The sequence below is a fragment of the Ammospiza caudacuta genome, chromosome Z, assembly GCF_027887145.1.
Source record: "Ammospiza caudacuta isolate bAmmCau1 chromosome Z, bAmmCau1.pri, whole genome shotgun sequence".
Lineage (NCBI taxonomy): Eukaryota > Metazoa > Chordata > Aves > Passeriformes > Passerellidae > Ammospiza > Ammospiza caudacuta.
Window position 1 is genome coordinate 24,730,882 of NC_080632.1, and position 72,089 is coordinate 24,802,970.

Here is a 72,089-nt window from a genome sequence, read left to right on the forward strand (position 1 = left end):
GACATCCTCGTACTATATATAACCTTGAAAATCAGATCATGTCCCTGAGGTTCCTAAATGAAAACTAAGTTCTTCAGAAAACCACTTCCCTTTTTTTTCCATTCTCTTCCCTTTAGTAAGCATAACAACAAAACAAAGTAAGATCAAAGCTGAGTCATTGGCAGTTGGGCAATATTACAACAGAACACAAAACTAAGTAATACAAGTTCCAGCCTTGTTGCCTCTGTGACTGTGATCCTTGTTTGTGGCTTAAGAATCTGGATGCCAGATTTCTGAGGGTTTTAAAGATAAGCAGTGAAGAGCAGCAAGGAGGTAAACATGCAATAAGGAAAAGCTGTTATGAGTGAAATCTTACTGGATGAATTAGCATAACTAAGAAAATTTGTCTCTACCCCTCCTGAAAATACATTTATATAGATATACAGTTATTCTCTGCTGCTGCCTGTCAAAAAATGTCAGGATTGAACGTCAAAAAGTGACAGGAAATGCCTCTCAAAAAAGGCAGCTGGGATGTGGCTTCCTAAGGGAAAGAAATTTTAACGTAAATCTTTCTTTCTTCTTTGGGTGATTGCAGAGTATCTTTTTTCCTGTAAGATGCTAACATGACTTTGCAAGCTCATTCCCCCAAATCCTTAAGCAAAAATTTGAGTTTATGATTCCAAGATTCCTTACTCAACAGTGCCTGTGAGCAATTGTTGCTGGCAATGAGGCCTGTGTGGTGTATGAAGGCTTGACCATCCCAACTGCTGATGACAGAAATCTGCAAATCAGAGACAGCCTTAGACATCATTACATATATTTTCTTTCTCTCTTTTTCTTTTTCTTTACTAAGTCCAGAGGGCTTTTTGAACCAGTCTGAAAACTGGCTCAACTCAGGGGAAGCTTCCTGTTATTTTCAAGAGAGTTTTTTCCCCCATGATGAAACAGACGTGTCCAAAGATGCTCTTCCCATTTCCAGTATTTTTGTATCTGTTCAGCTGAGTTATCCTGAGCTGCTCTTCTGTCCTTCTGTACACATTTGGGGAAATAATTACATTTTCAGCACCTTCAGTTGTCAAAATTTGTTTAGGTTTTCTTTAATTCTGCTATGAGAAGCTGACTTTGTTTGAATGCCACCAGACTTATTCTGAGATCAACAACCACTTGTATATGGATTTCCTCTCCAGTGCTCATTTCTTTTTCTTGAACAAAACAATTCTAAGACTGGAACATAAAGCACATAAGAAGAGTCAAACTGGATCGCACCAAAGACCCGTGTCTTGTCCTGAGTCCCACCCATGTGCAAAGCCACATACTTCAGAATCTGTGCAAGGTCAGAACAGACCTGCAATTATACTGCTCCAGAATATTATCACAGTTGTAAAGTTGTGTTGCTCTGGGAACATCATAAGCCACAAGCATTTCTCTGTGAATTAACCACCCTCCAGGTAGAACAGGATGAATTGTTTTCCATGAATTTGTCCTGTCTCCTTCTGAATCCAGGTAAAATTAAGCCTGCAAAGTTTTTGGAGGAAGGAGGCCCACAGCTCACCCCTACATATTATTACTTGTCCTTTCCTTTGTTATGAATGTGTTACCCCTTGGTCTAATTTGGGTTTCCTTAATTCTTGTAGTGTGAGGAACATTAATTTCCTTTTTTACTTTCTCTGTTCCTCTCAGGATAGACCTCAGTTGTATTCCTGTCAGTAACCTCTCTGTTTAAACAATCCTGCTTTGTACCACAGCATCAAAATCCCAGTGTTAATGCATGTACAAATAACCACAGGGCCCTAATACCTGTTGGAGATTCTAAAAGCTGCAGTAGCACAAATATTACAGATGGAAAAACTGACAAAAATCAAAAGGAAATCTGACTAAATAAAATCGAACGCTGTTCAAAAATAATATTACAAATAACTGAAGGAAGCAAAAAATATGGAGAGCATGCCTTTCTACAACTTTCCCTTCAATGCAAGGCAAAGATCACTCCATTTCCATTTGCATTTCAAAGATCTATAAGCAGAAAAAATGTGTGGGGATGGCTACAGATCAGAGAAGACATTGATGTTTTTCTACTTTACCAAAACATCTGGTCATTGTGACAAAAAATCACCTATGTACAGCTAAGCTTCAGTAGAAAAGCTGACACTGTTCTAGGCTGAATGCATCAGCCTTAAGTGTCCCACTTTTCTCACATAGTGCACTATGTGGGATTTGAAGCACCTTGGAAACAGCAAAAAGTGAATCTCATTAATCATAAAATCCTCTTATGACTGGACTGACAGCTACTGTGAGAAATGTCAGCTTCACGCGACACAGACACAGAGAAGAAGCTTGTAATGGAAAATCTGCCTCATCTGTAGCTAGAACATCGTGAATTAGAGGCAATAATTGGCCTTACAGGCAGAGAATAATGCCATCATTATTCTTAGTACTTGTCACTTTAAATCATGGTATTAGATGATGGCTCTAAGATGTTCACAGCTAAAAATTTCTGGCTTCAGTCCCTGTGAAGAAGTTATCCCCTGTCTATTTGAAGAGGAAACTGCAAACAGCCACCTCTATATAGGATCTCTATCTGGAGTGCAATTTCACTGTGAGAAACTGGCATGCTCTAACTTTGGCTAAGCATACTATGAAATCAACATGAAACCCTGTGCACTATGAGTTTTTGATCTTTTAAAGGATGATAACCTTAATTTTCCAGTTGGATTTTTACACACTGAGAACAGGCCCTATTACCTGGAAGAGCAGAAAATCTGTTATCCAATCGTACAGTTCTCTTTGTACAGGACCGAGACTTCAAATAATACAAATTCTTAACCTGACAAAAGGAAAAGTGAAGAAGTGCTTAAATTAAAACTTTGTTAGCATCTCCAGTATTTCTACTGTGTGAAACCTTCTACGTCTGTGGCACCTGAGCTGCTCCAAACTCTGTAAACTGGAAAAGCTCGTATTATATTTTTTTTATTTCATTAGAACATACACTAATGATACAGGAACTGTTGAGTAAACTCACAAGGCCTGTTTACAGCAGCATTCATATTAAATGAGCATACATTTCTTCTTGCATAGGAATCTACTTTCTGATTTGGTGCAGCAAAGACTTCTGCATAGATACAAAACACCAGAAAATGTCTACTTTAGGCAGATGTATGCAGCAAATGGCAGGACCTCTAGAGTAAACATAACTCACTTCTGCAGAAAGTGGCTTAAACTCCTGATATTAACTAAGAATTTAGCTACAGAAATCAATCTAATGTTGGCCTCGTGTACAATACTGGACACCGAGCTGATATCATCCTCGATTTTAAGCTAACTTCTAAACTCTCTGGGCATGCATCTCAAATTAGTGTATTTTTTCTTTGTTTTTCTCTGATGCCCTTCATTAAACTGGGTCTGGACAAACTAAACAAATAAAACTGTTCATCCTGAAAAGAGTCCAGATCCACACAGATACAGCCAGGATGCATTTAAATTTGCCTGGAAAAAAAATTAATGGCAATTAAAAATATAATTGGACCAGGATAGTGGAAAGTTAATTTAGAATAAATTTAGGTGGTCAGGACTAGGGTATCACTTACCAAAAGTTTCCTGTGATGCTTGGATAAATCTTGTTTGTCCAGTGGGTGCAAACTTTTTATCTCTATTCTCCTTACCATCTTTTGCTTGGCTTGGCCCAAAGCACTTCAGTTCTGGGTTGCTGGTGTTTTTTTCTTTAACCATTTCCTGCCCTGTTAGTTTTCAAGTACTTTGGAAATAGATGTCATCTCTTATTAAGAGGACTGCGTCTGCCATCTTCCTTAGAATCTAAAGCCAGTGAACTGAATCATCATGGTTTTCCTGGAATTGCCAGGTACAGAGGATATAGATAATTCCTTGAACTACCTGCAGGAAACTTGTGTGTGAATTTTCAAACCAAGATGATGAGAAACATATTACTACTCTCTAGTCTCATCAGACTAGCCATAATAAATTAAGATAATATAGAAAACTATCTTCCACTACTATCTTCTGATAGCATCATTTTTTTCTGATAGGAAATAATACCTGTTTATTACCAAGTGGACTATTACCTGACAATCTTTGCTCATTTAGTTCAGATGAAGTTTTCCTATGTCCTGAACAAGGCCAAACAGCACCTATTTTCAAATTAAGTGATCTTCTTTCAGTAGTGAAGTAGCTGAAATCCATGCAAATCTGTACATAAAGAACTGAGAATATAACATAAAAGTGGAAGAGAGGATTTAATAACAGTCAGCATCACAGTTACCAAATAATGAGTTCCTTTAAAATCTAATTGTGTTCCATGAATAATAGGGAATCAAAAATGGGTTTGTGTAACTTCCTTGCTTTTGTACTTTAATGGTTTTCCTTATAAATAAATATAAGGACTCCCCATCTGATGAAATGTAATTAACTACAAGGAAAATATGGGTTTTTTCAAATTCCAGAGAGTTGCCACTTAAGAGAAAATGAAGAAGACTTCTGGCTAGCTTCATTCTTACAATGAATTTCATTAAAATCAAAGCAAGATAGAGCTGCGCTGCACTGTGCTAGAGACCTCATCTCCAAGGCAGGCTCTGGCCTAGCCAGCAACAAATACAGTTAAGAGGTTTTTGCTGGAATAAAGAGAAAATGTCACTGGCCAGGCAGGCTTCTTAAAGCAACGTAAGAGGGGACAGTGGCAGGACAGGCAGCACTGTGGTGCTTTCAGTCTGCTCCGCTGTGTGACTTCTCTAAAGCACTTACAAAACAGCGACTTGAATGCACAGCACATATTCCCATAGCGATGATTGGTGTGTACTCCAGAAAAGAGACAAAAAGGTATTTATGAAGTCATTTTTTTATTGCGCTTCCTTTTATCTGAACAGTGTCTACAGTGGGTCAGACACTATCTAAATTAGGCCTGCAAACATATAATATTTCTTTCACTTGGGGAGAATTTGTGTGGTATGATAAGAAGGTGAGAGTTGGAGCACCCAGTTACTGTAGGCTCCTTTGGAAGCCAAGATTGTCAAACCTGAATTCCTGAGATAGCATTACTATCTATATAGTTAAAAGAAGAGTAATTTGTCACATTTCTGAAAGTCTTGCCTTTTGAGACTGCATAGCTGCAAAATGGAAAAATAAATCTATTTCCCAGATGACAAGGCATTCTCCAAATTCCTTACTGAATGCATTTCCAGCAATGAAAGTGTATTTTACAGCTGAAGTATAAACATTGTTTCAAATAGAGGAGACAAAGTTGGAAGGTTTGGTCCCTGAAAGTACAGTCTATAGTGTAAGGAACCAAGGAAATGCCAAAACCCAGTCGACCTCAGCATCTTAAGGAAACAGTCCACCTGGAAAAAAATTACTCTTCAGGATCTAGTGTGAGAGGTGAGGAAGCTGAAATACAGACTCACAGCATGAGTTAAATGTAGCCGTGGACAGAGGCATAGTTCCAGTTCAACATCAGAGAATTTTCCTTCTATAAGCTTTTGCGTGTTTTTCTCACCTGAAAATGTTCCAACTAGGGGGACAGGTAACATAAGTAAAAGAGATGCCTTTTATAATGGCTGCCTTCACATTATGCTGCTTTGCTGGTGATTTTGTAAAAGGCTGAGGATATTCTGCTATAATGTCCTTGTCAGAAAAGCTATGGGAAATCCAATCATGGACAGAACAGGGGTTTGTGGAAAAAAGAGCTCTTTGCTAGCTCTTTGCTATTCTTGAAAGAACATGCCCATTACTGTCACTGAAAATAGTTTACCCTTCTTTTCATCTTCCTCTGTGGGCTCCCATCTCTTTGTAAAGCTAAATATAAGCTGCCTAGCTTTGCTCTTGCACTCCTCTCAAAGCCTGCTCATGCCTTACTATTTACCTCATGAAGTACCTTGGGAGCTGTGGCAGCTTCTCAGTACCCTTCAAAATTTCATTGTAGGAGGATTTCTAAGGATTGTTAAGACTGAGACTAGTCAGATGAGGACATTCATCCCATCTGCAATCATTAACATCTACATAACTACCACACTGTTCTCAGATCTCCCTTTTGCTGCAGTTCTTCCCAAGTCAAGCTGCTGGGATAACACAGCAATACTTGCCACACTAATGAAGTTGTCCCCTTCTTTTATGTCATCTTCTGACTTGTCTGTCTATCCCTTGTGCTTAACACTCAAACTGGATGTCCTCTGGAGCATGATGCTTTATTTTGTCTGCCCATAGACAGCTACGCAGCCACAACATAGGCAAGGTTCTTAACCACAACATCCAGCAACTTCTTAATAGCAGGTCTGAATTTCAGTTGTGGTTGGTGGTTGATCTGATTCTCTTCGATCTTGAGATCAAATGGGATGTGGAAATGTGTGAAAGGGGTCTTGAAAAAGCATATGTGTGTGTGCACACACACACATACACACAAACAAATATATCTATATATTGATGACATGCTAAAGGCAGATAGCTAATAACCCTAAATATGCAGTGGATGTTTCCTGTCTTACTTTTCCATAACCCAGCACATATACCCCTGTGAGACTCTGGGTAAATATTTCTGATCCAACTCTCCCCTTCTGTGACGGTGTTCACAGGGGTCTTATGTTGAGGGAAGAGACTAGGATCTGACTCCATGTTTCAGAAGGCTTGATTTATTTTATTATATATATTACATTAAAACTATACTAAAAGAATAGAAGAAAAGGTTTCATCACAAGGCTAGCTAAGAATAGAAAGGAATGATAACAAAGGTTTGTGGCTCAGGCTCTGTGTCCAGGCCAGCTGGGCTGCGATTGGCCATTAATTACAAACAACCACATGAGACCAATCACAGATCCTCCTGTTGCATTCCACAGCAGCAGATAATCATTGTTTACATTTTGTTCCTGAGGCCTCTCAGCTTCTCAGGAGGAAAAATCCTAAGGAAAGGATTTTTCATGAAAAGATGTCTGCAACACCCTTCCCTTATCCTTTTCTTGAGCTTGGCTAGTGCTCTGAACCACTATGCCCAGGTGCTGCCAGAGCACAAGTCTGCCTGCAGCTGGAGAGGGGTGAGCAGGCACAGCTGGCCAGGGGCAGCACACCCTGCTTTCTCCTCCCTTGCCCAACAGCAGAGATGCATCCTGCTGTTTGCAAGGAGAGACATGGCAGCAGGTAGGGAATTGTCCATTCCTGTGCCCCACAAACAGGGTAGGGAGGATATTCTGCAGGCTATGGGCTTCCGTTGGTTTTGCAGTTCTGTTTGTGATCAGTGTGGAGACAGCCACAAGCAGGGATTGATGGTGAGGCAAAAGGACCATTTTGCTCTGGGTGCACTAGCTCTGAGAACCAAAGTAATAGCCACAAGGGGAGACACCATCCCTTAAGTCAGCTGCAACTTCTAAAGTAACTGGAGCATGGTCAGCAAGTCAGAGAGGGCTGTAGGAAATTTTTACAAATCTCCAGGACCTATGCAAAGTTCATATGACCAGGAATAAGGAGGCCAAATCTATGAGTTGCAAGTGTTTTGTAACATGAATGAGAGAGAGAAGACCTCAGTGGTGGCCAAGCCTCCCCGCTGTTGGAAGTCAGGCAAGGCAGGCTTGACCCAGGCTTTCAGCCCCAGCCACACTGGATTTCTTATTGTTGTTGTAAGTGTCCTTTCTACTCTGGAGACAAGAGGGCAAGGAAGAATCAGATGTATATGACACACTTGGATGATTTAAAAACCCTTGAGAAGAACTGAAGAACAAAAATTAAATTTTTCTAATTTGGACAAAACATTCAGCAATCTAAGATTGTCTCTTAGCAGTCTGTGGAAGTCAATCAAGATCTTCACAGTTCTCATAAAAGTTGAAGCCACTTAATGTGGGCTCAGAATTGTTTTGGTTTGTGGGTTGACTTGCAGTTATTTGCCTTTTTTCTGTTTCTGGTTTTCTATGTGTATGGTGTGCTCAGCCTACTCTGCTGAGCCAGACATAGTCTTACATCTGTGGCAAAGATCTTTTCACTAGAAAATGTTCTAGTTAACCTTTCTCATGGTATGAGGCTCCATTGTGTTCTGAAAAGCTACTTCAAATTATTGTGGCTATTTTCCAATTTCTGGCTTTTCTCCAGAAGCATGATTGAGTTTTGATTTTTAAGACTTCTGAATTCCTCTCAAAGGCATGCTCTGATATAAAAAAAAAAAGTATAAAAACTGTAATAATTGCCAGTAAGGGAAGTGCTTGAATTAGCACAGAAAGTCAAACTGGTGTTTTTAACATATAAGTCATTCTGCAGTCAAGAGCAGACTTCCTGCTTTGTCTTTGTTAATTTTGATAGAGGTTATACCTGAGGGTGTAATTAATAGAGGTCCACAAGTGCAATCAGAATTCCTGCTGTAGTTAGAGAACACTTGGGTTTTCATTAGCTGTAATACAAATGCAGAACAAAAAAGAGAGAGATTCTGTTATAGAAAATATTGATGACTATGCAAAGTCTGCATTTAAAAGATCAAAGATACAAATTTATGAATAATTTGGGGGATTTATTTTCGTGCAACTATTCCTTGAATTAGAGATAAATTATAAGCAGTCTGCATTTTTCCTGATTTGCCTTACTAAACAAGCAACAGTTATTTTCTGGACTCATAGATATTGCTTATTTAATAATGCATAGTTAAACAGACATTTCTTAACACTGTCAAGACAGTGCTGAAGTAATAGAAAGTTTATTAGTAATATATTGGTGTTGTAAATTCAGAGTATGTTTTCATTACCAGAGTAAATTCCTTCGGGTGTACAGCAGCATATGCTGAGTTCAGCATTAGAAAAATTTGTAGGAAAAATATTTTGGGGCCTTTACCATCCTTCACAAAGCTGGTTATGATTCTACATTACGTTTGCCTAGTATCTTGGCTTACAGAGCAACAGAGCTGGTGGAGTGGTTAGACCAATACCAGAGGCCCATGGTTTGGCCTTCTGCATGTTGCTAGGTAGTTGTTAGGGATGTAACACTGCCTAGATACAGTGCAGATGCCATTTCAAGTGGAATCTGTGCATTCATGAAAGAGGAAGTTAAGCAATAAAAGATCTGAAGGACAGAAAGTTGGTATGTGAGCTCAAAATTTGGAGATGCAAAGCAAGCAGAACGCATTGGACTTCTGTGTGGTAATATTAGGGCGTATCACTGTGCCCTAAACATGGCAAGAATGACTACAGGCTAGCTGGAAACTTACCCAGTAGCCTATGCCACTAGTAGAAGCAAAATGGCAAAGCTAACAAAAAAAGCTTACAGACTTAGGACACGTGAAATAATTTAGTTGAATGGTAGGTCTCATTTAAGAAACAAAGCAGTGAAGCTATGGATAACAAAAACCTGGACTTCAGCTGGTGTAACAAATCGTTTCTTATTTCCAAGTCTTAAAGCAACATCTTTAAACACCAACAATGTTATATTGGATTAGAATTTTCTAGGATGTAACAAAAACCCTGTTCATAAAGAAAAACATAACATAATCAAGCAGTTCCAACTTAAAAGTTTAAAACAAAGGGAAAACCTGTAAAGTGCTACTTGACATAAGCAGTAAAAAGTCGAAGAACTTGTGAGTTTAGGAAGAGAGAAATAGGAGCACTTTATTGCTGTAGTCCAGCATGCAATGACCTGTGTGTTGTTGCAGAGAATGTTTTTTGTGATGGAAGTAACTTCCCAAAGTGTATCATTAGACAAGTGAGGTTTTGGAGCTAGCCTGTAGAGCTGACACTGCTGGAGTGGTTAGACCATTATCAGAATATTTACTCCATGACTCACTAGATTCGTCATTGAGCACTATGTAGGAGAGGTCCATGGGCCAAGAAAATGCCAACACCTGGAAGATGTCCTCCTGTTCCACCTCCACCCAAGAGGGAGGAAGGTGACTGCTTTGGGGGCCTCTGCTTACGGAGGACCTGCAGGGACAGCTGGGACCAAGCTGTCATGGCCAGAGCCACCACATTCATCTCCTCTTGCCTGCTGAGAGCTCTGCTCCTTCCTGTGCACAGGAAAGGTGAGGCACAGGTAACTGCTTTTACCTGATTTGAAGTGTTCTTTGCAGCATTAGCTGCTGTTTCACAGAGGCAGTAAACACACAATCTGTTCTTCCAGTAATGGAGTAGTAATGACATTGTGCACTTCATCCATCCTATCCATGACACTGCATTTGAAACATCTTATACAGGAGCAGCACCTCACCACAGATAAAACTCTGCTACTGCATAGAACTACATCAAGTGTAGGACACTGCTCAATGTTATCATTTGCAATGCACTTCCCATAAAATTTATAATTTCTGGACTTTTTTCCTTGGGTGGTTTTTTCAGGTTGGTTGGTTGGTTGGTTTTTTTGTTGGTGTTTTTTGGTTTTTTGGGTTTTTTACATTTTGGATTTACATGGCCTCAGCTCAATCTGAGAGGCATGCAGAACAGTTAAGTGAGGTGAATATTTACAACCTTATCTTTTAACTCTAGTTTTGAAGGCAAAGGTTGTTCAAGTGATTTATCCAGGGTCACAGAGACAGTCTATGAAACTGATGCTAAATCTCCCGAAACATTGGGCTGATTCCTAGGTTGCCTCTGAATCTTCTTTTTTTCACTTGCTTCATGTTCCACCTTCTTGCAAAGAAATGTTTCATGAAGTTATCACATAAACAAAACAGTCTAGTTGGGGCAGGATCTGTCACTGCTCTAACATCTTAACTTGCAGATTATTCATCTCAACTCAACTTTCAAAGCCAAAACAAATGACAGACATTAAACCTACACTGACCTTTTGGACCTTTGTGTTTAACAGAGCAGCTAGCATGCAGACAGACTGTTGTGGCTCTCGTATGTATTATTGTTTCTGTTGCCTTGAAAAGATATGTGCATGTTCTTTCACAAATATTTGGAAAGGTCATTTAGACAATGCAGACCTCTGCATCTTCTGTTCATAAGCTGTCCTTAACTTCCTCAGACCACTTTCCTCTACAAATAATTGCATATTTAATAATATGGGAAGGTAATTTAAATATATCTCTAGGTATTTTTATATGCATGTCTGATAGATATACCAAAATCTAGTATTGTCTCTCCATCCTCATGTGTAAAATGACATCAACAATCTTCATGTACATTTTTGAAGGAATCCCATTCCCTTGGAATGAAAAATTCAAGCAAATACAAAGTGGCATTAGGGTTAAACCCATCTATGGAGAAGGCTAAAGTGCAACATGCTTTAATTGCAGCAGGAAGTTTCAGACAACTCCCAAGTGGAAGCTGCATGCCTATCTCCTCTGGTCTCTTTTGAAGAGCCCAGCCTAAAAGGTTCTATCTGAACCAGTCTGCTGTAATGCAAAACCCTTCCAAGAATATTTCTTCTTTTCCCAGCTAGGCATTTATTTTCTTCTTTCCCTGTGCAAGTTTACTGATCGCTTCTCCCTTCACATGTGTTTGATTTGGAAATCAGACAACTTAATTCCTTGGCTTTTCCCATTGAGATTACTGGACAGATATTACTGAGACAAGAAACCTTAATTCTTCACAGCTGGTCCTCCCAGTGCTCCTGCTGTGGAGTCCCAGATAAAAAGTAGCAAATGAAGTTACATCTCATTTATAAATTGTACAGCCTTTCCACAATGCTGAATACTTCTTAAGAATGAATGCATCCTGCAATATTCAGAGAATAAGAAACAAAATATTTCCCAAAGTGAAGTTCCTCAAAATCAATAGTAATGAAAAAATAGTGAGTAATGAGACCTGGAGACAAAATTACTTCATACAAATAAATTCTGTTCAGGTGACTGCTCTTCTGTTTGACTTTGACCACAACTTTTCTGTGTCTTGATTTCCTTTTCTCTCTCATGTTTAGCTGCTGAGCCCTGCAGTGGAGGGATGCACAGTATTTAAGCACAATGGGGTCAGGATCACTCTCTGACATTCTCACAGTTTTTGCAATAATAGTGTTATCTGCTTTTCTAGTGGCAGACTTGTGTAAACTGTGGCTTTATTAAACTTGAAGCTTTAGGGTTTTGCTGCCTGTTGCCATTGATAATCCTCAGAAGGACCTGCTGGCTTTTTTCTGTGTAGCTGACACTGTTTCATTTTTATTGCATGTGGAATTCATAATTGGATTTATCCCACTGTCAGCCTGTATCTGTAAAGAAAATGGAGTCTGGACTCTAGCAGAAGATACATGTGCACATTATTGCTTCACTCCTCTAGAGGGAACTCTTACTTTAAATCTCTTCATGCATTTATCTTTAAATGCAGTGGGCTGACCAAGATGAGGGAAGACCTACAACCTCTTTTGCCAGAATGAAACTTGGCAGAAACCAGCAGTGGTTGTCTTCAGGTACAATGATATTCAGTTTTGCCAGAGCTGCTTTCTTAGCATGGCCTGGCACTTCCATCTCCAAGAAACATGCAGGACAGTCTTAAGGATGGCCCAGAGAGCTGGGTTTGGATCTTTTCCAGTCCTGACACTGCATGTGCTACATCAGTTCTTCAGGCTGACAGGAGAAACTTGAATTCTGGCTTCAGACAACAGAAAACTTTGTCCTGAGGGTTTAATGTAAGAGATTGCCTGGGGGGAGTGGGGAGAGGACTGAGGAGAAGTGCAGAGTACAGCAACTCTTCTGCAAACACTTCTAACCCACACTATCCATTTGTGAAGCTGCCCTGTTAGCTGCAAAGGCTGAGACCCATTTTCAGACCTGAGTAGGTTTCAAGATCCATGGCTGGCAAATAAAAAGAAGAGGATTTCTCTGTGGGAGGAATGACTTCTGCATTCAGAGGAGTGTGGAGAGTAGTCTTGTGGATATCATGAGGTCTCTGTTTTGGGCTGAGCTGCTCACATTGTATGAGTGCAGTCCTGTCATAGGATCTCAGAAGAGTGACTGGATAACAGGGCAGGCTTCCTCCCACTACCTGCTCCAATTCTGCGCCTTCCCCAAAGACCAGTGTCAATCTGCCAGCTTCTCTGATTACCCTTATATGGAAAAGTAATAAATCACCACTTCTGTTCACATTGCCTTGGTGCAGTGCCAGCCTTCCTACACTCCCCAGATGTCTTTATAGGGAATAAGCCGTGACAGAGTGCAGATGCCAACCTATCAGTGCAACATTGACTAGCTTACTTCTAGGAAAAGGGACAGCCATGGATATAGAAGAACTACATTCTGACTCAGCATCCTCAACAGCTGGATATTATAAGATGGAGAAAAGTGAATAGCTAAGTCTGTTGGCACTTCATACATTGTCTGCATTTTGCAGAATTCTCCAGCCCACTAACTTAGCCCTCTGGTGTGAACTGTTTCCAAAATTCTCTAGGAAATAAAGTACAAGCCTGCTCATAACTTCAGTTATGGGCAGTTTGCAGCATCCCCCCGCCCCACTGGATAGATCAGTTGTGCTGGACCCAGAAAGGAGAATAACAGTAAAACCACAGCATTTTGTTCTTTTCAAATATTTAGGTAAGAAAAGTTTTGCTATAGGTAGGAATTTTTAATTTACCAGCATTGGTTCATTAGGGAATGGCATCAAAACAAGTTTGCCAGGCAAGAAAAATCTGACAGATCAGAGAAAAATTGCCCATGTTCCCTGTTGTTAGCTAGCCATGAGGACTGTGATTCATGCCAATACTGCCAAGGGGTCTAGATATGTGATAAATTCAATTGTAACAACAAAAGTAATCTGGAACAGGAACTAATCTGATTCCATGAACGCTTCAGCTGAATAAAGTGAATGATCAAGGAGTGGGTAGGGTAAGGGTTATTCTAAGCCTTATATATAAACCATATAAACCATGCCTAACATCTCAAATTTTCTTCCTTCTGATTCCCAACTTCTGTCATTTGTTTCTTCTGTATGGGTCCCCTGAAGATCTTGTGCACGTACCAGAGGGTGCTCAGTTCTCTCTTAGTGCTGAAACCAGCATTCTTCTACTCTGCTTTATTGCTCTGAGATAATTCATGACAGATAAATAAATGCCAGAGAAGTATGCTCTTCTCAGGGAGCAAAAATGGATTAACAGAACAAAGGTGTACCAGAAATTTGACAGTCCAGGGGAAAAGTTGCTTTGTCTACTTCCCTTCTTCTGCTTTAAACTGGTTCTGTTCATACTGCCTTTACAAACAAGGATAAGACATGAACCCCAAACCAGTCCCTAGCTGGTGTAGATTCAGTATTTTCTGCTTGGAATAGTTTCATTCATAACATATATTGAGACCTTATCCTCAGGGCTTCTCAAGCAATTGTTTCATTATTTCTACTGTATTTGTTCTGGGACAGCCATTCCTTTTTATGTGCCAAGAAGGCCCTTTTTGCAGATCATCATGACAATGCCATACTGTCAGGTAAGTACACTTGTGGGGGAGCAAGAGGCGTTTGAGCATGCAAGTCTGCTGAGGCAAAGCTGAAGGACTCTCAGGTATGTGCAGTACAATGCAGTGCAGTATACACAATTTAGAACAAACTGTGCTCTCAATAGCTTATTTTGAGAGAGAAGTGCAGAAGCTCTGTCAAATGTATGACATGTTCAGTGAGGGCTTGAGCCCAGAAGTGAAATGGGAGAGAGCAGAGCAGTCGAGTAAATGCAAGCTGCTAAACCGGCACTAGCGTACATTTGCTTCTCTATGTCAGAGGGCAGCTGGCTTGTCTTTTTGCAATTGCAATTTCTCTGGAAAGCCTTGCACAAGCAGGTGACACAGTGAAGTACATGTTTTGCAGCAGCATACACAGCAGTCATACATGCCACTTCTGGTTTGGTGCAATTAACTAGTCCTGGCTGTGCTTGCATGGATGTGCTTTCCTGAAGTTTACAGCCTACCTCTAGTCATGGTCCTTTAATGAGGACTTCTGATAGTAAACATGAATGGCTGCTGTCCTTGCCTAATCGGGAGAGAAACAGAGGGGGGAAAGTCCTGTCATTTTTCTGTTTGGACAACCCCAGAATGCAATTGCAGATTGGAAGAAATTCATGTTCTTCAGGACTTTTGTTCTTCTGACACAACATCTTATCCATCATCAGAGCACCTTCCTTCTCTAGCACAGGGGACAAAGAAACCAGAAAAACAGAATAATCTGCAAAACCTAAGGAAATAGAAATATGCTGGATTACAAATCCCAGGTTATCTTGTGGCCTGCTTCTAGGCTGCTGTACAGGATATTATCCCTACACCTGTGCGGGGCCCAGCAGCTCTGCCTGCTGGAATTAGAGGGGAAGAGGGCATCTCTCCCATGATAGCACCTGTTACTTGGCACTAAGGAGAAGTCTAAATGTACAGCCTTTGGGACGTAATGAATCCCAAAGGATTCTTCCATAAAAACAGTGCCATTACCTCAGGAGCAATATTCCTTCAGCATGGAACAAATGAGGAAATTTTTCATGGGCTGAGAAACCATTAAGCCAAAACCCACCAAGTGTGAAGACTAAACTGCCAATTAGCCTCTGTCAGTCTCATCACTGTCTTAAAATCTGAGATCCTTGAAATCCTTGTTTACCCAGAAAGATCCTTGGGCTGTGTCTACACTGTAAGACAGAGTGCTCTCACAGGGAATCTCGGTACACTGAATTGCACTGTAGGACCAAGAGAGAGAAAACCAGTTAAGATTCATTAAAAAGCCTTAGCTTAAAATCTAACTCGCTCAACATGTTAACAAATGAACATTCAAGGACTGTGTACCTTGGCCTTCAGTATAAACAGTTTAGCAATAGATGGTATCATTTAACATACTTTGTACCTGCATACAGTTGATGTATACCCTTAGATACAAAAAAAATTACTTCACAGTTTATCCAGAACTCTTCAATTTTTCAAACTGAAATCTCCACTGTCATTACTGAAATTTTTCAATTTCTATTTGAGCAAAAAGTATTTAACTTGTTAGAACAGAAAAATCAAAGTTGTTGTGTATCTACCCTCTAGCAAATCTCAGGTTTTCAACAAAGAAAAGAAAATAGTATCAAAGGGCTCACCTACCGCCCTCTTCTAAGCCCAATGAGCAGAGAAAATTTACACACTTACAACTGATTTTAACCAACTCCTTAGGGTAAACCTAAGGACCAAGACATTAAATAAACCTTGTTTATGTGTACTGGAATTGCTCTAATTTGAAAGGTGAATAATATGTAAATAGGACTATTGGCTAGAATATGTGAGAATGTCTAGACCAGGCTAGAATTTTACCAGCTGGTAATCCTTCTCTGACAGTGATTAGATTAAGCACCTGCAGAAGAAAGCAAATGTAGCAAGGATTCTAGAAGATGATTTCCAGCCCCCAGTCATATGATGCTCAGTTATTTCCAGTACTACAGGCAGTGTTGCTGTGCATGACAGGCCTAGACAGGCTTTTCTTCAGAAGTGATATCTGATCATTTCTGAGCCACATAATCTTGTGTCAAGGTTTCCCACCTTTAAACTACATTTTTTGTGAAATACATCCCTTATTTTGTCTTCAGATTTTGGTTATATCACAGATACATTGCTGTCACCATCTGGACTGTAGCTGTGAGGAGGGAAAGTTTCCACAGCTATCCTCAGCACACCAGGCTACATTCCAGACTGCTCCTTGGTGAACCTGCTACGTTTGTTGGCCACATGGCATGGATATTGTGTATTATAGAGAGTAGGATCAGAAAAATATGTCCATTTTTCCTGAGAGTGTGCTGAAACGTTTTCCAGGCAGGAGCTGCTCACATAGCAGCAGCATGGCTGGGAATGACATTGTGAAAAAGCACATATAAGGAACTTGCAGATCCTTTTCTTTACCCCCTAGGACTGCAGTCCTGTGACAGTCTTGAGATCCAAGGCCTCACTGCAGAGCTGTTGACCTGAAACAGTGGAGCAAGGACCAGGAAGAAATAGGAAGACCCGCTGTCTAACAGTGAGATAACCAAAGAACCTGCTCAAGTGTTAAGCCTAAATTTCATTCAGAAATTACCTCAGGCACTGTAGATGTGCTATTCTGCTCTCCTCAACACTGCAGGGTTCAGACTTTCAGACCCTGGTTGATGGCTTTAGGAAATTATGGAGTCAGACGGAGTGAGAAAAATAGGAAAGACAGGTCTGTCAAACAAGAGTGTTCCCTGCTCTGTCCCCTTCTCTTCTCTTTGCTAGGACTTGCTCTTGAAAATAAGAGCATTGTAGCTTCATACAGTGATCCCTGCTTTTGACACACTTGGATCTGAGGTGACTGCAAAATTCTTTTCTCCTCTTAATTACATTTGAAGAGTGAGACAAGAAAGAGGCTAATGAATTAATGTTTATGAGCACTGAGAAAGCTGCTTAGAATTTCTGAACCATCCATGGTCTGTGTAGGTGAGTTATTTAATCTACCCCACTATCTCTGTTCTGCATTTCTTAAATGTACTCTATTGAGAATAAAACTTATTAATGATTGTTGGACATGAAAGATTCAGGAGGGTGTGAGCCCACAAGAACCTAGATAACAAAGTGAAGGGAAAAAAGTGGAAATAATATACCAGTCCAAACCCATCTTAACTGGCAGTATCTTAGAAAAAAAGATAGTTTTTAAGCTCTGTCAAAAGTTTTTCTCTCAGCCTGCCTGTGTCCATGGCCAAGAAAATCCTTTCAGAAATGTTACTCCTGAAGTCAAGTGCTCAAAACAGCCTACCATCTTCCTTCAGCATCAAACCTTGTGTTACCTCCTGCACAAGGAGCTGTCACATGCAAATAGCCATCCTGGCCCTGCAGCAGGAGTTTGTCCAAAAGTTACCTTTCTCCATCGTTTAATTCCCTTCTCATGTTAGTCTCACGGTGGGCTGCTTTACAGTGGCCGTCAGGCAGCAGCTGTAACACGGGAAAAGCTAAGCAGGAAAAGAAGTTTAGACAAGTCATTATGCAAATATATATAAATATGTATATGTACATTCTTATGGATTACATGTATATGTTGATGTTTTATATGGGGTAGTACTTCAGGCTGCTGATCTCAGAGACTTGAAGCCTTGTTTTCCCCTGGAAGCAAAGAAAGGTTTAATTTCCATGTGGGAAGAGATTGTCATAGGTGCTTTGACAGGTATTTGTACATTTTACTCTTTACTCCTCTCTGTTTTTCCCCATGTGCCTCATCCTGGGAAAGCTTCTGCAGAAAAGAAACAGATAGCCTGAAGATGAAAGTGGGTTGGATTGGGATCACAAAGGAGAGAGAGGTCAGGAAGGCACTGGAAAGAGCTAAGCATTTATTTGTATGCTAGGCACAGGGGACAAGATATATTTGGGAAGGTGGGTAACATGACAGGGATACAGTGAGTAACTCCTCTCCACCCACACATGCCATTTGCATACCATTTTTGCCTAGCCTATATTGCTTTCAAGTTGCTGTCTCTTCCAAAGCCATAGGTTGCCCAGTCTGCCTGCTGATGCTTGCTGCTCCATGCCTATCCACACCAGAAGGGGAAGGGAATATCTGCAGAGGCTGTGGTTTCCCCAGGGTTGGCAGGTACCACTGCCACTGTTAAAAAGAGCAACTGGCACTTTAGCTACTTTTACACCTCTCAGACAGCTCTAGATCTGTTCTTTGAGAATTTCCCCTCCTTCTAGCTCTCACCAGCTTATCTTCTCACCATGGGGCCTCTGAAAGAGACAAACAAGTCTCCCAGAAACTGATAATGTGTAAGGGCCATTTTCAACATATGGTCAGAGGGAGACATGAAGCCTACCCACAGCTTTGTAGAATTACCCCAGGCTCAGAGCCTCTATTCTTCCTGTGGGAAATGTACAAAGGAGGTCTTCTAGGGAGCTGTAATCAAGGATTGATCTCTCCAGGAGAAGTAAAGACTTCAAAACCTGTCCACCTGATTCTGCCACTTACCAAGAGAGCAGAAATTACTCAAAATATCTGAAGCAACCCACTAGCAGCTCTGTACAGCTTGAAGAGCTGTACAGAGTTGTCAGGAGATGGATGTACCTGTGTGTGTACATTACCATACGTGCACTGTATAGTAATTGAGCAGAGATGTGATGAGAAGTCCAGCAAAGAAGACTGACAATCCATTCTTCTCATGTCAGCAGGACCTTACACATCCATAGGGATGTTACAATGCCAGGCTACTGGCCCACCTGCAAGGCTGTCTATGCATATCCCTGGGAGCATTCTTGGTGATGCTGTAAAAGGACATTTTCACCCCCAGTTTTATTCTGAGGCATTTTTCAGTCAAAGATAAATGCCCTCTAATCCTAGAAACACTGCCTGTCAATTGAAATTCATGTTAATGAAAACAAGAAAAGGATCAGGTTCCTAGTTTACTGTTATGTTGTTCATGCTTTTAAAGAAAATGAGGTTTTCCTCATGCTTCCTGAGAGGGAAGAGGAAGATCTGGGGCTAGCAGCAGTCCAATACAATATGTCTGGTAAGGGATTGGTAAGAAGTTGAGGAACTCTGATGTAGCTGTTCTGTGACTGAGTAAGAAGGACGCTGCCTCTGCTTCGCAAGGTTGGGAGGGTGAGTATGCATGGTATCCCTGTACTGCACAGCAGTGACTCGCTTATCTTCAGCATTCAGTCTTCAGGGTACTGACTTACTAGGAAAGCTTTCTTAGCCACCCCCCCGCCCCTCTTCCTCTCTCTTTCCCTCACTGTTTTTCAACAAATGTGAAAGGTGCTGATAAATACTGCAAGTGAATGATACAGTATTTACTTGTTTACGCTCCCCTTCATTCGTGAATTTGTCTCAGCATTGTTGAAGAGCAAGGATCATTCTTTTTCACACAACCATGCCTGAAGCCCTAATATTGATCAGGGTCATCTTCTCCTCTCCGTTAACTCTTGTTGCTTCAGCTGCTCAGAGTTTTACACTGGACTTTCATTTATTTATGGAAGATTTATTCTGAGATTTGTACTCTGTGGTTAATTCAGCAGAGGTAGGAGGGACACAGCCATGTCTCTAGTCAGCGTCCATATACTAAAGATCTATATGCCTGGCTACTCTGCTTTCCTATGCTTCACACCTCTCTACCTGGTGACAGTAATATTGGCAGGTTTTCTTCTACAGGAGGAGATGGCATGGAATTGAAGTTACAAAATCAATGAAAATGCTTAGGTAAAGACAACAGAAATATTGTTAACAGGAATTTCCTTGTGATGTGTTTCACTGTGTCAATCCTTAACAGAAATATGTGGTTATCCTTGGTCCTGGATCCAAGCTATTCCCTTCTAAGTTGTGCATCCACTAAATGTTTTCTGAGATAGCTGCTGTCAGTTTGCAGTTTGCAGCCACCTTTCCTTGAGGCAGAGAGCTGTACAATGTTTTCCCCAAAGCAGCCCCTGAAATCCCTGTGTTGAGTGTTATATCCGTGATTTAGGTGCTCCCACATGTCAAGATCACTTGCTTTTGACTGGCTGAAGATGTGAAGGTTGGGTACAGCCTTGGCTTCAGTGACATGGTGGAATTTAGGATCCTGCATGGTAGAAGCAAAGCAGCAATCAGGACTAAATTTCTGGAGAGCTTAACTTTGGCCTCTTCAAGAACCTGTTTGGAGGGATCACATCAGCTACAGATCTAGAGGAGAATGGGGCCAAGAGAACTGGGCGATGTTCAAGCAACACTTCCTCCAAGCTCATGGTGAATCCCCATGAGCAAGAAATCAAGCAAAGGAGGCAGGAGACCTGCATGGATGAGGAAGGAGCTCCCAGCAAATTTCAAATGGAAGAAAGAAATTTATAGGATGTGGAGAAAGGGACAGGCCATGTGGAAGGACTGTAGGTACATCTTCAGAGTACACAAGGATGTGACAAGGAAGGCCAAGGCCTGCTTGGAATTGAGTCAGGCAAGGAATATCAAGGACAACAGGAAGGGTTTCTTAAGTATATCAACTGCAAAAGGAATGATAGAGAAAATGTGGGTGCTGCTGCTGGATCATATGGGTGTCCAGGTGTTGGAAGACACAGAGAAGGCCGAATTATTGAATGCCTTCTTTGCTTCAGTGTTTACTGCTGAGAACAACCCTCAGGAATCCCAGACCTCAGAGGTAAGAGGAAATGGTTGGAGAATGGAAGACTTGTTTGTAGAGGGTTGGGTTAGAGATCAGCTAGGCAGATTAAACACCCATAAATCTGCAGACCTGATGGGATGCACCCATGTCTGCTGTGGGAGCTAGCAGATATTGCTAAGTCAGTCTCCATTATCTTTGAAAAATCATGGACTGGGAAAGATGCCTAATAACTGGAGGAAAGCCAGTGTTACTCCCATCTTCAAAAGGGCAAGAAGAAGGACCTGGGAAGCTACCAGTCAGTCAGCCTCACCTCTCTCCCTGGAAAGGTGATGGAACAGATCATTCTGGAGGTCATCACCAAGCATGTAAAAGAAATTTAGTTCATCCTTATTCAGCTTGTTTATCAACAACTTGGATGAAAGGATAGAATGGACCCTAAGCCAGTTTGCAGATGATGCAGAACTGGGGGGAGTGGCTGGCACACCTGAAGGCTTTGCTGCCACTCAGAGGGACCCTCATGGGCTGGGGAGCTGGGCACAGAGAAACCTAATGGGGTTCAACAGGGGCAAGTTTAGAGTCCTGAACTGGGGAGGAACAGCCCCAGGCACCAGCACAGGCTGGGGGTGACCTGCTGGAGGGCAGCTCTGTGCAGAAGGAGCTGGGGATCCTGGTGGACAACAAGCTGTCCATGAGCCAGCAGTGCCCTTGCAGCCAGGGGGGCCAGTGGGATCCTGGGGACATCAGGAAGAGTGTGGCCAGCAGGTCAGGGGAGGTGATTGTGCCCCTCTTCTCCACTCTAGCGAGGCACATCTGGAGAGCTGTGTCCAGTTCTGGGCTCCTCAGTGCAAGAAAGACAGGGAGCTACTGGAGAGGGTCCTGTGGAGAGCTGCCAAGATGATTTGGGGCCTGGAGCATCTCTCTTATCAGGAGAGACTGAAAGAGCTGGGCCTGTTATGTCTAGAGAAGACAGAGAGGGGATCTCAGCAGTACTTGTAAATATCTCCAAGGTGGTTGCCCAGAGGATGGGGCTAGACTTCTTTCAGTGGTGCCTTGGCAGGGGGCTTGGACTAATAATCTCCAGAGGTCCTTTCCAACCCCAACTATTCTTTGATTCAGTGACATATATTAACCACAAGATTGGAGTAAGGGATCTTAACTCTCTCTGCTTTCATGTGATGGCTCCTTGCTGCTTGCTTTTATTGATTCTTTCAAAGTTAAAATGCATAGAAAGTCTCAACAGGACTTGCATCATATAAAAGAAAGTGCTCAGGAAAAGTATTGTTGGAGTTGTACTCAGCTCAAATGCATCACTCTCCAAGCTTGACCTGTAGGGAGCTCACAGCTAATCCTCTTCTCCTACAGCCAAACAGGTTTTAATGTAGTTCTGTGGATTTATTAATCAAATTCCCATTCCATATCTTCAAGCATTTCTTCCACAAACAGTTAAGTTTATTTCCACTCACCATTAATTTATGTAATGTAAGAAAGTCTAGTCTGGTGAAATGGTAGGAAACTTGAATTCAATACAATGTTTATTCTGTGGACTGTCCTTCCTGCCATCCAATACAGAGTATGCTACTTAATTGAATGAGAAAAGTGTTATTCTTCAAGGATTTAATGTTCTTTGTCCCATCTCTAGAAAAATAAAATACAGAATTCAAATACATCTATGTAAAATATATTTTTTGGGATTTTTTTCTGACTAGCAGTAGGCAAGCTTGTAAAACTGAATCCTCCCAGCAAAACTTTGTAGAGAGAATTGTGTTAGTGCTTAACAGCACTGTGTGTACATCAGCAATGAATACTATAGAAAACAGGATGTGGAATAAAGATGATTATTTTTACAGGATACAGATCCAAATCCTCAAGATGTTATCGTGGCACAGAGGAAAGTCCAAACAGGAGATTTCTACTATTTCTTTAAATGGACATACACTGCAGTTGAGAGGACAATTGCACAGCTAGGTCCATGTATGCTGATCAACTTATGGAGCAGTTTTGTTATCTTGATACAGTACCTTTTTCTCCCCATCTGTGGGGGCTATTAGACCACATGGTGCGGTTAATTGAAACCCAATAGAATAGGCAAAAAAAAAAAGTTGTAGGATCCTTAGAGAAGCAGCTGATGCAGGCTACTCTCTATCTGGGTGGAGGCAGGGCAGCCTTGCAGAGCAGCACAGATTCACCCGAATACTCTGCAGTCATGGGACAGGGAGTACAGGGGTGTTGGTAGGAGGAAGGATGCCGAGTTCTGCAAACTTTGCCAAAAGAGAAATGAAAGGAGAAATGGAAAACAGGATTCAGCAGCAAGCTAGGATAAGTTTGGAGAGAAGGTCATAGAGACTTAGTCATACCTACACAAAGATGTCCAAGCATCTGGTCTAAGCTTGGTAAGAAAATACAAGTTTTCCTCCCTGGTTATGTAAAAGATACTTGTCAGAGCTCTTTGCCAACTTAGCTACGCTTTGTCTGGAAGAAAATGCTCCCATGTAACTGCACGTATCCCTACCCCTAAGATGCCCAAGGAATCCTTGAAGGCAATAGGAGTATTGCCTTGACAGGAAAAGGGGTGCCTTCATAGGGATCCTGTCAGAAAATTACTAAAAACAGAATGATGGTCAGGGACTAGTCAGTCAGAGGAGGCACCACTGAATAACTAAAATGTGTCACAGAGGGTTGTTATAACACTGACAAGAAGACCCAAATAAACCTAATATAGAAGTTCTGCCCTATTTCCCTCCCTGATGCCTCCCATGCAAATTCAAAATTATGTTCTCAAATTCAGGGGTGAAAGAGGGACATTATACCCAATTCTGAACATGACTGAGTGCTTCAGCCTTTCATGAAAAAATATCCAGCCACAAAAATGCAACTTTTTTTAGTTTTACACAAAGTATGCAAGTAAAATTATGGTCAAAAGAATGTTCCCCAGCATTTCCCTGATTTCTCCCCAGGGTCCTTAAATTCGCTGATGTTAAAAGAAAAACAAAGAACTACTAAAAGGCACACCTAGCTCTATAAATAAAAAAAGGAGGGAAGAATGAAAGCATTTTTTGTATTTTGAACCAGCCATTGTGTAGGCATTTGCTTACTCCATCACTGCTCTATGCTCAGGACATTAAGAGAAGACTGATACTAGGAGTCTCTCTACTGCATTGAGTCTGACCTGAATTTCCTTTCTAAGGCCTGGGAAATAAAATCAGAGATATTAAGATCTACTTTTTACCCTTGTACTGGAAAACTTCACTAGCAAAGGGCAAATTTTTTTCCAAGATAAACAAAAAAATTGGCTTAATTTTGTGTCTGGGTTATAAATACATTAGAAAGGGGGAAAATTAGTCATATGAGCATATAAATAATAGCTCAATTACATTCAAGAATATGTGGGTGGGTGTCCTGGGTGGAATAATTTGCTAAAGCAGAGTTCTTCTTCCTTGCTTTTCCTCTTCCTCTTAATTTATTCCTCTTTCTGAATATGTGCTTCTTCTTTTTAACCTTTATTTATATCTTGCTTTTTGTTCTTTAATCTTGGTGATCTTTCTATAATGGGTCTATACACATTTTTCTTTAGGATTGGTATTTTCAATGGATACCAACACTGTGTAAAGCGCTTAAGTGTATGCCTAGTCTCTGGTACACACATCTATTCACCGGATGTCGAGAAAATATATGTGTATAAATAAATGTGTATTTAAAATCAAAGGAATGCTTAACAGTTCTGCTGTACAAGTCTGGGTATGGCTGTTTTCACCATATTAAAGTGCAGTACTGTACAACCTGCTGCAACATCAAAGACCCTTCTTCCTTCTTGCTTTTTCTTAGACATTCCTGCTCTTGCTTTTCGCTGCTTGTTTTGATTTTGGTCTGATTTCACTAAACTGATGCTGACACATAATAAAATTCTCCAACATTTAGATTTTTGTCAAGCCTCCTGGCTGATCCAGGCTGTCAAGCTGATCTGCCTACTGATTCAGATCCAGGAACCAACCACTCCAGCTATGCTGTTTCTTTTTGTGCAGCTTGGCAGCAGTGAGGAATCTAAGCATCAGTGTAACCATGCCTGGCTTCAGAGCAAGGCTCAGCAAGGATCTGGAAGGACCAAACCACCTGAGACATGTGCACCACACGGAGCAGTGAGCTGGAGCTGTGCGAGAGCATTCCCACTGCCCATGCTTGCCTGCAAGGGAAACACTGGAGTTTGCTCAGGATTGTGTTGGTCTCATACCTCCATAGGTGATAAATGAGGTACTGTGTGTTGTGCATGCCTTTCTCTCAAGTTGTTTTTTCTGTTAGTTGATTTGTTTTAATTTTTATTGGGTGCTAATTACATCACTGCACTCATGTGGTTTGTTGTGGTCTCCCATAAATAACAAATATTTTTACTGCCAAGAGATGCTGGCAATATCTGTGAGAAGACATCCAGAGCCAATATTTAACTGAGTACCTGAGTGGATCATGACCTGACATTTATATGCACTCAGTCTGAAAACACTGTGTAACAGTATCAAAAACAAGAAAGTTGTAGCTGTGATTTCGTTTTAAATCTTGTGCTAGGTGTTAGGAAAACATTCAAAAATTTCCAAAATGTCAACAAAAAGATTTTTCCCAGCCTCAGTGGAGTTTTGATTGTGTCTCTCACTGAAGGCAGGGTTAGCCCTTTCACCAGAAGCACAGGACTGGTAGCCCTCTCCTTACATACACAGTTATGCATGGAGAGGTTTCTAATCCAAAAGATTAGAAGTGACTCCAAAGGTAGTTTTGCACAGCAGCAATTACTCAGGCCCTGGGAGCAAGCCTCAAAAGCTCCTGAATTAAGCCTGTCAGAGGAAAAAAAACAAGGGCTGACCAAAGCCTGAAGACCTAGCAAGCAAAACTTCAGAAGTCTTTTTTTTTCAAAGTTTCTTTTGAAAAAGTGTGAATATTCTTAGCATCTTTTCAACCTGTTCTGGCATAGGAATCTGTTCCTACTGCTTCTAATTTCCATATTTTTTGTCCTTTCACTGTTTAGAACATTCCAGGTTCACAGCTAATTGTGGGTAAAAAAATCCTTTGGTAGGTGGAACAGTATGAGATATGCTCTCACTTCCTGGCTCTTTTGAGGACAGTAACCCATGGCCAGGCAGGCTGTCTTACTTCTCACTGAATGGTTCTACATGGTGGGGTGATGCACAGCAGCAAATCCTCTCCAGTGTCATTTGCAAAAAGTGGGACTGATGATATTGGGTCACTTCCCGCAGGAAGGGCCTGCAATTAAGAACATGGTGTTTATCTGACATGAATGGCTGGGAGATGATGTCATTGAAAATGCACTGCACCACCACACTAACGCCTGCTATATCCAAGGTGGTCCCCATTTGGCATCTGCATTTCTGATGTGGATGCATTGTTCTATCTGAGTTAACTTGAGCTGTTTTAGGAAAGCATTCTGAGTGTTGCTGAGCAGAGATAGCACCACACACAGATGTAAAAGCATTGTTAAGACAAGCTTTATATGGGATGTTCTGCCAAATGGTTCCCTTCCCTTCCTCTTCTCATTTCCTTGTTCTTCTTTAGCCGCTGCAGAATGGTAACCCCTTTATTCACTTATGCGTAAACTGGTGACTTTCCTGACCTGCCACAAAAGACATTTGACTAGATGACTTCTCTGGAAAGATGCAGCAGTAGGAGATGGAAATATCTTCCCTGAGGATTTTAATACAGCTCTGTTTGCACTGACAGTCAGAATATGGAGAACCTTGCACTGACAGCTGTAAATAAAAAGGAAAATACTACAGCTGGTTTCATTCTTCCCTCTAACATAAACTTTTTTTTCAATATCTGTTTTTGACCTTTAGAAACAACACATGCACAATGTCTTGCTCATCCCAAGCAGCAAGCTTTGACATTTTGTTCTTAACACACAAAAGAACAGGCACACAACTATATCTAAATGGAGAAAGCATGGAGACACTTATGGAGAGCAAAGTCACTGCTGGTTCCAAAAATTTCAGAGAGTTAAATATGAAAATGAAAATCTAGGCATTAGAAACCTGAGTCATTATTTCCTCATCTTGCAGATACACTGGCTAAAATCCTTTTTCTTCACTCTTTCCTTCCAGCCAAGAATGTCTCCTTCTGTCTTGTCTGGTTGACTGCTGGAGAGCCTATCCCTGCAGCCCATTCCAGAGACTGTTGGCAGGGTGAGCAGGGATCATCACCTTTTCTGATGTGGCTAGGCATTGCAGAGCAACATGCAAGAGTAAAGGGGCCCAGGGGTGGCTCTAAAGATGGCTCTAAATACTCACAGGAGACACCTGGATTCTTGTCCCTCCACCACAAACTATCTCTGCTTTACCTAAGAACACAATTAGTATACTGAGGCTGCTGTGATGTTAAAAGAATAGTTATACCATGGTGTTTTTAGGAGATGTGAACCCAAGCCCTGTCTTGTACAACTGTAGGAGTCCTTCTAGTTCCCTAACCCAGACACTGACACAGGGGATGAGCAGTGTCCCTAGAACACCCAGTTTCAAAGCATTCCAGTCTGCAGATCCGGTTCTTCGCTCTTCCACTGGAAGGATTCCCTTCCCTCTACAGTTCTTCTTTCATCCCTCCCTCCATTCAGGCTCTCCAACCATCCATTTTCCACAGCATAGCTTCCCTCTGCTTTCTCAAGGAATGAAGCTCTGCTCTTGCCAAAGCGCAGTCATCTTTCACCAAGGAAGACTGCTGGAAGCAGAGTTCCCCAGGTCAACTGGGAGCTGCTCTAATTACCCCTAATGTGATCCCCCAGGTGCATGTCACTACAATTCTCCTTTATTCCAGCAACCCCTCTCCATTGCCTGGGTGGAGCCTTGCTGTATATGACAGAGCAAAGTGTTCTGGTGACAACAACTCTTGAGCTCAGCTGCACTCCTAACAGATGGTTGAAAGTGATTTTTCAGTTACTTCCTTAAGCAATAGTGGTGGCAAGAGTCTGGTGCTTTCCTCCTGCACCCACAGGGTCAGAACATCTCCATTTTGGTAAAATGTGAAGCAGAAGCATAGTTCTGACACCTGCCAGAAAAAAAAAAGAAAAAAAAAAAAAAAAGAAAAGGAAACAAGCCCTTCAAAGTAAGGACAGTTCTTGAACTGTTCTTAAAAGGGCCTGAAACACGAAAACCACAAACTGCAGGTGAAAAGCTACTTCTTTTATGATGCGGGATACTTTGTTCCACACAGTGATTCCTTGGGGTCTTAATACATGACTTTTGCATTTCCCAAAATTATGTGAGGGAGAGTGGTGCAGAAATCACACATTCCTTTTTTTTCTCCAGTGTCTCATTCCATCTTTTCAGCCCAGAATTCAAGGATAGGCTCTGGCCTTCACATAAAAGGTATACAGCAGATGGTTTCATCAAAAGGAAAGTAGTGACTTCAGATTCAGTTTGAGAATTTTATTAAAACCATAGGTTTCTGTTCTATACAAAACTGAGGAGATTTCAAAAAAAAGTATTAACGACATTGGAAACAGTGCAATGTAAGTGGCTTGTTGATAAAAATATCTGAAAGCTATATACAGGATTAATACTACACAACTGTATTAATGTAGAGACTGTCAGCAACTTTAGCAATATATACAAACTACCTTTACACTCATAAATATCTTATTTACAGCTAATAAATAACATTCAAAGCTAAATCATGTTTCCTTATGAAAAGAACCTTCACTATTTTGTATCCAAATTTTAAATGTGTTTGTATTTGATCCTGTATTAAGAGCTGTCCAGATATTTTGCTTCTGAAGAATTTGACTTTCAAGAGAAAATTGCAACAAAATGTGGAATCTATAGGGAATAAATCACTGTATTTATTTTTAGAGGTCTCAAATGCAGTGGCTCAATACTCAACCCCACCCTCAGTGACTCATCACATCTCTGCTGTAGTTTAATCAAATGTGAAATCAAATGTGAGCAAATTCATAGCTATTAATATCCCAACATATTGCACTGTTTAAGACTTTTATCCCCAAATATGCTAGCAGCTACAGTTGGAAATAAGAAACAAATTGTGCACATAAACACATACATATTTTTTCTTTGCTTTTAAGATGGGATGATATTGAAGAAGTCACCATCTCCATGCTGTCTTGCACATGCAGGAAAAGACTACAACACCCAGCATCAACAGCTAACATTACACTTCTCCAAATGTCTATCTTAAAGCCCTTGTGCCTCCCCAGCATTTTGTTTACTCTTTAGAAAGTCAAAAGAGGGCTACTGCACATTTCAGCGTGCTAGAAAAACTACATATTACTTAAAAATGAGGAAGCAGACTGCCTCCAATATACCTATTTTTTTAAACTTGCAGCACGGCTAATTTGAGAGTTTTTCAGAGCACTCCTTGTGGAGCACAACCAGGCTGCTTTTAATTGGCTCAGCTCCTGCTTCCTGCTGAATTCCATCTCATGGCAGAAAACTGTGCAGCTCCTAGCACTGTGCCACAGCCAAGAAACAAACTGAGGTGGATCACTGGCAGTCACAATTCCAGTACAGGGAAGTATGAGCATCCTTGTCGGCTGTCAAGGGGATTCACTTGCACTGAAAACTGCACACAGCAGCCACGCAGCTGCATGACTGACACTTGGTGCCAAAGAGCAGAGAAACTGTGACAGCTTCGGCAAACGTGACGCAAGCAAGCAGGGAGAGGGTGGAGGGTGGGGGGAAATATCTGTTTCCTGCATTTTCTGGTAGCTCAGTTCCTCTGCAGTTCCATTTTCACAGTGTTGAAGGCTAGATAGTTTCATTTGCAATAACTGAAAGCATAGATAAAATATTAATTGTCTAGATAAGACACTGGCATTGCTGCCTTCTTCTAGAGCTGTTATTTATTCCAGGGTAAGTGGCATAGAAGTATACAGCTTAACAGATCATACCTATTGCTAAGCAGCACTGGCATCTACCCCCAATTAAATACATTCATAACCACAAACTAAAAAATTCATCCCCATATTAAGTCAGTCCCTGACATCTTCTAGTATTACACACAGCAAAGGTGATTTTTTTCACATGTGAAACCTACTTATTTGCTAAACACACACTTGAAAAACAATGAACCCTCTCCACTGAACTGCCTGAAAATTCAATTTGCCGAGATACAAAAAAATAGTTTCAAATGACTCATGAAAAGAACAAAAAAAACCCCACTAATCAAAAAAAACCAAAACCAAACAAAATAAAAACAGCAAGATAAAATAAAACCAAGTACAGGGCTTTGTTTCTTTTCAATAAATATTAAAAAATTGCTATATAGGATCTGATGTCAAGAAACCTTGTCACAAGGCATCATGATTAAGCAAAATTACCTATATCTTTTCAGCACTTCAAACTTTGGCAAGTAGTTTTGCAGGTTTCTTTTGTTTTTAACTATTTGGATAATGTATCTTCATGGTTAGTAACTTCATATGCTGAGACTTTTTTTACAAGAAGTCTCTAAAATAGCTAGGAATAGCAGGCAAAAATCCAGCAGCAGATAAATATTTCTATATATTTGGTTCTGAACATCCAGTCCACAGGGATGAACAGACTCTTCTCCTCCCCAGTGTGAAAAATCCTTGTTCTTGTCACTTAAGCAGATTCATGAGCAGAATTTTCTTTCGAGGCTCTCTTGGTACTGTGGAGAAAAAAATAAAATACAAAGGTGATGAGGAAGATACTTGTTCCCTCTTGTCTTATTTTTGAGAATTAAGGTTTTAAAACCCCCTACTTAACAGGAAGATAAATAACATGCTTAGGCTTCTCCTGGCTTCTGCTTGATTTTATGTCAGATACGCACACAGAGCTCTCAAGGCCTGTGCAGGTCATTGCCCCAGCCTAATGCCCAGCACATGTGCATTTTTATGCAGAGCTAGATCTCAGTCCAGAAGCATCCCCATGAGACCATTCACACACAGTAATTGAACTAAAATAAATATAACCACTTCTCTATCTCAAACTTTAGTGGGTAAAGTCCAAAGACTGTCTCCACATCTAATCTGGGTCAGGAAAATTACTGATAGAAATATTAAAGTGCACCAAAGGGCTATAAAACAAAGGCAGAATCTCTGACCCACAGAGATGAAACTCTCAGGAATTCACCCACCTGATGGCTGCCATCAGAAAGCAGTGTGCTAAGAAGAGCACCTTCACACACACGCCTGCTCCATTCCTGAACCAGCCCCATGTTCTGCAGCTAAGGGCAAGTGCTGAGACAGAGACACACTTTTTCTGTGTGCTAGTGCCTTGTCTGTAACCCTCCACAAGAGTCCCTCACACCTGGCCGAGTGACTGTGGTAGGCAGTGACCAGAGCTTGCTTCTCAGACATGCCAACAGCCACGCAAGGATGGCTACCAGAGGAGCAAGCCAAGAGCTTTCAAGCTGCCAAATGGGCCATAAGCAAACCTCTCGTTAGTCTGAGCTGTGATGCTTTTGAAGCCCTGAGAAGACTAGTGCAAAAGTCAATTAAAGAAAAAGTTTAATTACCACTCAAATGGTAATAAAGCAGTCTAAAACCAATAGTGATTACTCGTACCCTCCTCTCTTCCTGCTGACGGGCTGCTCCGAGCATTTCACAAATATTGCTGCCTCTTCTCCCTTACTGAGATGCGAGGTGCCATCTCGAGAACAGAACACCACTCTGTGGAATAAATATTGGAAAAGTCACAAGACTGAGCCAAACATCCCTTTTTAATCTTAGAAAGAAGACTGGTGCTTGGAAACAGTCTTTATACTTTGTCACGTGGGGCACTGCTACTTTGCAGGCCTGTGAGAAAGTTATTTTTAAAAGAGAATTCTGTAACAAAAGAAACACTGTGCAAGAACTGGTAAATGAATTATACATGGGCATCAAAGCATAGCCATAACTTTCACTGATCCTTCGCAAAAAAAAAAACTTCTTGTGGTAAAGATAGCAGAAGTTCTATCCCAAAGTCTCTTGGATCTTTATTTACACCAGTCTTTACGTGAGATTTTGTCAGGTGAATGAACTTGGAAGAAAGCCATACTCCCTCACATGTGCAAACAAAGTAGGTTGCAATTTCCAGAAAACATGAGCACTCACTTTTCTATTTATCAGTACTTTCCCCACCCCTATATTTGTTCAGCTCTGATAACTGTTCTTTGATCAAGTGACTGACCTGTTTATTCAAAGGAGGAACTTATTTACTATACTATACATAGGACACACATACTCTGTTCTGGGCCCATGTTCTGCAAACAGATCTCATGTTTAGTGAATATGAGTATTTCAAAAGATTAATGTCGAAGCACTTCTGTTCAGGCTTTGACGTTTCAACATTCACGCATTAGCAATGTCCTGCAACAGTCACGTGTTTCAGTTTTCTATCACCATTCAGGTATTCAAGCCCCAAGGAAATCCAACTTAACTAAGCAATAAATTCTTGTGCAAACACAGTTTTGGAAGGATCTCTAAAAATCTCCATCTAAGCATGCTCTTTGTGACAAAAGCTATGCAAGAACCCAGCATGAAAAAGGAGGACAGAAATTAAAAACACAATCACTGATGCTGGTTCATGGAGATACTCTTCTGCATATTATAACTAACCTTAAGTAGGTACAACAGTGGGATACAAATTAATTACATGGGAGGAAGACTACAAGCTGCAGATCCCAGTGGAAGTAAATGGCTGAACCTGGCTGATAGAAATGGTGGTTTGATACCATTGGAGCCCGGATTATCATTAATACTGTACCCACTTGTAACTGCTTAACATGTTTGTCCCAGTCTGAGATAGCAGAAATCAGGGAGCACTGTCAATTAGAATTAATATAGCTTATAACAAATCAAAACAAGTTACTTTTTCTGAGTTTCCCCTGACTTCATTCTGATTCTCTGGATGTCAAATGTAAAGGGAGTCCACCAATCAGACCAGCTAAAGAAGGTGTCTTTTTCCCACTGCAGCTTCACCATAAACAGGTCTCCAATATCCACTTCTGTGTAAATCAGGAAGGAGAAGGTCTTGTTTGAGGAGATTTCAGGCCTGTGGGGAGGAGAATAAGAAAAAGAAAAAAACAAACAAAAAAGCCACCTAAAAATCTTGGACAGACAAAGAAAATTGAGGAGAAATAGAATCTGGAATTTTTGTACTCCAGAGAAGGAAGCAAAAACACCTCTACCTTTTGTAGAGGCAAAAGGAAACATCCTTCTCTACCAAGGCCGGTAAAATCCTGGGACAGTCTGCCAGGCAAGGGCTGTCCTCACCTGTGCTCTCAGAAAACCCAGACACCATCACCCATAACCAGTTTACATTCGTCAGAGCAGGAAACAACTCCATTCCCTGCCAGCCTGTGTCTAGGGACCTAGACACAAATTTATGCTTATTTGCAGAGCTGTGAAAGCAAATCCCAAGTGTCCCTCAGCTTCTGCACTGAGGCCTTCAGATGCATAAGTCCACTTTTAAGAAGATTTAACATGGTATAAAGATACCAGGAAAAAAATAAGGAAGCACTGGAAACACTCTTATCAAGCTGTGTCACAGGTAAGATTTCATGTTTCCATATTTCAGATGTCTTATCAAGAAGAGCTCCTGTAGGATTTGGTTCATTAATTTCCAAAGCAAATGCAACTCCTTGATCAAGGACAAGAGCAGATTCTGGGACCCTGTAAGATTAGTGCAGCTGAAGCCAGAACAAGTTTTTCAGTTGAGACTTTAACAAATTAGGCAAAACAGTACTTTGCAGTTGTTTTTGTAGCTACTCACAGTGTGAAAGCAATGTTCTCACTCTTGTCTAGAGTGCCATAGAGAGAGATCAGGAATGGCTGGTTTGTCTTGGTCATGTTAGTCTTTGCAAAGAAATGAATCTTGACCTGATAATGAAAGACTGAAAGAATACAACAGAAAATGCCATTAGGAAAACTCAATCTCCTAAGAGACAGCTGGTGACAAAACCACCCTGCCTCACCTCTGAAAATTCTAGGCTGGAATTTCCCAGCTTCACTAAAATTAGTATATTTCCCTGCAGGTGTCCAGGGTACTATTTTTTTGCAAGAATGTAAATATTAGCAAGCAAGGCAATTGCCATTAAAGAACACCTTTGCAGCTCTTGCAGCTGAACTTTGCAGCAAAGCTGCCACTATAATACTCCCAGAGTGTGCAGTATCACCTTCAAACCTGCTATTGAACATATAAGACTTGCTATATTTGACTTGAAACAAGTGAGCTGTGCCCTTCTCTTACAGGAGGCTTGGTAAAAGGAAAAAAAAACCTAAAAAACAAAAAACAAAAACAACCCACTGACACTGCAGGTCAGGAATGAGCCTTTTTGATTGCTGGTCCATCACACAATGCACACTATAAGAATACCATGGTGTACAGGCAAAGCTAAGGAGGAAAATAAAGTAGTAAAATCCAACATTATTTTCCTAGCTGTAAGGAAAGTATTCTCATCCCAGTTTTCTTGGGCTTTGTCATTCTCAGACCTCCCACAGCAGCAATTAGAATCAAGAATGTGATGCTTTAATGAGGGCTGGTGCTCCTCTAGCAAGTGCACTACCAAAGGCATAAATCTGATGCTTCCATATCTTTAATTAAGATGCTCAGCAGACTGAGTTCTGCTGATTATTTCCCCAGCAGAAAGAAGTAATCATTCAGATGAAAAACACCGAAAAAGTTCCAAGTTTTGGATTGGGCAGCAGGAGTTGTCTAACTTTTGCTACTTAGAAACTTGTTACAAAATACCTTTCTTTTTGCACTCTACCCTACACCTCAAGTAGGACAACACTTTTCTCTGAGACTTGGATTCAATGGCAAACCACAGGCCAGCTTCACCCCTGCTCACCACAGGCACCAAAGCAGCAATATCCTCACCAACAGCACATGCCCATCATGACACACAGCTGAGCACTAGTACCAGTCTTGCTCACCAGTAAGCAAGGAGTACCTACCTTTATAGGGCATCTGAGCACGGGTTTTCAGATACATTTTAGTGTTTCTCTTTGTTCTCACTCTGTTGACCTTGTAACCCAAATTGTTGCAGCGGTTCTTGCGGCAGCTCAGGCAGAGGCCCTTCTCAAAGGCCTCCTTTGTGTTGCAGCGGTAGGCCATGCTTGGCTTTTCTTCATTGAGGAGAGAGTCGATGAAGAGGTGGATGGATCGTTCATGGGAGCATTTCACCAGCTGATCCACATCTTGAAAGAATGAAAATGTGTAATATGTATACACACGTGCATATAATGATATTAATCCCTAAGCAATGCTGTCAACAGGCATGATCCACTATGGCAGAACTGAGCTTTACAGCATGACTTTTAAAAGCATTTGAAAGAACATATTCCTGCGCCTCTCAGAGCTCTTTCCTTGCAAGACACCTTGCCGGGCTATTCAGGTTTCCCTCAGAATGTTACACTGTTTGTTTCAGAGCAACCTCACCTCCGAGCCCTTTCTCAGCAATCAGACGCAGTGCTTCTCCCAAATTGCAGCCCGGCTGGAAACCTCCACCATTGGGATAAATATCAATGTGTCCAACAGGCTTCTGGATCCCAATGCTGCGGTCTGGAGAGCCTCGGGTGTAGGTGTGTAGGACATCCACAAACTCAGCATCATCCGGGGAGAGGCGAGTGAGTTCATCAGCATACTCAAAGGTAGGACCGGCAGGATCCAGCCCTTTATGGGGCGAACCACAAAGAAAAACTGATATTATTATCTGCCAAAGATACTGACATTGATCACAAATGCCAAACTCAGCTGCCACATTGGTCTAAAATACTGAGTTTTTCTGCAGACATTACAGATGGATCGATCACCACTTAAATATCATGAATGTATACCAGAGAATCAAATGCACTACCTTGGAAATTGTCACTGTTTAAAAAAATAAAAGTGTATGCAAACACATGGAAGGAAGCCCAGCTAACTTCCTCAGAGCTTTAGCATTTCCAGTGGATGGGAGAAACAAGCTCTTAAGTATTTTCTCAATGTCTTTCTTTCTTGTCAAGAACTGCAGAAGTTGTAGCTGAAGTATGGAAAAGTCTTGCTGACAACTCCATGCCAGAGGAAAAGTGGGAAACATAAGTGAGGTCTTCACTGTCTACACACCTAAGGGGAAGGGGATTACTAGGGTAAACTGTCAAGCTGCAGCAACACGAACATCAAAAAGGCCCAGAGCTACTCTGCCAGTGAACAAGTACCATCTGCTGTTCACACAACCCCTGAGAGCTGGCTGAGGGGACACATCCTTTCTGCAGCCCTCAGCTGGGGACAGGCACCTGTGCTGCTCACCCACTGTTAGCTCCATGCGGTCTGAGCTGCTTCCCCCTCAGCTGTGAGGGCTTCAGGGGCCACATTACATTGTTCCCTGTGCTTTTCCCAGGGAACAGTTCATCCTCAGCACCAAGAGCGTGGAGGAATAACAGAGGGCTACTGACATGTCAGTGATTTGGCAGACTCAGTGAAAGCAGCAAAGCTGCAACTTAGAGAAAGGAAGGGCAGAGGGACTAGCACGTTGGCCTCCTGACTTTAATCTGCCACCTCTCAGGACTTGACCTTTCCAGATGTGACTGCTGCCTAGCCCACCTCCCAGCATGCCTGTGGATCTGGGATCACAGCCAGGCTCAGGTGAAAGTGCCAGGAGCTAGGCTCCCTTCTGAATGGTGCTCCCAAGCTCTCTCAGCAGCAAAGACACCACAGATGAGCAATTTTCTTAGCTTCATTTGCTCATGAAGGCAATTCCTTTGTCAATGAGGTCAGTGCTAGTGGCTCAGCTCCCAGGTGCTGGGGTGTAAAACAGCCCCAGAGTGGCCACGCACTCTGCTTTGTCTAGCAGATTTCTCAGGCTCCAAAATTCACCTTAAGCAGACATAGCAACAGGGAAAATACATGTCTTCCCCAAATTCTCACAGTATTATTTCCAGACTAGAATATTTCTTGAGACTGTTATGATAAACTTTGTAATAATCCACATGGGATCTCTTCTGGTTATCTGTCCAGTCTCCCTTTGAGCCCATATAAACTTCTTTCATCTACATCACCCCATGGCAAAGGTTCTGCAGGTACTAAACTTGCTGCAGCAGAATTTACTTCCTGTTCTGTCTCAAGGGCTCCCATCAGCTGCAAGGAATGACCGTCTGGATAAAGACAATCCACTGAATTTCTTATGCTGCAAGAGATACTGTGACCTTTGCCAAGCCATGGTTTGGTCAGTCCCCACCACAACCCCCCAGACTGCTTCTTTATCAGGGCCTACTCACTCATTTCTTGTAAAAAAGCAAATAAAGGCTTTTCACTGACCACCCTTGTTGTTATTTTCTGAATATTTTTCCAGTTCTACCCCTAGAAATATTGGGCCCTGCTGTTTCATTAAATAATGAATACATAACCAAAGTACTGCCAGCAAGTAACAATTATTCTGGTGATTTTTCAGTAGAACATAATATTTCAGTATGGAAGAGATGCAACTCTCCACTCTACAGTCACAGGTGTTCTTACCAGTAATTCTGTTCACCTTCTTTTTGGTCAGATTCCCAGCAATCCCAGCAGCATGGGCACCTAGACTGTACCCCAGCAAGTGGAGATTGTTGAGAGGATAATTAAATTGCTCCTGCAGAAGAGAACAATTTGTTTAAAGTTCGAAACCAAACACAAAAAAAAATATAAGAAGACAGAAAATAAAATGTTTTGTTAACACTGGAATTTTTGTTGGAGCCATGAATAACAGAACAGACACTAAACAGTTATCATAATTTTGTGCCATTGTAAATTTCTTGATCTAACCTATTTATGGCCAAAATCAAATCTGAGAGGAATGCAAAATAAAGGACAGAACACAGGGCTGTTTATTTCATAAAGGTTTTCAGCCACCCTCTCCCCACCAGTTTCTGAATCTCCTAAGGCAGGGCACATTTGCAATTCCCAAGGACTGGCTTCTGTATAATATATATAGGAACCTGTCTTTCATAGCTACCTTTCACAGAGTCCTCAGAAATACTCTACGCACACAAGACCCCACAGACCACAAGGTAAAGTCTCAGGAACGCAGTACAAAAGGCCTCTGAGTAGGAGACAGCCAGTAGACCAAAGCTGGGATTTTACCAGTCCAGCAAAATTTCTCTCTGCAAGAGTTTAACTCCATCTACCCAACACAAGATGATTAACATAGCTGCATCGTTGCTGTTTTGTCTCCTGTGACATTACATAGAATATGAGATGTGCCTCCATGTCTTACCTCCATCCAGTCAATAAACATAGCAACATCCTTTCCCACCAGCCTGGTGTAGGCAGCCGACACTGGGTAGTGCTGCTGAGCTCGGTCTAGCCAGTCCACCACAATGACATTTGAGTCAGGCTCCCTCTTGTACAGAGCATCCACCAGCTTTGGGACCCAGCTTTCATACATCCCTGTCACCTGTTTGGTTTTGGTGATTTTAATTAAAATAGGAGAGATATATTAATATTTCTGTGAGACGCTTCTGCTCAGTTTATCTTAAGCGTGGATAAAAGGGAGATTCCTCCCACTTTGTCTTACCGTCCACCCATGGATCACCACAAAGGTTTTACTAGTATGATTGAAGTTGCACTGTGCCAGGCTGTTCACCTGCCCAGGAACCAGGTAGCAGACATCCTCATCGGGCTCTGCAGGCGTCCGTAAGGAAAACTTGCTCTCGATTCCCTCAAAATTGTTTTCGCCTTCTTCTATAAGAGCACAAAAAACATAGCAGTGTTTTAGGAGTACTAGGACAAAGTCAGAAGGCACAGGTGCGATGTTGGAGAGATATGTGGAACAGTCAGGAGATATCTGGGACAGGTGTTTTTCATTTCCTACAGCACTCAGTGGACACACAGCAGCTGTGTAAAGAGGAAATCAAAGGGTGAAAATTGCTCCCCTTCCAAGGTCGTGATAAAACAGTAAGAATCTGCTGAGCTGTCAGAGAGGTATGAATACATTTTGAGAGCCAGTATTTTGCCCATTACATTAAGCAGGAAACCTCTTAAGTATCACAAGAGTACACAACAGTCACAGACAGTCATCCAGGAGAGCAGAGAGTTACTACCATACTATTACATATTTTGGTCGTGTATCTTCCACATCACCTCACCAATAATCACTGCTTAACAAGGCCTTTTATAACTCTGTGTAGTTGCAGTGCATTAAAAGCTGTGAAGTCACCACTGTTTTACAAAATACTAGTTTTAAGTTTTGACCAACAAGCAGCAGGTGAGGAGATCAGACACCCATCAGAAAAACTGAACTAGCAAACCAGCAGTTTATTTTGGAGTACATCTTCAGGTCATCTGATAACATACAGAAAAATAAGCTGTCGAAAAGTATCTTCCTCTGCCTGAAGCAGAGGGAAGAAGGGTGGGGAAGGAGGTGCCGATCTTGTACTGGAGGTAACAAAGTATGTTGTGGTCTGCAAAGACCACTCCCACCAACTTCCAGCTTCAAAATTTAAGTACTCCTTTTCCTGCCAAGTGACTTTAGACTTCATATTCACCATTTCTTTTGGGAAGAAACTTAAATGTCTCCTCTTTTTATGTCTGATTCAACTCCTAAATGCCTCTATACAGCACACCCTGTAATTAACTTTTCAAAACCCAGGCCCCAGTTTGGCAACTTGAGTAAGGCAAATATTGATTGCCTGTTTTTCAAGTGCAGCTAAAGTTAGGACAGCTCTGTCCTGCTCAGCATTGTCTTTCCTGGCATCAATAACACCAACCTTCCACAAACTCCTAAACGCACATTAATGAATGGCTCCATGCCACCATAGGGAACACAAGTGGACAAGATAAGGACCTTATGCTAGGCATGCAAAACAGATTTCCACTCCCTTTTCCCACTGCAGAAGAGGTTTTCTATGATAACTGGCAGATTTGCATTTCCTGCCTGAAGTCATGCTGCATTGCTCAGGTGATAAATAACTAACAATTCATTTTTTTCCAAAACAGTTTTTCTGGTCTTCTCACTCAAGCTACCATACATAACAGAGCACTGACTAATTCACCTCAGGAAGCTCTAAAAAGCCTGGGAAGTTCTTGCTGTGCTTGGAGGATCACAAGAAATCAGGGTCTAACCTCCCTCATCACGTCTAAAACCAGCACAGAGCCTTGCAACAAATGCTTACATACAAGTCTGAGAAACTTGTCAGCCATAATCAATGGCTTAAATTTGCCCAAGTTCAGCAGGATTTCTCACCTGTCAAAGCACATGCAGGAAAGCAAGAACCATTCACTGAACAGAGGCAGTACTCAGCTTTAGGTTTCAACCTTGACTGTGCTAGGCTGGCTAGCTAATCCAGGATAATTACCCTGAGGGCGCCCTTCCTGCCTCCTTCCTCCTAAAGAAAGGTGTTTTTCAGAGACCTTACCCATACTTCTACCAGTACAAGCATCCACATAATGGTAAATATAACATTTTACCCACAAATGAAAGCTAAATTTACCAAACTAACCAATGTCTGCACTTCTTCTCTATTTCTGCATATTCAAAACTTAGTCACCAACTGACAGTATAAAACACTTTTTTGGAAAAAATCTTTAGACCTGCATTATTTACTTTTTAGCCAGAGAAAGAAAAGTCCCAAAGGCAGGTTGGTTAAATATCAGCTATAACTTTTCACTTGGCTGTGAATCACTAAAACCTTGAAAGGAACAAGAACAGCTTTCAATTGTAAGGCATACAATGCCAGGACTTTCAATTATGTATATTCCCTCCTAGTACAGGAAGGCGAAAAAGAATTGTCCACCTGCTCACTAGTTAATAGTGCTTCCTTTCATACCTAGATATCATTTCCCTTCTGGATTAAACTTATCTGATAATCATCCAAAACCTAAATTACATTGATATCCTGTCTTGTAGTGTGTTTTCAATTACAAACACATGCTAGAATTTGCATGTAAGTTCAGACCACAGCTCTTTTGAAAAGAAGCTCATAGGAAATTTACAATTCAAAGTGTACCATACTTAAGGGTACACTTGGTAAAGTGCACAAAGCTTAGAAAAATTGCAGTACAGTGGCACCTGCCACTGAAGATGTGTTAAGTGCTTCACACGAATTTGCATGTTTCAATCTAATAATCTTTGATGGGGATTTGAGAACAGAAAATCACTGAGATACAGTCAGCACCAAGAAAGAAGCAGCTGCAAAGCAACAGCCCATGAGTTAGGGAAATGGCAGGCAGCCATTTTTCTCATTTAACTATGTTGCATGAGGATTAGAAAGTCAGAAGAAATTACTGTTATCATCTTATACCCACAAAATGCATCATGTTATCTTATGTCCACATATGGTCAGTTCCCAGCAGGAAGATGAGGGTAGTGTGTGTGTAGTGGAGTTTATTACAGACTTCTTCACGGTGGGCTCATCAAGAAGATTTTCTCAGAATTTGCCTGAGTTTGGCTTTGCAAATTATATACAGCTCTGAGCACACACTCAGCATAGTTTAGTTAATAAAATGTTTTAACTCAAGTTAATTAAACCATGGAGACCCCCAGCTCTGAGCAGAAGACATCTTGTCTACACCTAATGTTGTGCTGCACACAAGCTGCAGTACCACCTCACATCCCAGCCCCTGCAGAACACAGGAACACACAGTCTGTACACACTCACCACACAGATCAACACCTACATGTACCTTAAACCTGAAGCACAGAAGTTCAGAAGATCACTTCAGAAAACAAGCATTTCCCACTTCTGCTTTCATACCTCATTGTATTTCTTGGTCTATTAAACAAATTATTCAGAACCAAACTTTGTCATTCATAGACTTTTGCCACAGACCTTTTCCTCAGAGATTTAAAGGGAGAAGTCTCCTTGAATCATGTCCTGAGCCAGTGAACCACTGGGCCTCATTCCTACAGTCTTACACAAAGAAGTGCAAAGACAGCCAATGTAAACACTCACCATAGTTTAGTTAATAAGATGTTTTAACTCAATTAAACCTTTGGAAAACCCCAAAATAGGTAGTTTTCAGCATGTTTCTGAAAGGTGGACAGAAATTTATCTGAATTAAGATTGCATTTTTCATAATGCAGATACAGAAATTAGATATCAAGAAATATACATACAGATATTGAGATACTGAAGTAGGTTTTTATGACAAGAATGCAAGTCCCATTTCTAAATGAGGCTTTTGAATAAAACAGACTGGAAGTAAATACATCCAGACAAAAAAGAAATCCACACTTTTACTGAAAACTACTTTCCCAGCTATAGTTCAGCAAAGGTACAAAGGCACGTGTGGTGTATTGCCAAAGCTTCCAGGCACATAGATACAAACACAATCACCTGTTGCAAAATAAAGTTTTCTGTCTATGCTATGTGCTCACAGTTAGCTTGACCCACAAAGGGATTATTTAGGGAACTGAAGCAGAATTAAATTACCAATTCCAGATGGAAGCTGGCTTTTCAGGCTGCATCGCCAAAACTTCACCATTTTGTCACATTATTCAAAGTTTTCTGATGCTTTTCTTACATCCCTATGTGCACAATATGAATTTCCATTTTTAAAAAGAAATAAAAAGCTGTCCTGTGCAGCAAGGTATAAAACTTCACAGAACACACAGAAAGTGGGGGTGGGGGGGAAGCTTACAAACTGGAAGTCAGTAGTTTTGTTTTTCCTGTCCAAAGTTTGTGACACTTTGGACTTGCAACTTGTGAAATTCCGTTCAGTTAGGGACTCCTGTCAATTATCAATTTTGAAAGCATCCCACTGACTTTAGGCATTCTGACAGACCAATCAAGAGGATTCAGTCTCAAGTTTCTTTCACAGGAAGCCCAGGACAACTTGCCTTCACTGTGAAACTGTTTACCACTGGTCAGCTGGGTGGAGAATGTGAGTCTTGAGGAAGTAACAACATCTGGAATATTAATCAAAAGTTAAACTGCCCACATCACACAGATTGCCAAAATATGATAACAATACATTTGCCAGAATGAGTGCACCTAAGCTGTGGTTTTAAAAATGGAATGTTTGATAAACAACAATTTCCTAGCATTATGCACTCAGAAATGGAAATAGCATTAGCTAGGTGCAAAGATCCTTAGAAAGTATACTGCTAGACTGTGTCTTCTATGGCCCACAGAGACACGCATGCACACACATGCACAACAGCAAACATCTGCACATATCAAACATTTACCAGCTGTAGATAACTGGGCTAAATCTTCCATCAGCCAACAATCAGCATTAGGAACACCCATCAATCAGTCGTACTGAATTCCTAAGAGTTCTGAAGCAAACTCACAGCCAGCTGTAGCAAAAGGCCTAGATCACAGAAATGGTTATAATTTAATTTGATCTACACTATAAACTGAAAGCATACTACTGTGTGTTGCCATCCCAGGAAACCTACCTCACGAGTCAAGTTATTGTTTAACCTTGCTGCAAAAATATTACAACTTCATGTTTATTTATGTATTCCTCAATGGCAGAGCCCTGAGAGTATGTTCTGCTTCACTTCGCAGGTGGGGCCAGTGGAAAGAGCAATACTTTTGGAAAGCTACTGGGCACAAGTTCAGAAGCTAAGCAAGAACCTCCCAGCTCAAGTTTTGCAGCTGGTAAACTGCTGTTCTCCCACTGTACACAGGGATGCCCACTCCTCTCCGTGGTACTCCCTCACAAATCTTTACTCAGCTGCAGCGGGGACACTTGCAATTCAATCTGGCAGATATCTAGCCACCCATGAGTCCCTCTGGAATTGCTGCAAATAGCTGAAGAAAAAATACAGCCATTGTCAGACTTTGCAGTAATACAGAGGTAAGGATGCATGAGAAACTCCTACCATGCAATTACTTCTGCACAGAGGAGATTCCAGCAAACCTTTAGGAGCGCTAGTGATCATGCTAATCTCCAGCACAACTTGAGGCCTGAGAGCCTCACCTCTGTGCCTTGTCAGAAATGCATTGTTTCTCAAAAGGCCATGCCACAGCTGCCCTGGTACGTCTATCCCAAACACAAACCATAGAAAAAGCCAGCAGCTCACATCACGCAACAGAGTAAATATACTGACTCTGGATTTACACTGGTAAATAAGGATCTGAATGTATTTCTAGCAATGCTTTTATCTTTTCCAGGACCAGCATCTTTTTCACCTAGAAAGTCCTTTTCTATGTTGTTTTTTAAATGCTCTGGATTCTTGGAGGGCTGGATCACGTGTTTGCTGTGGTTTCAAAAAACTTTTTACTGCGTTGTGCATGGAAAAGTGTGGAACTAAAGGCTTGAATTGCTTTAGGATGAGCACACAACCTGCTTTCATAAAACCTATTCCTAAGAAGAAATAATGAAATTATTGGTAAGTCTGTGTCAAATCAGTTCCTGCAGGGATGAAAGCTTTCTCTGAGAAGACAGTTATTTTACTATATAGAACTTGGATACTGTGATGAAAATTGGTTTTGATTGTTTCTGATGGCACAAGACTGGATTCAAAGCTAGAATACATTCCTTTCACTGTACCCTAGCACCCCATCCTCTTACTTTTGAATAGTTCCCTTCAGCTTCCCTATACACAAAGAAGTAACAAAGGGACGCACAGCAGAAAAAACAGAAGTTTATATATTCCAGTTTAGGATCACAAAGCAGCTCTAGGAGCTACAGCCACCCTTTCTTCTAAGGCCAGAAACTTTTAAAGACAGGTACTATGTGTGGGAGATCAGTGTAAAAAAGTAAGCCTGTGAGAGGACACTGCTAACAATATTTTAAAGCTTTCTTTAAGTCTGAGTAGTAGTGGTCTCCTAAAGCTAGTCAATTTGTTCATAACAGCTTCAGTTACATTGTGATTAATTGAGAGAGCATTAGTAAAAATCTAGCACCATTTGCACATCTTCCACTTCCCATAGCTTGGGCAGGATGTCTATGCACGAGTGCAGGTACAACAGGCAGAGTGCGGACACAGCCGTAAGCGAACGGGAGTAAATCACTCTGTTCACTTTTCCCCTAGTGGATCCTGCTCATTACAGGCTTAACTACATCTCGAACACATTACCACGGTAGAGATGAAACTCAGCCTTGCCTTGTCTGGGATCAAGAACTGTACGTAGCTGGGATGCTGGGATAGATGAGCCCCACAGAAGAGGAAGCCGAGGGACCTTACCGTGGTGCTACTGCTGTGCAAATCCCTTGCTGGGGCAAGGAACTCTGGGAAGCCACCTTGTCTCTGGGAAAAAAAAACATCCCAAACCTCAACAGGTCGCGCCACCAGCCCAGCAGGTTGTGCCTGAGTTTCGGCTGGAGAACAGGCTCCAGGTCTCTCCTAACAGGATGGAAGTTTCCCCCCGGTGTCGCTCTCCAGCGCCTTCCAAGCCCACTCCGCGACACCCGGGTCCCGCAGCATCCCAAGCTCCCCGGGATAGCTTCACAAAGGAAAGATTGCAAACTCCCCTTTCCCGCCACGCTTCCCCCAAGCCCCGTTTCCCAGGAGCAACAGGCGGGCCCGGCAGCCCCGTGTCCCGGACTCACCGCCGAGAGCAGCGCCCCAGCGCAGGCAGAGGCACACGGCGGCCAGCAACGCCTTCCTCCACATCTCGCCTCCTCCGCGGGCACGAAAGTTTCGGCGCGAAAAGAAAAAAAAAAATTAAAAATTAAAAAGAAAGGTTGTTTTTCTCTGAAAAACTTACGATAACTAAAACAGAAGTGCGGCGCCGAAGCGCAGCGAAGAACGGGTCAGCCCGCAGAGCGCCCAGCACCGCCGACGCCGCGCCCGCCCGCCCTTATGTCCTGGGTAATATGCAAATATGTAAATAAATATGCAAACGTGCAAACGACCGTGCGTCCATTGGGCGAGCGCCGAGGGACGGGGCGGGGCCTGACGGGGCGGGGCCGGCCGGGGCAGGTTCGGGCCCGGGGCCCACAGGGCGCGGGATGGAGCGGGACGCGATGGGACGGGATGGAACGGCACGGGCCCGGCTCGGCACGGTGTGCTCCCTTGGCTCCGAGCCCTCCCTGGGCCTGGCTCCCACCGCCTTCCCAGAGCCCTCTGGCCAGCCCTGTCCCCGCAACCAGGACGCGGCCCCCGTTTCACCCCCGAGGTCCTTCCTGCCTGTGGCGACCTAGCTCTGCTATGCCTCTGGAGGGGTCTTCCTTCCCGTTCCTGCTTTTGCACCAGTAACCGGCAGCTAACTGCATTTTCTGTGCAGTGCTTGCAAGGGGCCTTCTGTTGCCTTGAAAAATCTTTGCCAAGACCTTGTTTTGCCAGCACTCGAGGGGTACAAGTTTGGAGAAAAAAATTAATTCGCTGGAGATTGTATCTGTGCTCCTGAGAAATAAAAAATTGCTTCCTTGAGCTCTTCACCTCTCTCTGCGCTCCTCTCAGAAATGTGGTTTGCACTGAGATCTGTGTTGGCAGCCACTGGGTGAAAGATCAGTTATGTAAGGACATTAATTTAATAACAATACCAGTTTTCATTTCATTGTGCAGTTTGTTGCCAAAGGCGCAGCTTCATAAAGAAGCTTATTACACAGGGAATGAGGACTCCCTGGGTTTTGCAATGTGAAGCAAATGGGATTCACTTTAAGGGTAACAGATCTTTCTCATACCAGACACTTTAGGAGACTAAAACATGTCTGGTTATATTAGTGAGATTGTTCAATAAGAGATTGCTGAAGTGTAGAAGTAGTACTGGGTCACCTTTCCAACTTTAGGTTCCACTAAAAGATCCATAAGTGAGAGTACATTTTCCCTCAAGACACTAGAGTTTCCTCCATCAGCAATCCCTATTTATAGCCAGAAGGCATCAGAAGAATTTAGCGAAGGTACAAACTGTTCATGCTGAGACTTTTTGAGACAACTGAGTGGCAGGAAGAGGAGGGGGCTAACACAGTGGTGAGGCAGGGAGAGAGGCTGGGAGTCCAAACAGGGGATTGGAGATGAAGAGGCAGGAGAGACCAGCCTTCCTCCCCAGAGGATGGTGGTGATGTGAGAAGGGAAAAATGTGATTTGTGCTGCAGCTTGCTATGTACTGAGCACATCCTCTGACAGTGTTTGAGACCCTCTTGTCAAAACAATAGCAAGAACTTTTTCATGTCTTTCTTTTCCCCAAGTGTGGACTAAACAATGCATTTCTCTTGATCTAATTTGGTTGAAACTCTATAGCACAATTTCCTCCAGAAATTACCCTGACTCTATCTCAGGTCAGACATCCTTCCTAGAAAATTTCATTCCCTGATGGCAGCATAAGGCAAACTAAAAGAACAAACACTTTGAGGCAGGCTGCTGTTAGGAAGACTGTTGGGTCATCCTAATCACAGGTGATGCTGCCTACCCATCAGAGCAAAACCGTGTATGAAGTCTTCTGATTTGTACAACTACATTCATGCCTACTGCAGGAAAAAAAAAAAAAAAAAAGAAAAGAAAAAAAAAGAAAAGAAAAAAAAAAGCTTACAATATTACATATTACATTAATTTTGTGGGAAAATAAGTAGTGTCATTTTAACTGTTTATAGGATCAGGTAGAAAGGAGCAGTGGCAATGCTTGACACACCAGCCCTGGACAGATTGCTCAGATTGCTGGCTCTGTCTGTAAATCCATGGGCTGTAATCAGACTCAGACTAACAGTTAACTCCCTATATAGTTTGTGAAACCCATCAATAGCAAGGGCAGGAAACAGATTTACACAGAATGAAATCTAATTTGTTACACTGAAAAGGCTTGTTTGCATAATTTTTTCTTCATGGCCATGCCTCACTTTAAGACATAGGTACATATTTAAGAAAGGGTTATGCAAAGTGTCCAACAAATAAATTAAAAAAAAAAAAGGAAATATTAAAAACAAAATGCTAGAAAAGCCCTTTCAAGTGATGAAAGATGGGGAAGAGGACAATTCTAGTTTCTTGGATCTTGAACAAAATTGCCTATGTGTGTAAATGCAGATGTAAAATAATCTGAAATAGATGGGACACAGCACATTTTCCAACATTTAATAACCTTTTCCCCTTGCAGATAATCGTGATTAGATGGAAAAGAAGCTTCATGGCATCAACTCAAGGTGCTTCAGTGCAATCATTAACTGGACTTGAGTTCCTCTTCCTCTGTGAAATACATAATCCCAGATGGGAAAGCAAGGCTCCGTCTGTAACACAGAGCCTGATTTATAGTGTTCATGGACTCCAAAGTGGGTAGAAGGTACTATAGTGAGAGCTGAAATACATTGCTTCTAATAAGGACTGGGGAAAGCCTGGACAGTGAAGAGAGAAGTTGCATAATCAGATTGGTGCTTGCACCCACAGACCATGTAGAAGGTTAAGGCAGAGACAAGCCCAGAAATGTCTCCAACACAACGCGGGCAGCATTGCGGTGCAGCTGTGCTAAACCCCCAGCAAACCCACTGGCCTCACACAGCAAGGAAAGAACAACCAGAAAATTTCATTTCCACAACAATGCTCCAAAGACAGCTTGAAGCACAAGGAGAAGGGAAGGGGGCTGACACAATGTGACACTTTGAATGTTTTTGTACTGCTTTAACATAAAAGATTTTATAACTGAGGGTGAGAAGTCTTCCAACAAAAGTATCTGCTTAGAAACAAGCAGAAAACATTCTGGTCTCCTTCTGACTAGGAAATACGAGTAAGAAGACTTCTCTTTTTTTTCTTTCTGTAAATATTTGAATTTTTTCTTTCCCCACCCAGAAGAAAAATAGTGAAAATAAAGCCAAAACCTCAGCACAAACTTCCAGATTATTTCTGTACTAATAAATTCAAAGAAACAAACAAAAAATGACCCTTTTATCCTACTTCTATTTTGTTCAAAGAAATCAGTGAAATGTGTTTTTTCAAATGTATTTTTTCTGAAAATCAGCCATTTTCTCTCCAGTTTGAGAATAAAAAAAAATCCTCTTCCCTTCTTGTTTCAATAACCACTAACTGGGCTACAGTTACTCTACATGCAGCAAGTCCTCCTATCCTAAGCCTCTTTGCTTCAAGTGAGGAGCAGCACTACATCAGGACACCCAGGTGCCTGAGGGTGACTACTGAGCCTGTCCCACCTGCGCTCATCAGCAGGCCCTTTGTGTGGCTCACTAGCGGCCCGCTTTTCCCCACTGGCAGTGAGCGAGGACCACTGGTACCTTTCAGAAGGGGAGGGACAGCCCAGTGACAGGCAGGAGTGCAGGCAGGTGAGAGCTACAGCTGCACCAAAGCCTCTGTGTGGTGGTTTATCCTGAATCTCCCTAAATGGGCAGATGGGAAAGGTAGCAGCAGGAACAACCTGGGTGTCTGCTTAGGAACATAATATGTGTGCCTTCACTAGCACCTGTCAGTACATGGAAGAGCCCAGCTGAAGGCATGGAAATACAGGGAGCTATGCAGCAGCTGCGGCTCTGACTGCAGTAGACAGGACACCTGTTCCTCCTGATAACTTTTCTGTTCTGCAGAGAGGTTCTTCCAGTCTTTGGTGTCATAGGAAACAAGAGGAGGCTCGTGTAAAACAGTCTTTAGCTGTTATGTCTTGCCATATTTTTCCATTCTATTGCTGTGATATCACTTGCTGTTCTGTTCCCGGATTGTCTTATCTTACAGACAAGGTCCTCTTACTGATTAGCACAAGGATTCATTCCTCTTCATCCCACTCCAGTGCACTATGAAAGCTACTAATTCCTTTTAAAAAAATAGAGATATGAAAGCATGCCTTGCTCTGGTAGTGAGTTGTGGATCTGGTTGTGATGCAACCTCGTGCTGTGATTTTCTCAACTGCTCTTTAATTAATTATCACACTAATTGCAGTGCCTGCCAAAGTCAGCTAGCTGTCTTGCCAGACACATCTTTCAAAATGCAATGCCAAGGGAGAGACATTCCAGCACCCTGTTTGGGGTGGTGTGTAGGGGAGTGTAGTCCAAGTCCCCCATTCATTGGCCATGGGGCTGGTGTTCTGACCAGCTGTGGTCTCTCCTCACTGTTCCTCACGTGGCTCCCAAGTCCTGCCTGCAGTAGGTTAAAGATGACGTGGTCTGAAACTTTTGTGAGGTTACGAAAATGTGCAAGGGCATGGGGGAGAAGGAGAGAGAGAAGAGATTTTGCCTGGCTAAAAATGCTCAGGTGTCTATAAGGGCAAGTTCCTGCATTTTGCTAGCAGTGTGCCTAGTGGAGAGACTTCGGCATCCCCTCTTCTCTCATGTTCTTCTCCTGCAATTTGCTATGTCTATATCTCTAACCCTGGGAAGAGAGCCTTCTCACTCAGGTCCCAGCCTGGCAGTCTGTGCTCCTGCTTGCCAAGGGGACAGTGAGTAGGATTAGAGAGCAATGCACAGAAACATCACCGCAGGAAAATGAATCCGTCATTTCCATCGCAAAGAATGTATAAGGGAAGAGAATCCACTTCTCTGGCCTCTGGGCTATCCAACGAGGGAGAGAATAATTGCAGGCTCTCTGCTCTTCCTTTATTTTACTCTACAAGGGTGACAGATGGTTTGTGGTGCAGCCAAGGCTGGATTCCAACTTGTATCTCCTTTAGTTGCTTGCAACTTACTGAGAACAGATTCATCCTTGGGCTGACATTTCCATCTCATCCCAAAGGGGATTTGTTTTAATTTTCATTTAAAGTTTCAGCTGACTTAGCATTGCTTCTCTGGAATTTTGCAAGTGGTAAGTAAAAACGCCCCCTTGGCCCAACACTCCTGCTGTGGACATCCAAGCCCAGTGCTCATGGAGTGAGGGGTGCTCCCCAAAGGACAGTTCAGCCTGCCTGCAGTCAAAGCACACTCGTGCAGTGCCTCCAGGAACTACAGAGAAATCCTGCAATGATTTTGTGTCTTTGCCTTTATAAGTATCAATTTTGCTTCTCATGGAGGTTTAAAAGATTCCAAGCAAAGCCTTAACTCAGTTAGCAATTTGCTTTCAAACTATGACCAGAAAACAGGCTGAGTTTACATACACACAGTAAAATGTCCCTGTCTGACCTATTCTCTTTGCCATAAGTAAGCAAACGAGAAATAGTATTTATTTCCACCTACTTCTTTCATTGCATTACTTCACTATCTTGACAAGTAGGCTAACATTTTCAGGAACACATATAGCTGTGGTCACTGCCCCAGAGATACTCCTGCCAGAACTAAGACATGGCAACAAAAAGGAGACACAAAGAAGAGGAGAAGGGGAGAGGAAGGACAAGGGCCACAGCAATAAGATCTCACTATTCATCCATCAACTCCAAACACAATGCAAACTATGGGAGAAATGCAAAAAGGTTTGCAAAATGGCAAACCTGAGTCCCTGGTCATGGAAGTCTTCAGATCCCACAGACAGGATTCTCCAGACTGGAAAACCACATTTTTTCAAGGGACCTAATTTTTTAGAGACAGTTTGTGAGGGAAGTGGGAAGTACATCAACTTGGCCCTCAGAGCACCAAATGATGCCATGATTGTCATCTACAGCCACAAACCCGGCAAAGCTTTTTTCGGTTTTTAAAGTTGCAAAGTGCTCAGTTTGTCACATTTACTGCACAAGTCACGTGCCTGTCATTGAAGACATTGCTACATAACACACCACAGAAAAGGCACGTTTCCAGCTCCTGCTGGAGTCCAGGGGCACCGGCTCTGTGTACCAAGGGCAGCCTTGGAAGCAGGAAGTACAGCCAGTCCACTTCAGGGTCCTCTCCACCAGCCAGAGCAGACACAGAGCAGATGGAAACTTGGCTGATTTCATGGTCTCTGACACCACCTTCCTCCCGAGTCACTGCGGCTGTGCCTCAGCACTCCCGTGGGATGCTAGCAGGCAGCAGAGGGGATCCGGATGAGAGTAAGCCACCCTCTGCAGCCCCTAAGGCCATGTGTAAGCGTTTTACAGGAGAGTGAGAAGCTGAGGCACCAAAGATTGAAAAGGCTTGTGCCAAGGCTGTGTACAAAGTGAGATGTGTAAAGAAACCCAAAGCACAGGCTGCCCTCAGCAGGGCAAGCCCTCCACTTATGTCCTTCCTAAGGGATATAAAATCAGGAAAAGAAGGAAAAGTATTTTCTGCCTCCATCTCCTCTGGAAGTCACAGATATCAGACTCCACCACCAACTTCATCTCCTCCACACTCCCATCACCCAGAGAGTGTTGGGTAATTTTTGTTTTCACGTATAGCGGTGAAAAAGTAGTCATGTGTGTTTATACAAAAGTCTGCAGTTGTGCAGATGGTGGGACATCAAACAAAAATGGTTATTCTTGTACACCTTCCTGTTTTCCTGCTATGGCAGCCACCTGACAAAATGTCCCTGTGTTCAAAGTTATAAAGAGGCCATTCAAGGGATCACTAAAAGGCCTAGAAATCTCCAAGGATCAGACTCCAGGCATGAATTAGGTAATGGTCACATTAGCAGAGCTGTTTTTCCAAGGCAGCTGATAACATTGTAACCACCAAACTGTGACATAAATTTGCCCCAGGAAACAAGCAAAATAGTTCTGTGGGTTGTTTCAAATTACTTATCCTGTGGGAATTTTAAGAATTCCTGTTAAATAATAAGGGACATGTGAACTTGATTTTTGATCTGTCTGATGCCATGAGAACTCTGGGAGTGCAGCTCTTTTAATTTATTGGTTCCTTTGTTATTGTTATTATTTCTTCCTCTGATTTTACAGCGTTAGGATTTAAAGTTGTTCACATCCTTAGGTATTATTTTATATTGGTGTAAGAACTGAGGCTTCCAGTCCATTGCACGCAGGAACGTGAAATGCATTTTTCAACCTAAGGCAAACAAAAAGAATTTTTTTTACCTAAAACTCATGGGTAAATAAAATCACATGAAGTGCCCACTGAATACAGCGAGGGGACTTAGACAACTTAAGTGGGTTTTCACAACAAAGCAGTGGAAACTCGCTTTGGCTCAGTAGGAAGGTTCCAGGAATGTGTCTGCTTTGCTGTTGGAAGTGGACCCTCACACGAGCCACTCACCAGTCCTCCCAGACCAAAGCTGAGCTTTGGCAGGGCACACGCAACAGAGGCTGGGCGCTGCCTCAGCCAACACAGCCATGGTGCACCAAGGCCTGTGTGCAGGAGCTAGGCTTTTCCTCTCCAGTGAAAAAAATTATTAACTCTCCGCTGCTGATTTATATATTCCTCCAAGCACTTCCCTGAGGCTTTCCTGAAGCCACTTTGATGCAAACCTGACAAAATTTTCTTTTGAACAAAATTTCCCATATAGTGCCAAACAGCCTCAGCCTTCTTGGTGCTCAGTCTTACTGCTCAGCTCCTGTTGGATGCCTTAACTTGCCTCCAGTCCAGGACCAAACAAGCACTTTCCCATCCAGGAGCTGTAACACAGATTCTTATGCAAAACGCACTTTCTATCTCTTCCACATGCTCACATTGCTCCTAAAAGAGGTGGCTTTTTCCAAGGAAATCTGCATTTACCAGTCACTCTGGAGATGCTTGGCTGCTTTATGCTTGAAGGCCGAAATGAGGACTCTCTTCAGTAGCAGTCTTGACCTAGATGTGACCCTGAGTTCAGCTCTTGGAAATGTCACTAAACCTACACTAAGTGCTGCTGCAGAAAACGTGATGAGAGGCTGGGAATGGGATGACACCGCTCCTTCCCACTGGAGAGGCTGGCTGTGCATGGACCCAGCCCATGCGTGCCTTGTGGTGATCCACCCCGAAGAGAAGCAGAGGTGCATGCAACTGTAGGCACATCCTGTGGTTTTCTAGAAGTCCTATGGTTGAAGTACGGGGTTGAACTGACAGGCCTGAGGAGAAACTGCAGAAACTACAAACAGCAGAAACAATGAATACTACCGAGTCTAGCTAAAAAACTGCTAGGCTTTCTTTGTTTTGTTTCAAAAGGACAAATGCTAGGGTATTTTTTATTTGCCTTCCGGTCTTTAAGGTTTAACATTCTCAGCATCAAACCCTCCTTTGTGGCCAGGAAGGCTAAATATTTACTCATCTGTAATGCAAGCTCTGAGTCGTAAGCAATTGCAGGACTGAAAGGAGAGTCTTACATAAACTACTTGCTTCTATAAAATATGCCCTCATTCCTGAAAGATTCGACTCCTTTTAGGACTAGTGAACAGTTCATAAGCTGCCACTGATTTTCTCTTGTTTGCTAATCTCCCTCTTTTATCATTTATTTATGTTGATGAACAAATTAGTGGAAAGCCACTCTCTGACTCCTTCAGTAGTTCATATCTGAGTATTGTGGTTTGCCATCTCAGCCAAGCAGGGTTGGATTTTGTAAAATTGTTGCATTTATGCCTGTATTTCTTTTCCTTAACTGTCTTGAGGGAAAAGAAAAAAAAGAAAAACGAAGGAAAAAAAAGCCTGAAAGGAGCTTCCATTAGTGAACATGATAAAACTAGTTCCTGTATAAAGTTTATAAAGTTTTCCTTTCACAAGGGAGATCTTAAAAAATTCTTTCCTTGTGTTTTAGGGGCATTACAGGACTTCGATTAGAGGGGAAAATTACCCTGTGAGTTGCTTTGCAAGCAATTGAAGAGGACAGTCCTCCACTGTTTGGTTCTGGGCTGTCACCTTTATTCCTTCCCAAGATAAAGAAGAGACAGACAACAGAGCAAACAAAGCTAATGGATTAAGGCAAATTTGGGGCTGATTAGGCATGGTAAAGGAAGGACTCAGTGCTCCATGGATAATTCCCAATGAAACAGCTGCAGGCTTCTCTTTTGAGGCAGAAGTAGAGCTCAGCAAAGTATTTTCAGCCTAAATAGTTCTTGGCTTTGAAAAGTTAGGCTATGACTCAATCACAGTATTTTGCACTTTTGGGCTGAATTAACTAAATTGCTCAAGATTAAAAAGTAATTCCATCCAACCTTTTCGTTTTGACACTTTTAAAGCAAAACAGACCTTTTTAAAATTTTCTGATTTATAATCTTCTTTTAAAATTGTTTTTAAAGAGTAAAAATGGAAATGATCACCCAACCCTTGAAATTATATTTGAATAGAGAATTGTTTTTACTTAATTGGATTTTATTCTATTTTGTTTTATTTTATTTTATAATTTTATTTATCACTGGTGGTTTTAAGAAGTATTTGTATTTGGTATTAGGCAGGAATATCAATTTTTTCCCTTTCCAATTGTCATTTTTCTGAAGGAAAAAAAATGGTAGCATTTTAAAATATTTTATCAAAATTGAAACATATATCCCCAAAAAGTAATTTCCACAGTTTTATAATATCGGCATAAATTTTAAAGTTTTGGAAACCAAATCTGAAAATGCCAATGCATGAAAAATATAAATAACTTATAATTTGGCATCTGTGTAATTGTTGCATTTACTCTCTGTGAAAAAGTATTTTCTTCTGGAATAAAACACTAAATACCATTTAAGTCAGCTCTATTTAGCTACTAGTAACTTTGCAATATGTGGCAAAGAAGGTTTCCTTACAGTGAAACAAGACCTTTTGCTATATGACTTTTTTCCTGGCCAGATTCCTCCTTCTACAATTACAGCTTTACATGTGTGTCTTTACTAAGTCTGGTATCTCCTTGAAGAGGAATTACTGATTATCCCAATAGAGTTTGCGAGGGAGCAGGCTCACTCCTCCCAGCCCAGCCTGTGGATAGTTTTGGTACTGTTGAAACACAGGGCTGGAAGCATGGATGGACTTGAGCAGGGAACAGTATTAGTTTCCTACTGGGGGCCTGCTGAAATATGTCAGTGCGTGTATCTGTGCCTGGTGACTCTTTCTGCTGCTCTTGCTGATGCTCAGGGAAAAATGCCTTTCCCCAGTTTTTTTTTTATCATGGCTGGATGCAGGCATAGAGAACAAGAGACTTAGAGCAATGATATATTTCCTCACTACCTGCATCCACAGCGTGCATTGTGCAAGCTAAGTTTCCAGAACCTCTGCAGGCTAGGTTGCCCCAGGAGCAGGAAAAAGGAAACAGTCTGGAGGAAGAGACTCTTGCATCCTGGAACTGCAAGTGAAGTTTATAAGGACAATTACCTCGGAGATTACAGCCTCCAGGATCACATGAAGTGTGTAAAAAGCTGATGAATCCTATGTGTCTAGAGGCATGTATTCCCTTGTGTCAGCCAGCTAACTAGTGTTAGTCAAGTAGAGAGATGTATCTGCTAGACTTCCCCATTGCACCTATTCTGGAGGCAAAATTTTGGACCGTACAGAGGGTGGTATAGCCTGGTCCATCCATCAGTCCTGCTGTTTACAGCACTCCTGTAACATCCAACTCAAAATTCAAAGTCCCGAGGTGCATATGCCACCCCTTGTGAAATGTGCCATGAAAAAGAGATTCTGAAGTTCCAGTAACTCTAATCCCTCAAAAGATTCATGAGATGATTGCCACTTTCTATGGCAAATAATCCTTACAACATCTGTGTACCACAAAAGCAATTCACTAGCTTTGTATGTAATGGCTGCACAAGCTGGAAAGATGTCTCATCTTTTAAAACACTCCAGATATGTGGTCAAACTAGGGGACATGAAAAAAGATTTGTTTCTTGCTAAATTTAAAAATCCTGCTGAGAATAAAAATATATACATTGTAAATTCAGTTTTTGAGTTCTTTCTCATGTGACAGCCTTTTATCATATGTTCTCATAGAGGTCTGTATTGCAGGAATACACCCTTTTAAAAAACTTTTCTTGTGCTGATCACTTTTTTCCTGCCTCACTCTCACTTAAGAACATCCTTCTCTTTCAACGCAGTAAAGCCAAACTTGTGCTTAAGGGTCTTTGCACTTGGGTAAACCATCTCAGCACATAACTGCATAACAACCCAAGAGGAGAATCAGGCCTTTTCCCCTCTAGCCTCGAACTTGCTTAAACCCCAGCCTGATGTTTTGTTCCAAGACCTTACACCATCCTTTCTCTATCTACACCCACATTCATTGGAAAATCAACCTCTTCCCCAAGGATAGAGAAGGGCTATCTTAGACCCTTGGGAGTCCAGTCATCAGCTTTTTAAAAGTTAGAGGCCTTTCCTGCATGACACAATACCGCGGAGAGAGTACACAGTTGGAATTGCATGAACTGTGCTTGCACTGCAGCCAGCCTTGCCAAGTGATTGCTAAATGTAACTCAACATCCACCACAGATGATTATCTACATCCCCTGCAAACACCATCTCTCCGTGGTGAACCTGGGAACTGGTGCGGCTTTGGAGACAAGTATCTGAGGCAGGGCTGATGAAGACACACAGACTGAAAACACTCCATTGTAAAACTGCTCCTTCAATACAGCTGCAGCATGTCCTCACCGCCTTCTGAGACTTCTCATTAATTTCTTGGGTCAGGGCATTTTGATTGTCTCCAGTGTTTGTATCTGTTTCCACATAGGCTTATGGGGACAACTCACTTGGTTATCAGATACCTTCCCTGTGAAAGAAACCTCATCATGTGTTTCAAGGAGGGCCTTCACAGTGCTTCATGCCCTTACACAGAATGACCTGATCCAGCACAGACTTACTACAGCAAAGCATTTCTGTGTATCCTGACTGGAAACACATCAACCTTGTAAGACTTTGGTTGACTAAAGACCACCCAGTGAAGTCTGCTGAGCCTTAAGAAGAAAAACTGTCTGAGTATCCTGTCTTGCATGTTTTTATCCCTCTTCCCCCACAGAGGGCCAGTACTCACCACTTTAAGCCCCTCCAAGCCCCAAAATGTCATGGCAAGCAGCCAGCACTGCAGCCCTTCCCACTCACATGGTCAGCCCTGCAAATCCCGAGAGAGTCAACTGTAACAACGCTCTGGGAGAAAGATGACTCTGCTGCTATCCCTCTACCTGCTCAATCCCCTACCACCAACTTTTGGCAGTTGCCTTCTAAATTTTTCCCTTGCTTCTTGTCCCCCAGGAATAAAACTCAACCCCCAGAAAGTCAAACACAAGCTCTAATTCAGCGAGAGGCAAGTTCCAGTTGTTTTTCTTAGATTACAGACAGGATTTATTAATTGGAAAACAAAGCAATTTTAGGGCCTCATCCAAATCAGAGAGTTCTCCCACTGTACTCTTCTGTGTGAAATTGGATATCAAGACATAGATCTCATACTGAGAGACGAGAGGTTTCACAGTTTCTTAGGGGACCCCTTGACACATATTTATTTCTAAGCTGGGCACCTAAATCCATCAGCTATTATGGATGAACTCCACATCACAAGACAGTATCAAAAGCAAACAGGCCATTAAGGAAGGAACTGTCTGCAGGAAAAGCATGGAAGCTCCTGTATATTCCAGTCTAGGTGTTCCAACATGAGTGTTAAAAGGACATACAGCTCTGGAAAATCTGTTACTGACTTTTCATACCCTCAACAAGGAGCTCAAGAGCATTTCTGTTATACCAGGTGAGAGCAGTGGTAATACAGAGAAATTAAAAAATAGTGTGCAGCCCCAATACATACATCATTAGCTACAAAAGATAAAGGAGGAACCTTCTTGGCAGCTACTGACAAGACAGCAAGTTAAAGGCAAAGGGGTGTGGGCATTCCCATAAGTCTGTGTCATAAGAAGTGAAATGTGAAATGTGAAAGAAGAAACAAAAATCTTCAGACAGATGACCATCATTGTGCTACAGAAGTATCTAGACTGTTGTGAAAATTCAGGAAAGAACAGCATGAATTGGTTAATTTTGCAATAGGACATAAACTCCTACCATTCATCCCTAGTGCACAGTTAGGAAAACGACATTATTACACAAATTACGAAACATATTGCTAGTCCTGAACTATTTTAAATTTTCTTAATTATTACTTAAATTAAGTGCAAGCTAAGAAGTTCAGAAATATTTCTTAATATGTTTTTGCCTCAGGAAGGTCATCTGCTGCAGGAGAATGTATTCCAATGGGGTTGATCGGTACCTAACACACACAGTATTAGAACAATTTACCATTTTACATCCTGTAGTTCTCTTTCAGCCATCAGGTTCTCACTATAACCAAATTGAGCCTAGATAACCTATTATACTGTGGATAGAAAAAAGGTTAAATTTTAAAGCTACTTGAAGAAAGAAATCCCTATCCTAAAGCAAGCAATCCCAAATCCTACCTTCAGTTCAGGTATCATGTTCAATATTGAACATGATATTAAACATGAATTAAAATTCTCTGGAGTTACTCTGTCTCATATCTTTTCTCAGAGGCATCCCCTGTAGGCCTTGGTTATGGGCATTTCAGGCCTGCAGGAAGAACAGATGTGGCTTTTCAGTGAATACTGGGTATTATTTTTGTGGTGATCTGTTGAGGAATTTGTGGCCCTCAGGAACCAAAACACAGTTGTACAGTCCTAAAGAGGTGCTGAAAGACTATATGACATGACCCTAGAAGGAGAAAGGATAGCATAGGGCAAATCTTAATTTCAAACTTAATCTGAAAGACCTCGCTAAAACTGCTGACATGACACACATGCTGAGACATAATGTTCCTTATAGACAAAAGATCTTGTACCACTTTCTCCCACTCTGGGGCCACAAACAACACCAAAAGAGGTGAAATACTTCGCTATGCCTCAGTTTCCTCCCTTGGGTTTTTCATCTGCCAAACTCTGTGGGAGTCACATTGAGATCCACAGTACACAGCTGAGGTTCTTGGCCAATTGGTATCTCTAGGAGAAGAGTAATCACAGGCATATTCAATGTGCATCATTGCACTGCTCTGAAAACACACAGTTCCTTGCCAAACACAGCCATGGCAACCTCTTACCAATAGCTAACATGGACTTAGAAGGACTTCCTCCTGAACTGGAGGAGAAAACCCTTGAAAACCAGTTCAAAGAAACTCCATTGCTCATGTCATGATTTGATAAGAGGTTGGGTCTCTGGTTTTGTGGTCAAGCAAACTAGACCTCATGGACATTGAAAAGCTCTTCCACTTTGTGTCTATGTGTTTAGCATGTGAAAATAGTAGAAAGAGGACTCTGGTCTCAGATAGCACCTCCAAGTTCCAGCATGGCATAACCAGCAGCATCTGATACAACTCAGGACAATGCCAGTGTGTGGTAACAGGCTATAAATGGAAGAAAAGATTTCTGGAATTCATTGACTAGAGGTACAAAAAAACCCCAAGGCCCTTCCCTGTGGTATATCCTGACCAGTGTCTTCTTTCTTCTAATGAAGAAATACCCATTGGCTGCAAATGCAATAGCCACACATTCTTTCAGAGACACACAAAATGTTAGAACAATTTGTCATTTCATATCCTTTTCTGCTGCTGGGTGGGTTTTTTTTTTACCTTTCAGGACTCAAGAGAGGTCCTGAGGAGCTGTGTATCCTAGACACATCAAGCAGCAGAACAGGCTCCCAGCCAAGTCTGAGGAGGAAATCTCATGTGTTTTGTGCTGCTGCTGCCTCAGAAGAACTCTCTTAAGCAAAGGAATAGGCCTGTCCACAGCAGACTGACCAGTGAGATTTGCAGCCTAGACCATTATGGCCACAGATGGAGAAGCTGGATTCCCTAACTGCAGACAAAAAAAATGGGCATGACATAGAATATGGAAATGATGAGCCATGGGGGCTAATTTCCTCATAAGTCCTCCAATGTCAGAGGGAAATATGCAAGAAAAAAAAATAATATATATCAAATGTCTAGCTACCAAAGCTGTACCCTGCAGTCAATAGTCTGTGAATACTGCGGACTCACAGGTGCCACACCAGATCTACCTATTTTGGGAGCAGAGTTTGGACACCCTAAGAACATCTAAAATGTTGCTGGGTACATGTGTTTAGGAATCTGAATCACCCTCAAATTTTCTTTGAGAGTCTGCAACCAAAAATGGAAAAGTGACTACGTAAGAAGACAGTCTGAATCCACTCAGGAGAACATCCCACAGCTTGTCATACATCACTTTCTGAGAAGAATAGACTCCAGTGCTTTGCCACAATTTAAAAATAATCATGAAAATGTAATGTAAGTAGGCTCCCTAGAAATTATATACAATGGATTCAAAAATCTTTTTAATTCACAGTGAACATCACCTGATGCTAATTATATTCGTCACTCAGGAATCTTCATTCTGGAACAAAGGAATATTTGATAGGGTATTAAATAATGGTCATCTGATACGGAAAGGTATTCTGCATGCCTTGCTCTTGCTGCACAGCTGATGTTCGGAGGCCAAAATCATCACCACTAGTCAGCAATTTGAGGCAAGAGGTAGAACATATAACCTTTCAGGTATGGGTGAAGAGAAAAAGGTCCTAAAGTCACTGTCTGTGTCCTCAGGAGCTCCTGATGGGGTGTTTCCCACACAGCTTAGGTTCCAATGCCAGATAAGCCACACTCCTCCTTCATCAAGACCAAGAGTGGAATTCTTACTGGGATAGATCAAGGATCCCAGTGTCACAGGAGAGACGACATAAGGCCTGGTCCATTAGAGCTATTTGAACTCCTGAAAGAGCATTCATGCACCCCAACAAGCCATTCCTAATCAGAAAATAGGGACAGCATGTAGCAGGAGAAGATCACTGTAGAGCCAGGAATGGCCGGTTTGCCTTTGCCTTTGATATGCAATCAATATTCCATATTTGCCCAACATTCCATATTTGTGTCAGATTCCATGCATAGTTCAGAAAATAGTGGTCTACCTGCTGTGCAAACAAAGGCAGAGTCATCCTGGGTACTGGAGCTAGAGCACTGGCATATGGTGCTGTGCAGTGCTCCAGAGCCAAGCTGCTCAACATTTCTGTCACTGTCCTCTGGCAGCAGGTGAACCACGCAGCCTCCCCTCAGCATGCTCAGAGCATAACACATGAGCGGGTGCAATCTGCCATGTGATAACACAGAAATGGTTGGATAAAGGTTGTTCCTAGACCTCCACTTCCCTGAGCCAGCACGAACAGCAAGATGGTTAGCCCCTTGCTTGAGATTCGTGTCCAGGGTGATCTTGGGCATGTCACATGTCCTATCCATTTCAGCAGTCTTCTCATGAACAGAACAAGGATATGTCTTCTGCTCATAAATCTAATCTGGTGGTGCTGAGCATGCTGAGTCCTCAAGGAGATTCCTTGCCCACAAAGAGATAAGAGATGCTGAAGTTTACCCTGGAGTCATGTATGTGTCTGTGTAATTTTTTTCTGGATGCAAGACAACATTGAAAGCAGTTTGCATTTAGACTTCCAATTGCCTTTGTGCTGCTTGCCTTTCTCCTCATACACTACACCTCTCCCAGGAGGCTGTAGGGAGTCATCTCCTGTGATGACACCACAGCCATTCCCAGCCTGCCAAGCTGTCTTTCCTGGAGTGCTAATTCTCAGCAAACCTGCATTTGCAGTCCCAGGAACTTTCAACATCCACTTGAGAAAATCTCTCCAGACTTATTATGACAAAGAGATGATGTCCCATGTGATATATTTTCAAGACAGGAAATGGTTATCCACTGGGAGAAAGATGGCAAGGCCACATCTTTGTCAATCTGTGCCACGGAGTGACACAACATGATTGCAATCAGGGTTACAATCCAGCACAAGATGGAGCTATAATTGCCAGTGGCATGGCTCCATTGAGCAGACTGCATCAGTATACCACTGTAGAAGTGCCAAGATCATGGACTGATATTCTATCATTCCATTGGTAATCTTACCATGCCACCTTATTACCAAATTTAACATGGTATGGCATAAAGCTATCTAGTTCTCCTGCTCCTGTAATTTCACCAGGGAAGCAATAACACAACTTCATTCCTCTTGGGGCTAAAAACCAGACTGATTTCCAGCCAAAATTTAGATGCTGGATTTGGAAGCTGTTGCACTGTTGGGAAAGGCCATGACTTTCCAACTAGGTGCTACTTCTAAAGGCTTGGCCAAATGTTTTGCTTAACTTTTGGGCATTTAAGAGAGTAAGCAATGCCACCTACTGGCATCAAAAAGGAAAACTTAACTACTCCAGTGGGTTGGTGCAATGGGAAGATCATAAAGGAGAAGGCTGTCAGTGTTCTTCAGACAGTCTTTTGCTGCTGAAAGTGAGGCAGAGAACAACAGGAGCTTTTCTCCTCACCAGTGTTACTCGGTTAAGCTCAGTAGGAAACATTTGAGTTGAGTCACTTGCTTTCACCATTTGAGAATGAATAACAAGCAAAGTAGCAACTAGACCTAGTGTTGATGTGGAGCCTGCACGCCAAGGCAGTTCCTGAACTTCCCCAGAAGGTGAACATGCAACGATTAGGTGAAATTACACACTTGCCTAGCAATATTTGTGGATGAGTGCAAACTGGGTGTCTGAGGAAGGCAAGAATCTCATACAGTTTCAGGGACTGAAGGATCAGGACTTCATTTCAGAAGGGGAAGTCATAAATGGAAATTTTAGGCTATGTCTCAAACGCTTAATGGCTTAGTGGATGGGCAGGTGAGTAATTCCACTCTCATAATAGCATAGGTGCAAAGAGATTTGCAAATAATAGGCTTAGAACACATGAAGAGAAATAACAAAGCCTGTAACTAAACTACAGGATATCCTTGAGGCAACCACCACTGTTTGTGTGGGTTCCCCCATCCTGTGTCCAGCTGTAAGGTGTACTGAGGTAAGCACTTACACAAGAGTTAATGCGTCAGTGGAGAACACTTCCAAGGTGTTGATCATTTCCCAGTCCTGCTCACTTTGTCATCCAAGGAGCAGAGGATGCAAAACCCCAAGAGACTACTGGCAGGAGCCAAGCCAGAGAAGGTCAGCTGGGTCCTCTGGCAAGGCAAAGGAGAGCGCCACAACTGAAGAAGCCCTGGGAGGGCAGACTCCCTTCTTTTCCCTTAGCAGTGGCCACCCTGCTTTTACATGACTGTGTTAAAGGTAGCTCTGATCATTTTGTCAACTCCTGTTCTTGCAAGCACAAGTGGTGCCACAGACCCAATGGCATCACTGGCACCAGAGCCAGTCCTATGCCCGTGACTGCACCCAAGAAGAACTTTTCCCCTGGTTTGCCAAAATTTCCTTTCCCCATCTTCCTTTATGCCCATGGCATGGATAGTCAAGTTGTAGCAGGCATACACACAAAGCCAGTATGTGAGCACAGGACAAGAATGGGTTCTGCATTCCTACCTCTGACTCACTGGCTGAGTGAAAGCGCACAAATATTTGCCCAGTTTCTGATGAAAAAAAATTAGTGTCAGGTCTAGCAAAGGGTGTTCTTCTTTGCCTATCTCCTATCTTCCAGGAGATGTTGCTCTCTGTCTCCTTAGTACATTATCATAAAACAGGGCTCTTGGTGTGTGTATTAAAACAAAGGATACTGGTGCTGCACAACCATCCCCTCTGACTATGCTCCATGCTCAAACAGAGACAGACAGCACCATGCAGTTTGCAAAGATCTGAACAACTGGAGTCACACTGGGAAAGGGGCTGCAGTGACTGCAGGGCTGTGACCAGACTGCTGCAGAGGTGACACACAGAGCACAGCAGTGCCTGGACTCAGTGATCCTAGAACTCAGTGATTGTAGAGGCCATTTCCAATACTAATGATCTTGTGATTCTATGACTGCTTCAAAAAAGACGTACCTGCTTTTGTCCCTCTCAGCCACAGGCTAGTCAGCACTGGCCACAGTATGCCAGAATTCCTTACTCCCCAGAAGTCCTTCTGGGTGGCCACCATTCTTCAAGTGCCTTCAGGTCCCCCTGCCTTCTGTTACTGTCATCAGAGGGGTGGCATTGTCAGAGCTACCTAGAACATCTGGACTAAAGCAGCAGCCAACAATGATGTACTACCACCAAGAGGCAAATGGTTTCCTTATGGTGAGCACTGGGAGTTCACAGCCTGAACAGCACTGCTTATGAAACCTATGATCATAAACCTGTAATCCATCCTCTGTGTTGGCTCCCCTGCCCCATACTCTCCTTGTCCAATTCTTTGGCCTGTCCAATTGTACAGCTGGAACAATCAGTAAAAGTGCTGTTAGGTCTATGGAAAATCCTTCTTGCTGCATTTTAGACATACAGAAGATCAAGGCTTACAGCCTCTTGCTAATGATTGCTGGCATTCAACATGAAACAGGAGAAAGCCCTGAGCTGTTGCAAGTAGCAAACTCAGAAGCACATAGAGCAAAATAAAGTATTGAGCTGTGACAATGAGGTGGTGCCATGGAAGCAAAGCAGAGCAGCATGTGGTGCATGAGACCCTACTAGCTGCTGTCAGTCCCTGCAGCCGGTGTATCTTTAGCTGCTGTTCTGTCCTGAAAAATTAATGATAGAATTAAAACACCAATACTTCATAGGTACAGGTTTTCTTCTCCAGTACCCTGGCTGGATCCTGCCCTATGCTTTTTCATAATTTTTCTGCCTGTCCTTAATAGGAGAAATCATAACATGAGCACTGAAGTAAAACCGGCCCCAAGGAAAAACAGAGAAACACTGAGAGATCCCAGTGACTAAAAAGACAGAGTAACACATATGACGTTACATCATTTTACACAGTGCAGTGTCTACCACAGCTATAATTTAATAAACTGAACTCGCAGTCAAGTGCATACAGATGGTTTGTTGTTGCTGAATTCCCTTTTCAGCTCTTGTTAATATTTTGTGATACTAGATCCTACAGAAGTTAATAATAAATTAGAAGAGACTACAATTAATTGCTGTTTAAATGGCTGAGATTGAAGACGTCTCTATAGAAGCATTCACCTTCTTCCCTGCCACCTGTTCCTGAAATAATTAGCTGCAATGAGAAAAAAATTAACAAGCAAACAAAAAAATACAAAATCTGAAAGAATACAAGTCACGGCTTTGCTAAGACTGCTTATTTTCATGCCAGCTTCAGTTCAAATTCATTTAAGCACAGGCTAAAATTACAAGCAAAAGGAGTTGAAGTCATTCAGAATCAGCAGCCAGAATCATTGTAATAAAATAATTTATCCATGACATGAAGTGGATATAAGCAGTGGTTTAGAAGAGATGGATTAATTTTCCTTCTCTGCCATATTATTTCCTGCATGGGCTAACATTCCTGGATATAATAGGATGTATATCTAACAGCCTAGTTGTTTCAATGCTACATGAAGTCATTGGTGGTGCAAGATGAACTGTGCCTAAATGTACTGCTTCATTTCCAGTCCAGTAACACCTTCCCAGGAGATGGACTGGGCATCTGACTACAGTAATGTCATAAGTCACCTAAACCTAAACCAAGACCATATCATACAGACAGTGCAGGTGAACAAGTGTTTGCATACTGCCAGGACAAGAAATAAAGTAGTACAGTAGTAGAGAAAACCCAGACTAAGACCCTTGTGAGCAATGGAGACAGCATGCCATCACAGAAAGCACAAAAAGCTCTCCCTGGATGCAGGGGGAAGAGGAGCAGAAAGATCCCCCTTTTCCTTGCCCACAAGACAAGTGAGCTGTGGCTCACTGGAGCTGCAGCAGAGCCCTCCACTCAGCATCGCCATCCAGGCTGTGGGTGATGCCCCTGACACACACACCAGTCTCCAGTGAAGGCACTGACTCTCAACTGTATTCAGGCACAGGCTCCACACATTTAAACAACTGTCTCTTTCATGATAGCATGTCATGGGATAACCCAAAATGTTGTCGGATTCCATATCTACCTGTGCCCAAAATTTTTAGTCTCTCTAAGACCCTGTAGCCAGGAAATGGAACAAGCAGAATGGTTGGAACTGAGTGGGGGGAGGGGGCTGGTATTGCAGGCACTATAAAAGTCTGCTCAGGCAGGCAGCTCGGCTTCTTGTGCCACATTATTTTTGCTTTTTCACTTATATTTACTCATATTTGCTTCTATTGGTGAAAGGGATTGGCTGAACCTATAAACGGAGGCAGCTCATTTGAGAGTGTTCTCCTTCAAGTTGCCTAAAACCAAGACATAGCATTATGGGCATGAAAACCCAGGCTATTCCTCCAGTATTACCTCTGCCCAGCTGTTGTGCTCAACAGTCCACCAGTTCACCTGTGAGGCTTGCCAGTGTACTGCCTTGTCGGGCTCATGTTTATGGATGCATTGAGCTGCTGACAGACTGAGCATAGCACCTACTGCAGTTCAGGAACTCACTTATGATCTGGCAACACCTAATTAATTCCAGGAGATGGGAGATGGCATCAGCTGCAAGCTATCAAGTATACATTGCCAATGTAGAGACTGAAAATCATGCACATAAGACACCAAAAATCGTGCATGCAGAGATGTCTCCAGACCAAACTGGCAAGCCATCCAGCCTTTACAAACAGCCAAGCATGGGATTATGCTGATTGTTTCACCACCACACATTTTTCCTGAATTTGGGAAAATAGTTATGATGCAAGAACAAGATCTGCATACCTCAGTTCTTTGGAAAAAAACCAAGGGATAATTAATTCAACACAGTGCCACCAGAAATAATGTCACCCACATATTTTCATTGCTGAGGGCAAGAAGAATCTCAGGGTCATCCCTCTGGAGCAAATTCACCCAAAGGCCACCACAGAGCCCAGAAAAAAAATGCAATGTTCTGTTCTGGCTATCAGCACCAACTATTAAGAGCAGGTTTTTTTACCTCTGAAAAGTTCTGCAGAGAGGCAAGGAGCATGACAAGAATTGCGCTTCCACACCCCAAGTGAAGGAAACCAAAGATGTAATAACTGTGTATGAGAACACTGTCCTTCAATGCCCATGAATAGGAACATCAAGAAAACTAGAATAGGCATTTGAGGCTAAAATCAGAGCAGATGCCTGGTACTGAGAAAGGGTGAGAGCTCAATCTGTTTAGCTCTTCAAGAAACTAAATAGGCCGTGACTGCACTGCAAAAGCACCTCTGCAGGACAGAAAATTCTGGATCCTGACAGGCTGTTTATTCAAGCAGAGAAAGTTACAATAGGAACCAACGTCTGGAAACTGATGTCAGATATTTACAATGGGTTTAAAAATATTTGTAAAATTAAGGTGAAACTAACCATTTGTGGGAGGTAACAAGAGCAGCACATTTAGACCCCTTCTGGGAGTGCAAAGCTTGCTTGGCTTATCCATTGTGCTGACATGCACACTATTGAGGCAATGCAGGCAATTGTAGTGCAAGTCTAAAAGGTATCACAGTACCTCCATTGCACCTTCCCCACCTTTGATTTCCTTCACATTAGGCACCACAGGAAATGAGTGAGGCTGGACTGTTCAGTAGCACCATTACCAGCAAGCTTCCCTTTAGCCATTACAGCCCACTGTGGCAGTTTTCAGTTATAGCATGATATCTTCCTTATGGGAATTTCTCTATTTCTCTTCTTGCCTCCTTTTTAAAAAGGATAGAACACCTCCTGGAGCCCTGGAATCTTACCCATGTGTTTTTTCCGTATGGCTCTTGCTACACTTTCCACACTTCTGCTCTTAGAAGAGCAAACCTTCAGTCCCAGTTCAGCCCTAACAAGTGAGAGAAGGACACCTTCAGCTAATTTACATCTAAGTGAGCATTTGTCAGAGTAAAGAATAAAGGTCTTACTGTGCAAAATGGTTCCTGTGGCAGCACTAATCAATAGTTGCTTGATGGATTGCCTGCCAGGAGTCTTTCAGGCACATCATCTCAGCTGCTAGACTTTCTGCTTGCTCACTGCTTAACAAAATAAATAGACATGAATCATGGTATTTAACATAAAGCTCCAACTCAGAATCAAAGCTGTTTAAAATGCACAGTGGTTTGCCCCACTCCATCCCTCCATTCCTTTGCTCACAAACAATGTCAAGTCCCAGCTTTTCTGGAACAGGAACCGAAGCTTGAATGATAATCTCTTCACCAAGGACGGCCTTTTCTTCTGCAATCAGTGACTGCATTCCCTAAACAGCATTCCATTCCCCATTGCCTCCTGAAACAGGAGCCATTTGGAGAGAAAAGAATGGAGATGTATGTCTGTGTGGCTGATGGGAGGTTGATATTTCCCATATGGCTTTCTTAGCTGCTGTGATGCAACGGGCACAAACTGTTCCCTCTGCTCCTGCACCCATTGTGCTGCAAATCTGAAAGCTCCCACACCACTAAACTGTCCCCACATGCAACTGCATCAGATTTCAAAATATAAGAAGCAGCAAGGAGTCCAATTTTTCAGAAGCAAATAGCTTCTCAGTAATAATGAATAAGCGTTTGGCTCTCTAGAAGTTCTTATTTCTATTCAGAAACATAGTTTGTTTCAGATTTTTCTTAATCTGACTTTTAAATGGATAATGCTTTTCTTGAAACCCTGTACGCCTACAGACTACTAATAGCCTCAGAAAGGGTGAATAATCATAGCATCAACTTTTTTTGGCCAAAGAGCAACATCCAGCTCCATCTAGCAAGTTCTGCCCCCTCTTCTATCTTGCCAACCCCATCAACACCCTCTGGCACAACTTGATCAGGTGGGAAGCTTGAAGTGATGTAGGATGCATATTCAGGCTCTGAGTAATGACTCATGTCTTGCTGGCACCAACACCAACAAAAGACTTCCAGGCCAAGGCTTGGGGCAAAGGATGGAGATGCCACCATTCCTCCCATCCACCTTCTGCTTGACCATGCCTCTGCAGTCTTTGTAAGCCTCCCCTCCCACTCCCTCGTCCTCTGACAGCCAAAAAAACTTGTCACGTCCCTCTGATCCAGATTTCTTCACAGCACTGAGTTTTGATTCTTGCCCACTGCTCAGTCTTTCAGCCCATTCTGCCTTTCAAGCCTTCTAATGGCAGATTTCCCTTGCCATTCTCTCACAGCACCACCATCCCTTGGACTGTGACCAGGGTTTTTGTATTCTGTCAGGACATTTTGAGCTCTGCTCTGGCCCATTTAAAGGCCTCCTGCCTTTTCCCCTCCCTCCCCATGGGCATCCATCTAATTCCTCAAGCCAAACAGAACCATGCAGCCACTCAGATGGGAGGTCAGCTCTTCATCTACCTCTGGAGAGTATTGCTCACAACTGCTCTGATCCTTCTGACTCTTCCAGCAGCATTAGCAGAGCAGCACAGGCAAGTGCCAGGCAGGGTGAATGGTACAGATCATACAGTCCCCTCCCTGGCAGCTGAGCATGGGGGAGATTTCCCAGTTCTATGCAACTCAGGGCACCCAGGAGGGTGCCACTAGTGGGAGAGCTAGGACGGAGAAATTTTGGGTGCTGAATGCTGGAGCGTCAACAAGGATAAACCCCAATAATCTGGGCTCAGATGAGACCAGATGTCTAAGCAAGGCAGCATTGCAGCTGTGTACCCACAGAGAGAGTCCAGGTAGCTGGGAAATCCACAAGAGAATGATGAAGAGTGAGTTTGATAGAAAAGAGGTGCTGCACCCTGTTTCAGCTCAGGATTTTGGAGCACAGCACTACATGCTGGCATGCTGTGAGGCAGCAGAAGCACAAAAAACCTGGACGTTCCTGGGACCATGCATGCTTAGTGCCATGGGCAATGTCATTTTGGAAAGTCAGAAGGGAAATCTGACTTGGAAAAGTTGTTGAGTTACAGACATAGTTCAATTCCATGAAGAAGCAAGAGGGACTTTCAGCTTGAAAGCTCTTCCTCTGCAACCCCACTTCACCATCCTCCACTTACAAGGGAGGAAGTCTGGGAATGCACATGGAAAGCCAGCAAGAGCATAGCACTGGGAGATACTGGAACTATGCACTGTCATCCAGCTGGACGGCTGGACGTAGTTCTTGTCTTACTTTTGACAATGCTACACATACCTTAAGGCTACACAGTGCATGAAGAGCACAGCATGGCACCTCTTTTTCAGGTGAAAAGCAGTTTAACTACACACAAAATGGGTCCCTTGAGAAATTTCCATTGGGGCTTTCCAAGATAAAATGTGTGGGAACTACAGGGTGATGCTTTCAGGAGCAGCCTTTGCAAAAGCTGTGACTGCACTAAAGCACACAGTGCAGTCAACTAATCTGTTGTCATCATGCGATGACAGATAAGTGCCAGTAATAATAACCCCATCGAGTGCCTTGCAGACTGAGCAGTGCTGGCTCTATCACATTATCAACAAGGTCATTCCTAGCCATAGTATTAGGAATTATTTCTTATTTGCATCACCCAAGGAAAAATCTTGCATTCAAAACATTTTGTTATAGTTTTGGAAAATCCTTCGATTTCCAGTATCCATGTGCCTCTTCTTCAGCTTAGTTGTCATCTAACATATTCATGTTTAATAATTTCTGTGTTAAAATCTTTAAATTATACATAAGAATTCAAAAACAAACAGAGAAGAACTTGAATATTTCATGTTAAAACTAAATGCTTTATGATTGCTTATAGAGTGAAATTAATAAGGAAACTGTGCCAATGCTGTATAATTTACACTGTGCTTAAGCACAAAAACAGGAAGGCTCTAGGGCTTAGCTCTCTTTGAAGTTGTGCTTTCATTTTCTCACCTGGTACAATGGAAGTGCTTGGGCAGCACTGCTAGGGCAGAGCTAACCTCTATCCTAAATCAAAAGAGCTCCTATTTTTGTTTATTGTGAGTAAAGTGAGCTTTAAGAACAGTTAACAGTAACAATCATCTGATCAGAGGCAAATAGTCACAGTGTTTCTTTGTCTTTGTTTTTCTCTCTTTCCTAACTATTTTGTCTGCTAATCTTCATGCTCTGCAGCCAGTCAGTGCACCCTGACCTTAATTTAATGGCAAAAAGTCCAATAATCCTCCACCCCTGAATTCAGTTTGGGCATAAATCTTTGGAACAAATCCACAGTCTGGAGGTATGGGAGGCCTACACATTGCTTAGCATAGCAGAGCTCTGAACTCAGAGGATGACTGCAGCACAGGTGACAACAAATACATCTATTGAGTTCTACTGCTTGCTCCAAAAATGGGGTTCTGCACTGAGCTAAGAGAGCTGCACATATAATAGAGGTGTTAGTCAGAATTGCAGAGATTCAGGCAGTGGCTGAAGTCTTCCCTGATGACAATTCATAACTAAAGAAGCTGAGAGCAATAACGAAGGATAAGACTAAGGATGATCTTCATAAAGGAGGTAAAGCTGTCAAAGTACTGGAGGCAGCCAGAAAAGGAGTGTGACACAAAGTAATTCACCGCTTTTTCTGGAAAAGGGGAATTCACCATCCAGATGTGTTCATAAATTCCTGTGTGACCCAGTTACTTAGGCTTTATGTGCTTTGTTTTCCCTGTAGAGGACATAGCTCACAGAGAAGATACAACTTCATGTGGTCAATTAGAACAACAATAAAAGCACTAAGGGGCACAGATAAGCAAAGAATTACATATTCCAGTGACACCAGTAAAACCAGCAGGCACAACAGCAACAGCAAGAACCATGGTAGCATTACACCATTCAAGATCAGACAGTGCAAGCACTACAGAAATTTATCAGGCCTCAAGGCATACATGCTGAGGAAATATGGAATAAAAGTTGTACTTCACGAGGAGGTACCTGAACAGAAAAGAAGGGGGCATGGGCTTTTTTTGTCCCTTCTCATTTTAGCGCCCTGTGGCAAAATCAGGGTTCCCTGGAGTTG

The 72,089-nt window shown here is 42.2% G+C and overlaps 1 protein-coding gene across 1 annotated transcript; it reads right to left on the reverse strand.

Moving 5' to 3' along the window:
• Positions 1-28,283: 28,283 nt before the first annotated feature.
• On the reverse strand, positions 28,284-45,523 carry LPL (lipoprotein lipase). Its single transcript, XM_058823508.1, has 10 exons — positions 45,288-45,523; positions 38,359-38,525; positions 38,059-38,238; positions 37,323-37,434; positions 35,268-35,501; positions 34,784-35,026; positions 33,600-33,720; positions 32,697-32,879; positions 31,412-31,516; positions 28,284-30,513 (listed from the first exon to the last, which is right to left on the reverse strand). The coding sequence occupies exons 1-10, from the start codon at positions 45,349-45,351 to the stop codon at positions 30,468-30,470; spliced, it is 1,455 nt and encodes a 484-aa protein (XP_058679491.1). The 5' UTR covers positions 45,352-45,523; the 3' UTR covers positions 28,284-30,467.
• Positions 45,524-72,089: the final 26,566 nt, after the last annotated feature.

Coding starts and splice junctions, on each gene's coding strand:
- LPL (XM_058823508.1), bottom strand. CDS start 45,351: ATGTGGAGGAAGGCGTTGCTGGCCGCCGTGTGCCTCTGCCTGCGCTGG. Junction 38,526..45,287: donor CTGGGGCGCTGCTCTCGGCG/GTGAGTCCGGGA, acceptor GTGCTCTTATAG/AAGAAGGCGAAAACAATTTT. Junction 35,502..37,322: donor GAAGGTGAACAGAATTACTG/GTAAGAACACCT, acceptor CGCCCCATAAAG/GGCTGGATCCTGCCGGTCCT.